Source organism: Protopterus annectens, chromosome 7.part0, assembly GCF_019279795.1.
Source record: "Protopterus annectens isolate FY-2018-M chromosome 7.part0, PAN1.0, whole genome shotgun sequence".
Classification (NCBI taxonomy): Eukaryota; Metazoa; Chordata; order Ceratodontiformes; family Protopteridae; genus Protopterus; species Protopterus annectens.
The window spans coordinates 1,048,991,505-1,049,063,593 of NC_056739.1; the positions used below are offsets into that span (position 1 = coordinate 1,048,991,505).

Here is a 72,089-nt window from a genome sequence, read left to right on the forward strand (position 1 = left end):
AAAGAGGCAGATCTCAGCCCCAAGGCTCATACAGACCTAAACAATGGGGTGCTTCAGCCCCCAAAGGCGGAGAAGATGAATCACAACCCTATAGGAAACAGTCCCAATGACTTCCCTCTACAAATGCCAAGCACTTACCTTTTGGCAGCACCCTTAGGGGGAAAGCTAGCACTTTTCTCACAAAATTGGCACATAATCACCCAGGACAAATGGGTACTGAATATTGTTTCTCAGGGTTACAGGTTCCACTTTCACACCCTTCCAAAATCAAAAGGTATGCCGGACCTGCCACAAAACCAATGGGCAGAGGCAGAAAAACAAATTTCTGCTCTCATGGACATGAGAGCTATTCAAAGAGCATCACATCAAGAACAGGGACAAGGATTTTACTCAAGACTTTTCCTGGTACCTGGAAAGGAAGAAGCCTGGAAACCAATACTGGACCTGTCAATCCTAAATACTTTCCTGGATGTTAAAATTCAAAATGTTAACACTGCAGCAACTTCTACCCATGCTGGTCAGGAAGGCTTGGCTAGTTACTTTGGACCTCAAGGAGGCATACCTGCATGTCCCCATCAGACAATCTTGCAGAAGATACCTCATATTCATAGCTGGCTCAATGCATTACCAATTCTCTGCACTGCCCTTTGGCTTATATACTGCGCCCAGGTTCTTCACAAAATGCCTGGCACCAGTAATTATATTTTGCAGACAAAAAATAATTCAGATATATCCCTACTTGGACGACTGCCTTATTCAAGCAGAGAGCAAGGGCATTCTACTAAAGCATCTGGCGTTTGTAAAAAGATTACTAATTTGCGTAGGGGGCACAGTAAACGAAAAGAAATCAAAACTAGTGCCCTCTCAAGAGATAATATTCCTGGGTGCAAGCTTAAATACAACTGCCCAGATGGCTTATCTCACCCCAGACAAACAAAGGCAACTGACTCATTACTTTCAAATGATGGCAACAAAGACCCAGCTCCCTGCAAGAAAAAGTCTGCAGGCCCTGGGCTTCATGGCATCCTGCATTCTACTAATTCTATATGCAAGACTGCATATGAGGAAACTACAATGGTATCTAAAAAGTGTTTGGACTCAACATTGCCACAGCCTGGAAACTAATAACTTTAATTTCCTGCCTGCAACAGGAGTTTCGATGGTGGGCACTGGCCTGTCACCACAACAAGGGACAGCCTTTCACCTTACCCACAGCCAGGCAGACAATAACAGATGCATCGGATTATGCCTGGGGGGCACACATGGCAGGCAAGTGTATTCAGGGCACGTGGCACAAGGAACAAATGCATCTTCACATCAAGCAAAAAGAGATGCTAGCTGTACAGAATGCCTTGACAGCCTTTAAGGACCTACTACGTCCAGGACAACTATTACTAAAGACGGACAATACCACAGTTATGTGGTACATAAACAAGCAAAGGGGCACACATTCCTACCCCCCTCTGCAGGCAAGCCATGACTTTATGGAACACAGCACTGACCTATCAAGTACATCTGCAGAAACAATTCCTGCCAGGAACGAAAAATACACTGGCAGACAAACTAAGCAGAAATCTCATGGATCCTCACGAATGGACACTAGATCCACAGGTCTTCAGCATGATAACAAGGAAATGGGGACGCCCAGACATCGTTTTGCCTCCCCTCACAACTGCCAACTACAGAGATTCTGCACAAAAACTTATCACTCACAAGCATGGAAAGTGGATGCTCTATCATTCAGCTGGAAAACCCTGACAGTTTGCCTTTCCTCCACTGCCTCCTCTTCCCAAGGTGCTCCTAAAAGTTAGACAAAAGAACCCAAAAATGATCCTGATTGCCCCAGACTGGCCACACCAGCACTGGTACCCAATCCTAAAGAGATTGTCTTAAGGCCCAGCCTGGCCTTTACCTCAAATTCCTCATCTTCTGACTCAACAAAACAATCAGATTCTGCACAGTCAACTCAGAACCTTAAATCTGGCTGCATGGCAGATAATATAGCCACTCAGACCACACCTCTCTAAAGCTGTTATGGGTGTCATTTTAGAAGCCAGGAGGCCCAGCACTAGGAAATCTTATGCAGAAAAATGGAAGAGATTATGTGCTTGCAACCAGGCACAAGGGCTCGAAACACTTGTTCCAAATATACCTCAGATTTTACAATACCTAACTGAGATGCTGGACAAAGGTCTATCCTTCTCGTTACTTAAGATCCATGCCTCTGCCATTTCAGCTCATTATAATACGGAACCTCCTATTTTCTCTCATCCACTACTAAGACAGTACCTCAAAGGGGCAAAAAACATAAGACCCCCCAAGTAGAGCACCAATACCTACTTGGGGACCTCAACTTTGGCTCACACTGCCTCCTTTTGAACCAGCCAGTACAGCTGATATAAAATGCTTATGGAAAACTGCTCTGCTCCTAGCAATAACTTCAGCAAGAAGAGTCTGAGTTACAGGCACTAATGGCAGTGGAACCTTTCATCATTTTTCATCGGGACAGGATCTCTCTAAGGGCAAACCCAACATTTATGCCAAAGGTAGTATCCAGTGTGGCTCTTAACCAAACCATTAATTTGCCAACATTCTATCCAAATCCCCAGAATAAAGGGGAGAGACTTCTGCACACTTTGGACATACACAGACAGCTACAGTTCTACTTGGACAAAACTGTTTGTAGCTTATGCTGCAGGATCACAAGGAAAGCCTATCTCAAAGCAGACTATTTCAAAATGGATAGGACACTGCATTCGCTTATACTATTCACAACATGGCAAATCAGTGCCTAAGGGCATTAGGCCACATTCTACCAGAGCAGCAGCCTTCCTCAGAGGAGTACCACCCAAAGACATTTTAGAGGCTGCAACCTGGAGTTCAGTGCACACTTTCACCAAGCACTACCACTTACCCCTCTGCTCTAAATCCATAGCAGGCTTTGCCACTGCAGTTCTGCAGGGCCTGGTAGCCTCTCCTAATCCTATTTAGGCCCAGCCACGCAACCTCAGCTTTGGGATTCAACCCAAGTGTAATGACTGCAACAGTGAAACACGATGAACATAGTACAGTTGTGTACCTACCATAAATGTAGATGTATTCACTGTTGCAGTCCAGGTTACCCACCCACCATCCCCCATTTTTCTTTGCTGGGACTTTTCTATACTTATTTCTATACAACCTATGTGGTGTATTTGCTTGTAGATAAAGGAAATGTTTATTTTACTACATGCATGCTTTTTGGCATTTTTTTCGCCTACCTATTTGGGGGCACCTGACATCTGGGGCAAGAAAAAGTGAAGAAAATGGTGTCTGCTGCATCTTTTATACCCCCTGGCGCACTGACGTCAGGGAATAAGTGACAGCAACCGATGCCGGACCTAGACTTTGGAATTCTGGCCGACTGCGGGTAGCCTGTCAGCAGGATAACCCAAGTGTAATGACCGCAACAGTGAATACACTCTAACATCTACATTTATGGTAGGTACACAACTGTACTTTTTATACCCCTGACGACCTGACGTCATGGAAGCAGAGACTGCATCTGACGCAGAAATCCAAAGACTCTGGCATTCAAGCCGGCTGAGGGCTACCTGCAGGCAGATAATGTGATGACTGCAACAGTGAATACACTGTAACATCCACTTTTATGGCAGGTGTACACAACTGTACTTTCTCCCCAAAATACTCAAGTTCAGCATTGTGCATGGCAAAAAATTTGGTAATAGGCCAGTACTGAATTCTAGCGGCTGGTAGACCTAGTGATGATGGGGTATTGGGATGTCCTAAATGAAAGAAAGGTGACCAAAAAATGTATATTGCCCCTCCTAAAGCTAGAATCATAACTGTTTAAAAAAAAAGTTGTAAAGACCCCAATCAAGAAAATGCACAAAGTAGAAAAACAGACCCTGTATGTGGTGAATAGAGATATTAACACTTTTCCAGTGACATATAGACTTTAGAGGCAGTTCTGTTTTTCTAGCAAGGCATTAAACTGGCTTTGGTGGAAAGTCTGTATTTGGATCGTATAAGATGGTACAATTGGTAGAATGAGTCGTTTATTTAAACATCAGCATTAATATTTAAAGAAGAGATAAATGTATTTAATAGCTACTGCCCATTTTTGGTAGCCAGTGACTTAATAGCATTACGTGAAACTTTTAACTAATGTATGTCAAACATTTTAATACTTGTGTATGTGAACAGTAACAAACAAAATACTGGTAGTGAAGCTTCTTGAATATCACTAGACTATAAGTTTGATATAAATTTTGTAGAAGTTTTTCATTCCCCTCAGGACTTGCCTGATTGTGCCATTTTGAATTTGGGGATCTCCTCTCCCTTCTCTTGTCTGTGTGATTTGGGGGTCTCCTCTCCCTTCTCTTATCTGTGTGATTTGGGGGTCTCCTCTCCCTTCTCTTCTCCTTGTGGATGGACATCACATGAGAAGTGAGGGAAGGCTATAATCTCCATAAGTTATGTAATTCCTTTCCCAAACCGCAGTCCTTTCCCCTTCCCAGCATCCTACCTATAAGAAGGATGTGGCAAAAAAATAGAGCATCTGACCTACTTCCAAAAAAAAAAGGCAATACAAGAGATTTTAATTCTACCACACAAGTAAAGGGCTAGGCTTTCTGAAGATGCTGGAGAAAACCAAGGACTTCAGGCCCTTTTTCAGCGTAGTGCTCCAATTCTGTGCATTCCAAAAGGGCCATTGTCCATGGTCACACTGTGCAATCCATCCTTCTGTGCCCTCTTTGGACCCCTGAGATGCCTAGCTACATATCATGATTGCAAAGTAATCTTGGATGATGTTCAGTGTTTTCAGTTTTGTACTCTTCCTTCTGGCCTTTTCTTAGCCCCCACAGGCTGTTCACCAAATGCATGGTAGTTGTGATGGTACATAGAAGGCTGTTTGGTACCAAGGGATGTTCTTCATCTCACATTGCTGCAGTCCTTACACTTGGGTAGTCCGCTGTCCTCGGTCGGCCCGAATATCAAAGTATAAGGCTGACGTCGGTCAAGGCGCATTTGACTGACATCAGGACGTCAGGGTACAAATGCGCATGACCGACGTCATATCCTCAGTCTTTTTTGCCGCATGGTCCGATGCAGAAGCAGCATTGCAAGTGCCGGTTGGCGTTCTGAGATTTTTCGATTTCGAAGTTTCAGACAGAGTTCAAAGTTGGCTAAGTACCCGTTGGGAATATTTTAGTTTTTCTTGCCTCAGTCATTTACCGGATGTCAGAAAAAGTCAATAATTGCATTTCTTGTGGGAAACAGATACCGCATAGAGATTATCATACTTTGTGTATTCCTTGCTTAGGGCCTGAGCACGGCGTTGTTGGCTGTCGCTCTTGTGCTAGATTTAATAAACGCACTATAAAGAGAAGGTTGGATTGTGCAAGGTTAGTCTTTGGGAAGCGGTGCAATTATAAAATGCCGTCGGATGCTCCGGCCCGCTTCTTCGAAGAAGCGCAAGGACAAAGCAGTTAAGCCTAGGCTAGAAGAACCGTCTGTACGGACGCCGGTTCTTTAGAGGTGTCGGTGGAGCCGGTGGCTCCACCGGAGGTTTCTTTGTTTTCCCAGGGTGAGACTTTATTATTGCAAGATGTGGCCTCTCAGGAGGCAAGTCAGGCTGAGGGGGCTTCTCAGGTTACTATACTCCCTCCCTTCCCAGGGTGGCTAGGCCCTCTCCTTCTGTTTCAAAGGCTTCTCCCAGGGGCAGGCCAGGTTTGGCTTCAGTTGGTGTTACCCCTAGCTCTTCAGGAACTGTGCCCAAGAAGCATATGCTTAAAATGGCAGAAGATTTGATTACTTTGATTAGGGGTTCTATGCCCCCTCCTGATAAGAGACCTAGGATGGAGCCTGAGCTGGGGGGTTTTGAGTAGGCTTCAGATGTTTCAGAGTCTTGCTGAAGACTTGCAGGAGTACTCTCCTTATTCTGATTCTGATGTGGATGATTCTACTCCTTCTGCTTCTCCTCCTGAGGATTTTTCTTTTTCAGAAACTCTTCATTCCATGAGGGAGCATTTTAAGTGGGAAGGTCAGGACTTCTCTGATTCCAGGAAAAGGCTTAGGGAATTTTTGTTTTTACCCCAGCATAGGCCTTTGGCTATACCTCCTGTTTTGGATGTAGTGGCAGATGTTTTTTCAGAGGCTTCTCTTAATCCTGATTCTTTGCCTCCTGCTCCTGTTAAGCCGGATAGGTATTACAGGGTGCCTGAAGCTCATAAGTATCTTTTTAAGAGTCCTAGGGCAGACCCAGAAACTGTTAGCCAGGGGCCTAAAGGTGTTAAGGCTTCTGTTGTAAAGAATCCGGTTCCTGCAGACAAAGAGGCTAGGGCCTTGGATAGATGGGGAAAGAAAGTTTATACTTCTTCCACTCTTGCTATGAGGGCTTTGAATTGCCAGTTTCACATGTTGAAATACCAAAACTATCTCCTTTCACAATTGAAGTCTAAGGTTGATGCTCTGGCAGTAGGTATTGATTGTAAAGAGTTGCAGGATTTAGTACATGTTTCTGAACAGGTGGGTAAGCATTCTTTGCAATGTGGTTTTGATGCTGTACAAGCCTCGTCTAGGGTGGCTGCCACTGGGTCAGTTCTTCGAGGCACGCCTGGCTAAGGGATCAAAATTTGTCTGAACATGTTAAAACAAGGATTTTAGATGCTCCTTTACAATCTGACGTGTTGTTTGGTCCTCCTGTTGAGGCAGTTTTAAAGAAAATGGAAGACAAGGCTAAGTCTATGCAGACTGTTAAAGATTTTTTGCAGGTCCAGCCTCCAAAGTTTAGTAGAAATTGGCCTACTAAGGGGTGGACGTATCCTTCTTATGATTCCCAGTCTAGGGGTAGATCTAGACGTGGTAGGGGCAGAGCTCAAGGCTCTTTCAGGCCTAGAACAGGGAGTTCTCCTGCACAGTCTTCGGGTGAGGGCAGAGGTCAGTCCTTTCGTAAACAGACCCAATGACCTACCTTTTCAGCTGCCAGAGCCTTCTCGTCTGGCAGCACCTTTGGGAGGAAGGTTGGCACTTTTCAAAAGAAAATTGGAGTTTAATTACCCAAGACAGATGGGTATTGGATATCATACACCACGGTTACAGGTTTTATTTCCATACCTTGCCTCCTTTCAAAGGCATGCCAGACGTTCCTCCTCAACAAAGAATAGAGGCTCACAAGCAAGTTTCTCTGTTACTCCAAATAGGGGCCATACAGCCGGTCCCTATGCCAGAAGTGGGCCTAGGATTTTATTCTCGCCTGTTCCTAGTACCAAAGAAGGGGAACACGTGGAGACCAATTTTAGATTTATCTACCCTCAACACTTATCTGGACATTCCCAAGTTCAAAATGTTGACGTTACAGCAGCTTTTACCTCTGCTGGGCAAAGATCATTGGATGGTAACTTTGGATCTCAAGGAGGCTTACCTTCATGTTCCTATCAGACTAAGTTGCAGGAAGTATCTGCGTTTTGAGCTGGGACTTCTCACTATCAGTTCTCTGCATTGCCCTTTGGCTTATCTACTGCCCAGAGTATTCACGAAAGTTCTGGCTCCAGTGATAGCTTTCTTCAGGCTAAAAGGAATACAGATCTATCCTTATTTGGACGACTGCCTGATTCTGGCTCAAGGAAGGGAAGAGCTTCTTCATCATTTGGAATATGTGATAGCAGTGCTAAGATGCCTGGGGTATTCTGTGAACGAAATAAAGTCCAGTCTAGTACCCTCTCAGGACATGTGCTTTCTGGGTGTGAGACTGAATACAGCATCCCAGATGGCCTTTTTAACCCCGGACAAACAAAAGAGTCTATCCCTTTACTTCCATCAGCTATCTCATCAGTCTGGGCTGACTGCAAGGACAGTCCTTCAAGCCTTAGGGTTCATGGCATCTTGTATTCTGGTGCTTCCCAATGCCAAACTGCATATGAGGAAGCTGCAATGGTATCTCAAAATGTATGGACACAGCACTGCCAGGATCTAGACACTGTCATTCAAATAATACCTTGCATTCAAAAGGAATTTTTGTGGTGGGCTCAGGAATGTCACCTAAACAAGGGACTCTCTGTGACCCGGCCAGAGGCGAGTCAGATTTTAACGACAGATGCCTCAGACAAAGCTTGGGGAGCTCATCTAAATGGAAAGTGGATACAAGACAAGTGGCCTGCCAGACTACAACATCTACATATCAACCTGAAGGAGATGTTAGCAGTCCAGTTTGCATTAATAGCTTTCAAGGATCTACTTCTTCCAGGGCAGGTGTTCATTCTAACAGACAACACAACTGTCATGTGGTACATCAACAAGCAAGGGGAACGCATTCTTATCCTCTATGCAGGCAAGCAATGATTTTGTGGGAGACTGCTCTCAGTTTACAGCTCAATCTTCAGGCAAGGTTTCTGCCAGGAGCACAGAACTCCTTAGCAGATGTGTTGAGCAGACGAATTATGGATCCCCACGAGTGGAAATTGGATCCTCATGTATTTCAGAAATTGACAGTGTCATGGGGAACTCCAGACATAGATCTGTTCGCTTCTCCACTAAACCATCAGCTGCCAAAGTTTTGCACATAAAGGTTTCATCCCACAGCTTGGAAAGTGGATGCTCTTTCTTTCAATTGGAGCAATCTTCATGTGTATGCCTTTCCTCCTCTGCCTCTCCTCCCAAAGGTACTTCTAAAGGTCAGACAGGACAAGCCAAGGATGATTTTAATAGCTCCAGATTGGCCTCGACAGCACTGGTACCCATTACTGAGAAGTCTGGTACGGAAGCCTCCATGGCCTTTGCCTTCGATTCCACACCTGTTGTCACAGGAGGACAGCCATTTGCTGAATGTCAAACTTCACTCTCTTCACCTAACAGCCTGGCATATTCTGTTTTGAACCATAGAGGGTCTCAACTTCCACAACAAGTTTTGAATGTGATTTTGGAAGCTTAGAAGGCCTAGTACAAGGAAAGTGTACGCAGATAAATGGAAGAGATTTTTATTTTGGAGTGCAGCAAAGATTTTGATGTTTCTGAGCCTAATTTGAGTGTGGCTCTTCAATATCTTACTGAGTTACTGGACAAAGGTTTGTCTTTCTCTTCTATTAAGGTTCATGCTGCAGCAATTTCGGCTCACTATGATTGTGTCCCACCATTGTTTTCTCATCCTTTGTTCAAGCAATTTCTTAGAGGGGCAAAGAATATAAGACCCCCACGAAGAGCTCCTACTCCTGCTTGGAATCTCAATTTTGTGTTGGAGAAACTCACTCTACAACCTTTTGAGCCTGCAGCTACTTCTGAGTTGAAATATTTATCATGGAAGACTGCTTTTTTGTTGGCAATTACCTCTGCAAGAAGGGTTTCTGAATTACAGGCCCTTATGGCGGTTGAGCCTTTTTTGATTTTCCATAAGGATAGGGTATCATTACGTACTAATCCTTCCTTTATGCCTAAGGTGGTTTCTAGTGTGGCTTTAAACCAAACTATTCATTTGCCTACTTTTTATGCAAATCCCCAAAATAAAGGGGAAAAGATTTTGCACACTTTAGATGTACACAGGCAGTTGTGTTATTATTTGGACAGAACTAAAGGGTTCAGGCAGTCTCAGCAGTTGTTTGTTTCTTTTGCTTTGAGTTCTCAGGGCAAGCCTGTGTCAAAACAAACTATTTCTAAGTGGATTGGGTTTTGCATTGCTTTCTGTTATTCCCATCATGGCAAGGAGGTTCCAGCTGGGATTAGGCCTCATTCCACTAGGGCTACTGCCACTTCAACAGCTTTTTGAGGGAGTGGCAACCAAGGATATTTTGGAGGCAGCTACTTGGAGTTCAGTGCATACTTTCTCTAGGCATTATCACCTGCCACTTTACTCTAAATCCAGGGCTGGTTTTGCCACTGCTGTTTTGCAGGGCATTTTGGCAGCTCCTGCTTCCTTGTAGTTAGCCATCCACCCTTACCTCTGCTTTGGGATTCTACCCAAGTGTAAGGACTGCAGCAATGTGAGATGAAGAACATAGTACAGTTTTGTACCTACCATAAATGTAGATGTTCGAAGATCCACATTGCTGCAGTCCAACCCTCCCTCCTTCCCCTCTGCAGTTAGAGGTGGTTGTGTGGGTTGGGTTGTACATATTGTGTATATTGTATATTTTGTACATATAGTTAGTGCAAGGGTGGTTGGTTAGTTGTTTGCTGTCTTTTGGTTTTGACCTTTATTTTTAGGGTCTTCTGACATCTGGGGCAAGAAAAGACTGAGGATATGACGTCGGTCATGCGCATTTGTACCCTGACGTCCTGATGTCAGTCAAATGCGCCTTGACCGACGTCAGCCTTATACTTTGATATTCGGGCCGACCGAGGACAGCGGACTACCCAAGTGTAAGGACTGCAGCAATGTGGATCTTCGAACATCTACATTTATGGTAGGTACAAAACTGTACTTTTTCCATACCTGGAAGGCTGGCTCCTGGTGGCTGGGGAGATGAAGCAGAACCAGGACCATTACAAACTTGGTTATTTGCAGTGGACATTCTCATTGAGAGTTCTTGGGTTTTGGAGGTTCATAGACTTATTGCTAAGTAGAAGCATTTTTCAGCTGTGTGGGTAGGTGCCCACTACCATCTCACAATGAAGTTCCAAGTCTTTTGATACCTGTTTGAATTGGGCTTGAAATTTCATGGTGAAAGTGCCTCTTTTGTTTAGCTATGAGTATCCTTTCTTAATGGGTGACAGCTGTGATGTAAGGCTTGCTAAGCCATTTGTGAAGAGGTTACTGTATCTGTATCATGTTTTAAAACAATGATACTCCATGAGCTTTGAATTTCTTTATACTAATCAAATAAGTTTAAAAGCTCTTAAGAATTTGCACACTACTTAATGTTGCCTTGTAAGGTGCGATAGTATTACTGCCATTTAAGTAAAAGGGTAATTATGGAAAAAGGATGTTGATCCTTTGGCTTAGAATGCAATGTGATAATCAGTGCAGCATGTAACTGTTACTACAGACAATCTGGGAGTTTCCTTACAATGGAAAAGGAGTTCAACTGTCATGGTTGGCAAGGAGAGAGAAATGAAACGAATTCAGTGTATGAAGTGGTATAATTTGTTGCTTTGAAAACTCACTTGGCAAATGTAATAGTTAAATCGGACATGGCAGTAGTGTGGAAGATATTAACTGCTTCTCTTTCCCACAGAAAGATCTCATCAACACGATTGGAGAGAGTGCTGCGATGGGTGCAGCTGGGACCATCATCTGGGGAGATTCGCTCTCCTCTGGCAAAAACGTAAGGAGATGTTTGCTGAATTCTTTTATTAGTAGACATTAAGGGCATGATGCCTGAAGTGGCCACTTGCATGCTTTTGTTTTACTTTTACAAGCAGCATGATTTTTCAAGTACTGTATATAATTTCACAAGATCTGGTAGAACATCCAAAATATGGCTTCATTTACAACTCTGTTAACTGGGTCAGCACCTTCAAAGTTCTTACTCTTGTCCCATTTCAACCCCTTAAGTAGATGAAATCCATGTAGTTCAGTTTATAAATCCACATGATATTCCAAAGCTACAGGACACACATGTGTAGTGCTCAGTAATTACCCTTAAGAATGTTGGTACTATGCAAGTATTCTGTAAAAGCAACTTCACCAAAGACATGTTTTGTGATCCTCCCAACAATTGACTTTACTAAGTTACATGGAATCTTTCATTTGTAATCACCATTTACTGTGTAGGAACTTCACCAAAGACATGTTTTGTGATCCTCCCAACAATTGACTTTACTAAGTTACATGGAATCTTTCATTTGTAATCACCATTTACTGTGTAGGAACTGGTATGTTCATTATCAGTCCAGTAGAGTCTTGATTATGTGAACTTCGATAGTCCGAAACATCAGTTATCCAAATCAGCCTTCCAAAGTTTTCAGGTTGGAAAAATCTGAATATGTAAACATTATGCGTATTCGCTTGAGCATGTTTTTTGAGCTTGTAGCTAGCTTGTGTGAAAATTTTCTTTATTGTCCCCTGGAGTCACTGAATGGTTGAAAGGTGTGTTCCAGTCTGCAGAAAAAAACAAGATTTTAGAAGTCTTTTATGCATTTCATTTATATGTTTGATTATCTAAACAGTTTGATTATCCAAACTACCCTAGATCCCAATTATTTCGTATCATTGAGACTCTTCTGTATGTAGATGAACCTTCATTGTCCATTTCTCATCACATCATTAACCTAAACCTTACTGTCTTCCTTAATCTCTCTCTTAAAAACCTTCCACATGTATGCATGCACCATTCGCTGGCATAAGTCACAATATTGCACACTGCAGTAAGAGACCATGCATAATCATTGAATTTACCAGTCATCCTGTGCTGCTCACATAGCCTAATGTTATGGCTGGATTTTGAGCCATGTTCCTCTGTCTGATGTATAAAGCATCAAAGCCTTTGATGACTGATAGTAGCGAGAGAGAGGCAAAGTGTGAAACTAGGCCAGGAGCAAAAATAGAGGATTTGAGGAAAGACTTTAAAATGACTAAATGTTACAAAATATGGATATGTGTTTATTCATGTTGGTACAAATGATTTTATCCACAAGGACACTGACAGTATGGAATTACAGCCTTCTTAGCATAGCTTGTCCAGGTGTTGGGACATTTTTCACAAATCGCATATAGAGAGAGTCAGGTCACTGTGACAAAGATATTTGGGGTAAACATTTATATGAAAAAAATTCCTGTTTTAAAAAATGGAAATGTAGGGCATCCAAGCCTAATTTTGGGCACATGAATGTTTAGATAGGATGGCATGCACTTGTCAAGGTCAGGGAAGAGAATTTTTGCAACGCATGTTTTGCAGTATTTGACAAACACAAGGCAGAATCTTTGCCAGATTGAAAATTTAACAGTTCACAGATGGCAACATTTGATGCATCTCTGATGGTTAATGATAGGAGCATTACTAAAGCTTCTTTTTATTGGAAAACTTGCCACAACCCTGTATATCAGTGTGTGTGTGTGTGTGTGTGTGTGTGTGTGTGTGTGTGTGTGTGTGTGTGTGTGTGTGTGTGTGTGTGTGTGATATACCTTTAAGAAACCTGTTCACCTGGGCACGTGCATGTAAGTACTGAGCAAGTGCAAGCAAAAGTGCCATTTTCAGTGAGCAGCCAGAGTGATAGCATGCATGTATGGTAGTAGTCGGTTTGTTTTAAGTTTAATGTTTCTACCTTCCATCTTGATCTGTTTAAGTAGTTTATTACATACAAACACCCAACCCTCATCTTAATTGTATTTGCAAGACGAGCAACATAGTTTCTGAAGTGGGATCCAGAGTTACTGGTCATGAGGTAGCTGATTAGGAGTGGAGGAATATACAGGAGTGGATCCTCCGAATCTAAAATGACTTGCTAACCAGGTACTAAAACTTGCTTAAATGATTTCTTTTGCTACAAATGTAAAATGAAGCACTCAGAATGCTCAAAATGAATTCTAATTAAACAAAATGTCCGAAACTGTGACATTGATAAAAATATTCAAAATAATTGCAAAACATGCTTGAAACAATCTGAATTGCATAAAATGTATAAAAAAGGGAAAACTGCATTTTTCCTCTGTACTACTTTTTCGCATTAACTAAAGCTATTCAGAAGTGTGCAAAGTGTTGGCAAGTGTGTGCAGTATTACAGTGCAATTATTTTGGGAAGTACAGTCATTTCAAAGAATATTTCACAAAGTAAAGTCTTTTAAAGTTTATTATGCATTTGAATATTATTGCAAGTACCTGGTGTATGTGCATATCTGTACCTGGTGTATGTGCATATCTGTACATATTACAAGGGTCAAGATTGCATTGTGTTTTACTATAATGTGTTGGCATGGCAGAAGGATTTTCCAGATCCGCACCAATTGCTTGATAACAATATTGCAGAAAATTTAAGAGTTTTTGAGCAGGAATACAGTATTTTCATACAGGCTGCCTTTTCTGACAGATGCACGTACAAAGGCATTTATTCAACTTGATTTATGTGGTTCAGAAGCCATTGAAAGAGCTTTCATTTGTGTATGTACCTGCTGTGTTTGCTGGGGAGGGGGAAGATTGCCATATTGTGGTACCGGCTGAAATGCAGGAAAACTGAATGCTTAAAACATAAATTTAGAGAAATGAAACACCAAATGAATGTTACAGTAGAAAGACAGTTATTTTACACAAGAGATGAAAAGCTTGGTGAAATTTTTGCCGCATATATAACCGACTTGAGAAATAAGGCTAAAGTGCGAAGATTTGGTGATTTTGAGCAATGAGTTGATAAGATAGCTTTGTGTGTGGTACTAAAAATGACAGAGTGAGAGTTTGCTTTGAGACATTGATTTAATGTTAGATAAGGCCATGTATGCTTACAAATGAGGGCATGTTTTCCAGAACCTTCAAAACTCATGTAGATAGTATGCAGCATGAGGTTAACTGCTACAGGCACCCATACCTCGACCTTCAGCAAAACCCAGAACTACTTCAGTAAGGCCTATGGTACACACAGCAAAGCACAAGGGTGACTTGATTTCCATCACAATTACGACAGTTGACTTGGCTATAGTTTTATCATCAGCCCAAATGAGAAGTGCTTAGCTTTTGGTCAGCAGTGCCATTCTTGCAATAAGTGGAATCCTTTCAAAATATTTTGTAAATCAAACAAGGCACAAAGAAGCAAGTTGATCAGTTAGAAAGCTATAACCCTACTTTTTATGTTGATGGTGTGTCTGTTCTTGGTGAAACAGTCAATGCAGTAAATTTGTGGGTAAAGAATCAAATCTTTTGTACTGTTTGGATTAATGGGAGTCCCGCAGAGTTCAAAGTAGATGATGGTTCAAAGCGCAGTGGTATGTCAGCAGAAACATTTGCTAGAGTAAAGGCGGGAGAAAAACTTGCTTTGGCAAATTGTACAAAGCTTGTTGCTTGTGGTGGTGAAGAAATTGACCAAAGGCTCAGTAGTGCTTTCATGTTACTCTGATGGGAACCGCTATGACTTGCAATTTTACATATTTGAGACGTGCAGTCATTATTGGGCCTTAGAGATGGTTTGAAAATGGGACTGCTTTCATCTGCTTTCATTTAGCAAAGAAGTCCACACTGTAGTCTTGAATGAGAACAGCTCAAATTTTACCCAAGCTATTTTTTCTGACTATACTGATATTTTTGAAGACAAACTAGGCAAACTCCCAGCCGTGTACTCCATGAAGTTATACCCAGAGTTAATCCCAGTTATCAGACCAGCATGGAAAGTTCCAGTAGCTATGCAGGACAGAGTCAAAGCCGAGCTAGACAAAATGGTGCAGCTAGGAGTAATTTGTCCAGTAGCAAACCAACTGAATGGGTAACTTCCATAGTAATAGCTCATAAGAAAAGCTGAGATGTCAGAATATGTATTAATTCAAGAGACTTGAGCAAGCATTGAAAAGACCTCCTCATCATATGAGCACAGTCGAGGTTGCTGCCCTCATGCCAAATGCCAAGGTTTGTTCTGTCTTAAATGCTAACAGTTTATTTTGGCAAATTTTGCATGATCAAAAATCTTCATTGCTAACCACATTCAGTACAGATTTCTGAGAGCCATTTGGAATAAATTCTGCCTGTGAAGTCTTTCAACATGCGATTAAATTTGGCCATCCGTGTGCTATTATAGTAGAGGTTCTTGTAGGAGGCAGTGATTAAGTCGAACATGATAGACACCTCAAAGCCATGGAAAGAGCACATGAAGTGAATCTTAAGCTGAATCCTCAGAAGTGCAAATTCAGGCTACAAGAAGTTACTTATGTTGGCCATTTGTTTACCAGTTCAGGCTTAAGACCACATCCTTCTAAGCAAACAGCCATTCTTGAGATGCCAGCTCCAGATAATGTCCAAGCCCTACAAAGATGTTCTTCGTTCCCCATTGCTGCAGTCCTTACGAATACCAGAGGGTCAGGGCGTTAGAGACTGACGCCAGTACGCCAGGGTACTAATGCGCATGACCATATCCTCAGTCTTTTGCCGCATGGTCCGATGCAGAAGCAGTTTTGCGAGTGCAGGTTGGCGTTCTGAAATATTTCGTTTCAGATCGAATCAGAGTTGGCAACATTTTGGTTTTCTTGCCTCAGTATTTAACGGATGTCAGAAAAAGTGAATAACTGTATTTCTTGTGGGAAACAGATACCTCATAGGGATTACCATACCTTGTGTATACCTTGTTTAGGGCCTGAGCACGACGTTGTTGGATGCCGCTCTTGTGCTAGGTTTAACAAACGCACTATTAAGAGGAGGTTAGACTGTGCCAGGTTAGTGTTTGGGAAGCGTTGCAATTATAAAATGCCGTCGGATGCTCCGGCCCAAGAAGCGCAAGGACAAATAGGGTTGATGAACCGCAGTCCCGGACGTCGGTTCTTTAGAGCCAGAGGTATTGCCAGGAGTTTCTTTGGAGTCTCAGGCAGAGACTTTACTGTTACAGGATGTGCCTTCTCAGGAGGTAGGCCAGGCTGAGGGGGCTTCTCAGGTAACTGTTCTTCCCTCTCTTCCCAAGGTTGTTAGGGCCTCTCCTTCTGTTGCCAAAACTTCTTTGAGAGGTAGGCCAAGTTTAGCTTCAGTGGGGGCTTCTCCTAGCACTTCAGGTTCTGTGCCTAAGAAACATATGCTTAAAATGGCAGAAGATTTGATTACTATGATTAGAGGTTCTATGCCCCCTCCTGATAAGAGGCCTAGGGTGGAACCTGAGTTTGAGTGTTTGGAACAGTATTCAGAGGCTTCAGAGTCTTCTGCGGAAGATTTGCAAGAGTTTCCTCCTTATTCTGATTCTGATGTGGATGATTCCACTCCGACAGCTTCTCCTCCTGAGGATTTCTCATTTTCAGAGACTCTTCATTCCATGAGAGAACACTTTAAATGGGAAGGCCAAGATTACTCTGATTCCAGGAAAAGGCTTAGGGAATTCTTGTTTTACCCCAGCATAGGCCCTTAGCTATACCTCCTGTGTTGAATGTGGTGGAAGATGTTTTTGCAGAGGCTTCCCTGAACCCTGACTCTTTGCCTCCTGCTCCTGTTAAACCCGATAGGTACTATAGGGTGCCTGAAGCTCATAAGTATTTGTTTAAGAGTCCTAGGGCGGACCCAGAAACTGTTTCTCAGGGGCCTAAAGGTGTTAAGGCCTCTGTGGTTAAAAATCCTGTTCCCACTGATAGAGGCAAGGGCTTTGGATAGGTGGGGAAAGAAAGTGTATACTTCTTCCACTCTAGCCATGAGGCGTTGAATTGTCAGTTTCACATGCTAAAATATCAAAATTATCTCCTTTCACAATTGAAATCTAAGGTGGATGCTTTGGCGGAAGGTATTGAGTGTAAAGAGTTGCTGGATTTGGTTCATGTGTCTGAACAAGTGGGTAAGCATTCTTTGCAATGTGGTTTTGATGCTGTACAGGCCTCCTCGAGGGTGGCTGCCACTAGTTCTGCAGGCATGCCTGGTTGAGGGATCAGAATTTAGCTGAGCATGTTAAGACAAGGATTTTGGATGCTCCTTTACAGTCTGATGTGTTGTTTGGTTTGCCTGTGGAAGCAGTTTTAAAGAAAATGGAGGACAAAGCTAAGTCTATGCAAACTGTTAAAGATTTTTTGCAGGTGCAGCCACCGAAGTTTAGTAGAAATTGGCCTGCTAAGGGGTGGACATATCCTGCTTATGATTCCCAGTCTAGGGGTAGGTCTAGACGGGGTAGGGGCAGAGCTCAAGGTTCTTTTAGGCCTAGAACAGGGAGTTCACCTGCTCAGACTTCTGGTGAGGGCAGGGGTCAGTCCTTTCGTAAACAGACCCAATGACTTGCCTTTTCAGCTGCCAGTAGATTCTCGTCTGGTAGCTCCTTTGGGAGGAAGACTGTCTCTTTTCAAAGAAAATTGGGATTTAATTACTCAAGACAGATGGGTGTTGGATATCATTCACCACGGTTACAGGTTTTATTTCCATACAATGCCTCCTTTCAAAGGCATGCCAGACGTTCCTCCTCCACAAAGAAAAGAGGCTCACAAGCAAATTGCTCAGTTACTCCAGATGGGGGCCATTCAGCCAGTTCCTGTATCAGAAAGGGGCCTAGGATTTTATTCTCGCCTGTTCCTAGTACCAAAGAAGGGGAACACGTGGAGACCAATTTTGGATTTATCTCTCCTCAACACTTATCTGGACATTCCCAAGTTCAAGATGTTGACGTTACAACAGCTTTTACCTCTGCTGGGCAAAGATCACTGGATGGTAACTTTAGATCTCAAGGAAGCTTACCTTCATGTGCCTATAAGGCTAAGTTGCAGGAAGTATCTGCGGTTTCGAGCTGGAAATTCTCATTATCAGTTCTCTGCATTGCCCTTTGGCTTATCTACTGCCAGAGTATTCACAAAGGTTCTGGCTCCAGTGATAGCTTACTGCAGGCTACAAGGAATTCAAATTTATCCTTACTTGGACGACTGCCTGATTCTGGCTCAAGAAAAGGAAGACCTTCTACAGCATCTGGAATATGTTATAGCAGTGCTAAGATGCCTAGGGTATTCTGTGAACGAAATAAAGTCCAGTCTAGTACCCTCTCAAGACATGTGCTTTCTGGGTGTGAGACTGAATACAGCAGCCCAGATGGCCTTTTAACCCCGGACAAACAAAAGAGTCTATCACTTTACTTCCATCAACTATCTCATCAGTCCGTGCTGACTGCAAGGACAGTCCTTCAAGCATTAGGGTTCATGGCATCTTGTATTCTGGTACTTCCCAATGCCAAACTGCATATGAGGAAGCTACAATGGTATCTCAAAAATGTATGGACACAGCACTGCCAGGATTTGGACACTGTCATTCAAATAATACCTTGCCTTCAAAAAGAATTTTTGTGGTGGGCTCAGGAATGTCACCTAAACAAGGGACTCTCTGTGACCCGGCCAGAGGCGTGTCAGATTTTAACGACATATGCCTCGGACATTGCTTGGGGAGCTCATCTAAATGGAAAGTGGATACAAGACAAGTGGCCTGCCAGACTACAGCATCTACATATCAACATGAAGGAGATGTTAGCAGTCCAGTTTGCATTAATGACTTTCAAGGAGTTACTTCTTCCAGGGCAGGTGTTGATTCTAACAGACAACACAACTGTCATGTGGTACATCAACAAGCAAGGGAACACATTCTTATCCTCTATGCAGGCAAGCAATGATTTTATGGGAGACTGCGCTAAGCTTGCAACTAACTCTTCAGGCAAGGTTTCTGCCGGAGCACAGAACTCCTTAGCAGATGTGTTAAGCAGACAAATCATGGATCCCCACGAGTGGAAACTGGATCTTCATGTATTTCAGAAATTGACAGTGTCATGGGGAACTCCAGACATAGATCTGTTCGCTTCTCCACTAAACCACCAGCTGCCAAAGTATTGCACAAAGGGGTTTCATCACACAGCTTGGAAAGTGGATGCTCTGTCTTTCAGTTGGAAAAACCTTCATGTGTATGCCTTTCCACCTCTGCCTCTTCTTCCAAAGGTACTATTAAAGGTCAGACAAGACAGGCCAAGGATGATTTTGATAGCTCCAGATTGGCCTCGGCAACACTGGTACCCACTACTAAGGAGTCTGGTAAAGAAGCCTCCATGGCCTTTACCTCTGATTCCTCATCTGTTATCTCAGAAGGACGGTCATCTGCTCAATGTCAAGCTTCACTCTCTTCATCTAACAGCCTGGCATATTCTGTGTTGAAACACAGCAGGTCTCAACTTCCTCAACAAGTTTTAAATGTGATTATGGAAGCTAGAAGACCTAGTACAAGGAAAGTGCGCAGAAAATGGAAGAGATTTTTATTTTGGAGTACAGCAAAGAATTTGGAGATTTCTGAGCCTAATTTGAGTGTGGCTCTTCAATATCTTACTGAGTTATTGGACAAAGGTTTGTCCTTCTCTTCCATTAAGATTCATGCTGCAGCAATTTCAGCTCACTATGATTGTGACCCACCATTGTTTTCGCATCCTTTGTTCAAGCAGTTTCTTAGAGGGGCAAAGAATATAAGACCCCCGTAGAGCTCCTACTCCTGCTTGGGATCTCAATTTTGTGTTGGAAAAACTTACTCTACAACCTTTTGAGCGGCTACTGCTGAATTGAAATACTTGTCATGGAAGACTGCTTTTCTGTTGGCTATTACTTCTGCAAGAAGGGTGTCTGAGTTGCAGGCCCTTATGGCAGTAGAGCCCTTTTTGATTTTCCATAAGGATAGGGTATCATTACGTACTAATCCTTCCTTTATGCCTAAGGTGGTTTCTAGTGTGGCTTTAAACCAAACTATTCATTTGCCTACTTTTTATGCAGACCCCCAAAATAAAGGGGAAAAGATTTTGCACACTTTAGATGTACACAGGCAATTGCGTTATTATTTAAGCAGGACTAAGGATTTTAGGCAGTCTCAGCAGTTGTTTGTTTCTTTTGCTTTGAGTTCGCAGGGTAAGCCTGTGTCAAAACAAACTATTTCTAGGTGGATTGGCTTTTGCATTGCATTTTGTTATTCCCATCATGGCAAGGAGATTCCAGCTGGGATTAGGCCTCATTCCACTAGGGCTACTGCCACTTCAACAGCATTTCTAAGGGGTGGCAACTAAGGATATTTTGGAAGCAGCTACTTGGAGTTCAGTGCATACTTTCTCTAAGCATTATCACCTTCCTATCTACTCTAAGTCTAGGGCTGGTTTTGCCACAGCTGTTTTGCAAGGCATGTTGTCAGCTCCTGCTTCTTTGTGATTTGCCAGCCTCCCTTACCTCTGCTTTGGGATTCTACCCAATAGTAAGGACTGCAGCAATGGGGAACGAAGAACATAGTACAGTTTTGTACCTACCATAAATGTAGATGTTCGAGGATCCCCATTGCTGCAGTCACCCTCCCTCCTTCCCTCTGTGTTCAGGGGTGGTTGTGTAGGTGAGGTTACATGCTGATATTTTTGTATATATTCTTGTATATATTGTACATATTTTTGGTGCAGGTATTTTGGGCCTTGTCTTTTTAGGGTCTTCTGACATCTGGGGCAAGAAAAGACTGAGGATATGACGTCGGTCATGCGCATTAGTACCCTGACGTACTGACGTCAGTCTAATGCGCCCTGACATACTCTGGTATTCGGGCCGACTGGGACAGCGGACTACCCCAATAGTAAGGACTGCAGCAATGGGGATCCTCGAACATCTACATTTATGGTAGGTACAAAACTGTACTTTTTCTTGGTATGGTCAACTGTTCGGGCAAGTTCATTCCAGATTTAAGCCAATTTTCAGAGAGCTGACATGCAAAGATGTTGTCTGGTCATGGTCAGAACACCACCTAAGAGTATTTGATGTCCTGAAACAGAGACTTGCCAGTCTACCAACTCTAAGGCATTATGATAACAAACCAGTCTTCCCTGTGATGCTTCTGATTTTGGTCTAAGTGCAGTTATTCTTTAAGAGGGGGTAGACCAGTAGCCTACGCATCGAGAATTCTTACCCAAGCTGAGATGCAGTATGCCCAGATTGAGAAAGACCTCTTGGCAACTGTTTGCTTGTTCAAAGCTTCGTGATTATATTTATGGCCAACCAATCCAGATAGAAACTGGCCACCAACCTCTAGTCACTATTTTAAGAAAGCTAGTGCATACTGCTCCTGCAAGTTTACAACACACGATGCTCAAATTACAGAAGTACAATTTTAATCTTGTTTATACAAAAGGCAAATATCCTTATCTTGTTGATACCTTATCTTGATCACCCAGGAAAACCACAGAACAGCATGAGAATGAGCAATCTGATTTTTAAATCATGGAAGTGAGAAATTTTTCTTCCACATGTCTTAAGCTTACAACTCGCACAGCTTCAAATCCAGTTCTCCTGAAGCTAAACCTCTTTATCAGTCGAGGATGGCCTGTGAAACAATTGTGTTTACCAGTAGAAGTGCAGCAGTATTTTCCATGTAGGGATGAGATTTTTGTTTAGATAATAGTATCATCATGAAAGGTCCAAAAGTGATTTACATTAAGATCTGGAATTGTGGCTACCCAGGAACTGATTCTGCCAAAAGGAAGAGAGGACTAGTATTTTGGCCGCCTATGTCCAGAGATGTTGAGAGAGTATTTTCATCTTGTTCTGTATGGAGTAGTACAAAACCGCATCAACAAAAAGAACCACTTCGTTTAAGCCAGATACCTGGACTGCCTTGATCGGTAGTAGCCACAGGTATCTTCAAGTGGAATGGTCAACATTTATTTGGTATTAGACTCTTATTTAGATTGGTTTGAGATCTACCTACTTCCTAACCTAATGTCTAATACAGTCACTACTAAGTCGAAAAGATATTTTTTGTCTGGTAGTCTGCACAGAGTCATTTCTGATAGTGGTGCACAGTTTACAAGTCAGCAGTTCAATTTGCTGAAACCTGTGACTTCACATTTACAAGTAGTCCTGAATACTCCATCGAATGGCTTTGCTGATCGTGCAGTTCAAAGTGCAAAATGGCTGTTGGATCCAGACATGACAATACCAATGGTTTCCTAGACTTGCTAAATCTGAAATGTTCCTCGTGCTAATCATCTTGGTTCACCTGCCCAGAGACTTGTGTCAAGACAAACCAGACCAGAACCACATTACCAATCAGTAGCAATTTATTGGTACCATGTTCTAAAAGCAGCAAAGCAGTGAAAGCCCAACTGTTGAAAAAGCTTTGGTCCCAGAAGTCATATTGTAACACCAGCAAACCGCCCCATTCATTAAAAGAAGGGGCGATAGTGAGGATCCAGACATCCAAAGGTTTTGATCATATCGGATTTATGAAACGTTTGTGTCAAAGACGAGATTGTATATTGTGGAATCACTAGGAATGGAATTTAGGTGGAATCAGAAGCATTTATTACTGCTGTCCGAGCCAGTGTTGCAGCATCTTGCCTGTGACATACTCTGATTCTCAAGGTGACTTGCCCAATGCTCCTGTCCCAGAAGACATTTCATCAGCAGTTCCTGTTCCTGAGAATATCCCTGAGTCCTGAAGCAGAACATTCCCCAGTGACTGTCCCTGTTGCTAAACGCAGTCCTAACTATTACATTATGAGATCAGGTCACATCTCTGACCAAGCTCCATGTACACTGCAACCTAGACATGACTGTTTAATATAGTCTGTATAATTTGCATGCCTATTCAAATGTAATTGCTTATATGAGACAGCTCAGTAAAGAGGGAGGATGTAGATCAGAGTTTGTGATGTACCTTTAAGAAGCTTTCCAGTGAGTCAGCACATGCATATAAGTACTGTGCACGTGCAAGCAAGAGTGCCATTTTGAGTGAGAAGCCAGAGTGATAGCATGCATTTATGTAGTAGTCGGTCAGTTCGTTTCACTTTAGTGTTCCTGCTTTCCATCCTGATGTTTGTATGTAATAAACTACTTAAATGAACACCCAAGCCTCATCGTCTTAATTCTGTGTACAAGACGAGAGACCATTCCCACAAGATTGATATTATTGTTTGTGAAACATGGTTAAAGAACAATGACTGGAAACCAGTTCTGAAAGGGTATAAATGTTTTCACTGCAACATTCTAACAAAAAATCAGGTGGATGTGTTCTGATGGGGATCAAAGGTTATGAAACCTGTGATTTTTTTTTTTATATTCAGTGATAACGCCAATAATTTAGTTTGTGTAACTGACAAAGACAACCCTGGAACAATTATTGGACTGTATAGACCATCAAAGAGAAGTGCTGATGACCTAGAGGAATTCATCCAGTTCTTGCACGAACACAGGAGGGAAGAATAAGAGTGACTGGAGACTTAATATTATTCCAGTCTGTTTCTAGTAAATTGAATTCAGCAACATTAAAAAATAAATTTGCCATGTATGTTCAGGAACAAACAATTCTTCAGATTAAAAAAGCCTACCAAGGAGTGGAACATACTTGACTTTGTGTTCCTAAAGAAATTGCTGTTGAAGTCGTTTTACCATCGTTGATGTGCAATAATCCTAGGGTTATAAAGGTTTAACTTGTTGCTAGATAATTCTTCCAAACTGAAATCTAAATGTGCAGAAGATTAATAACAGATTGTATGCAAAACTAATTGGAGTGTGATGCATTAGGTCGAAGCACTGCAGAAGGAATGTGGAAGATTTTGAAAAATTGTTTAAATGCAAAAAGTCAAAAAAATGCTATAACATCAGGATCCAGGCACACAACTTCAGGAGGATATATTTCCATAAGAACAAGTTACTTGATTAAGGTGAGAGACACAAAATATAAAAAAATGGAAAAAAGTGGCACTATGACTTTGTTCAGCTTTTTTTATTTCCGGTTTCAAGTTCTATTGAATAAATTGTCAGAATTGGAAGGGTTGGGACTTGAAACCATGTATTAGCATGTATATGACTAATATGGATCTATTGCCACCTGTAACAAGATATTCTTTAATATAAAGTTATGAATGAAAAAATGTGCTGTGATTTATATACATTAACATCAGCACTCGATAAGGCCCTACACAAAACACTGATCAATAAATGAAAGCTAGGTATTTATGTACTCCTTTATAAAATGGATAACTGTTTGACTTAAATAGGATATGGCTAGTATGATGCAGCAGTTGGACAGGTGAAATTCGAGGTTAGGATGTTCCACAGGGCACTGTGCTAGTCCCATTCTTGTTTAGATTGTATCTTTTTCATCTGAGATGTTCCACAGTCTGGATGCAGATGACTTGAAATTGAGTGAACTGATTGCATATGTTACAGATGGGGCATGTCTGCCAAAGAACTTGACTAAATTCACCATTTGGGTACAGGATAATATGCTGATAAATCAACAGTTAAGCATATGAGATTTGTGAGGCATAAACTGAAAGATGAATTCCGCACACAGTGATTGAAACTGTAGATTCAAGGACCTGGGTGTATAAGTAGTTCCAGATTTGAGTTTTTCTAATCATATCAACCAGTTGGATAATGTAGAACTGTAGTTTGTATAAAAAGATTTATAAAGTCTAGGAAATCAGAAATTAAGTCATTGTTTTTCATTAGACCCAGACTTCGGTATGGAAAAACAATATGGAAATGAGTAAAGTGGAAAAAGTACAGTGGAAATGTGCCAAGGGCATACAAGGGTGTGAAAATGTATTTTAAAACACCTTATTCAGGTATATAGGTCATGGGAATGTTTGTGGTTAACAAAGTAGTAGAGAGTACTCAGGCGACCCATGTAGAAAATACTATAGGAATGAGAAGTGTATAAAATGGTTCTCTAAGACAGTACCTTATGTGTGAAATTCACTAAAAGCATTACATTAAAGCAAGTGCTAGTTTTGATATTTTTAAGAATAGCCTGGGCACTTATCATGGGAACAGCTGTTTTTGTTATGTTGTCTGGCTAGAAGAGCATTATTGCCCGTGCTTGAAATATTTGTTTGTATGACTGAGGAACTCAGTTGCTTGAATGACAGAATAGTAGAAGTCTGAGGATTTTGGCAGGAGGGCTGATGTTAGGAGTAATGAAAATGATCAGTGAAGTATTGCAGGATTTAGTCCTGTGCTCAGTGCACTCATTTTTTGTTTGTGGCATATGTAAAGAAATAGAGAAAAGGTTCAGTTTCCTCATGACCAACAGCGAAGGAGAGGAGATGTCAGGCAAGGTTTATAATGGCCAATCAAGTGGACAGAAATGTAACGTTTTGTGGTTCAGTGAAAGCAAATGCAGAGTGTTGCCTTGGGCCAGAAAAAGCCTTAGTATGGCTTATTATAACTGATGGCAAAAATTAAAAAAAAAAAAATCCAGAAGTGGTTTTCACAGCTGGATGTGACCTCCTTAAGCAATGTGAGAGATTGTATCAGCAGCAAATAGAAATCTGGGTTGTATCCTTACAGGAATGTCCCCACTTTACTGGGCACTAGACCTGCCGCACTTTAAGTACCTTCTGCAGTTCTGGAGACCATGCAGAGGGAACATCAGCTGCTGGGTCACCAAAATTGTGATTGGGATGGAGGGAAGTGAATATGATCAAGACTCTAAGATAAAAGTTGATTTTCTTATCCAGGATTGTGCCATGGAGGTATAAGAAGGGGTCATCCTGAACATAGAGCAGAAGGTGGGCGAGCAAGTAGCAGATTACAGTGATTTGGTACTCCTTGGATTTCTTGAAGTTTTTTCTTTTTTTTTTTAAAGATACGATGGTATACCCATGAAATGATGCACCAGAATTAGTTGTGGTGAAGGAATCCTCAGAGGTGTTAGAGAGCATGGCAGAGGTAAAAAAAAAAAAAAACAAATGGTGAGGGGGAAGCTACTGAACGAGGGGATATAGAATGTTGTATTAACTTTTAAAGAGAAGTTTAGACAAGATTGTTTTCTCCTCCCATTAGGCAAACATATTGTGAAGTAACTATGTTTAAATATTGTCATCAATGTCTGCTAGCTTTTGAAATTTAAAAAAAAAATCCAACTCTTATTCACATAATTTTCCCTCACGAGAGCCCTTCGTGAAGAAGTGGTACTCCAAAGAATAAATATAACCTGTTGGGCTTTGAGTTGGATTATTCTGTAGTGGCAAAGATATCTGCAGAATCGCACTTCAAATGTCATGCAAAACCGTTTTTGTCTTTGGAAAGCATTTTGTCTGTAGACCTGTAATTTAAGTATACCATTTATTTGGGTATGGTGATTTGCTTTTGGTATGGATCTTAGCATTTAAGACCGTTTTTAGATTTCCGATTAACATTTTCTGTCTTTATTTTGCCCTTTATTTTTGTCATTCTTCCAAGAGGGTATTGCCATTACTTGCTGTATTAGCTCTTCAAGGTAGTACTGAAGTCTTAACTAACTTTGTGATCCATAAGAGGTGACATGTCACAGCAACGTCACTAATGCTGTCATTCCTTCCTCCTCATAGCTGTTAACTAAAGGCCTCCATCATTGCAAAAATCCTGAGTTTGTGGACACAGCTTGGTAAGAGATGCACCATGGTTTGCAGATCTGCTTCAGCTAAATCCATTAACATTTCTGAAGGTCCTTTCAGTGATATATGTAATTAGATGACATCCATATTCAACACTGTCTTGTGTCATGTTACTAAAATGTTGGCCTTCTCAAGTGTGATCTCCCAGAATCTATGATCATTTGGGGGAATTCCCTGTAGAAGTTTTGCATGTGGGTCATTTCACTGAAGGTGATGGGTACATACCAGGCTAATAACCACCTGGGACTTAGTAACTCAGCCACGCAACCAACCCATTTTTGTCCCTATGTATCATGGGCATTTATTAGGAAGGGGGTATGTTAGGAAGTTTCTAAAGGTCATGCTAATTTGGGCATAGTTACTGTCTGCCTCTGTCTATAAGAGACATGGGGGCCAGACTAGGTGGGCTTCTGATTTCCCATTCAGTGGTCAAGTTTGTATGTAAATGGGTTTAGGGATGGGCGCGGCTTCACATGGTTGAAGAACCTGTTCCAGAGCATGGGAAACCTTTGAGATCTGTCTCACCAACATGTCCTACATATGTGTCAATCCTAACTGAAATTATTGGATCTAGTGGTTCTGCCTGTTTTCACTTTGCCATTTCTCAAAAGGTCCATCAGAGCTAGATCTGAAGGTTCTTTGTATGCCAAGCATATACCATCTTTCAGTAACCTGTAGGAAAGAGTACAGAGAGAACTTTAAGGCAATCTTTAAAGGACAGTGTGTTTGTACCCTGGATTCTCCTGGTAAGAAACCTTTATGGGCATTCCAACTGCTTCTGGCCAAGTATATTCCAAATGTTCATAGGTTCAAAGGTAGGTACTAGGCTATCGGCCCGAGGGCCTACGTAAGCCTAGCCAACAAGGTTCCCTGGCTTATGCCACCCAAGACTGTTATTTTCCTGTGCCACTGTCGAGCAGACACACAGAAGTGATCCCCAAGGTGCATTTCCTATTTCCCATCCACTCAAGGTTTTCCTTGGAGTGCTAATGCAGAACTTTGCTTGACATAGATGGGTAGCCTGTTCTAGAGTATGGGAAGTCTCTGGGACAGGAATCTATCCCGACAGCATGTCCTGTTTATTGTGGTGACAAGGTGTAGGTCCCTAGAGCGTGTAGCTCGGAGGGATTGGGATTTCTTTTGGTGTAGCATGTCCAACAGCTCTGGGTTTGACATAGCTTTATATGTTAGGCAGAGATCACCTCGGAGTAGGCGATATGCTACGGAGTAAAGCTGGAGTTTTTTTGAGATGGTCAGTGTAGGGCATCTGTTTGAGGCCAGTAATCCTCTTTGTGAGGTACTTCTGTGGCCTTTCCAGCTGCTGCAGGTGTCTTGTGAGGTACATTCCAAAATGGGCGTTGTACTCTATAATGGGTCTAATGAGTGTTGAGTAAGAGAGGAACAATGATCTCTTTTTTTCCTGGATGAGAACCCTTTTATGATGTGTGCCACGTAGAAGGGACTTCCTGACTACTGTGGCGATGTGACTATCAAAGGACCGACTACTGTCCACCTGGGTCCCAAGGTCTCGTATCACACATTCGGTGTTAAGTAGACTGCTGTTTATGTAGTAATTCATGGGTACAGAGTTTTTACCAAAGGGGATGACTATGCACTTTTTGACATTGAGATTGAGGCCATGGCTCTGACACCAGGTATCTGTCTCAGCGAGGCCTTTCTGTAAGATTTCCACATTTGGGGACTCGAATATGGCTCCTAGTTTGCAGTCATCTGCGAACTTAGTTAGCCAGAGGCCTTCTGTGTTAACCTGTACTTCAGAGAAGTAGATACCAAACAGGAGAGGTCCCAGGACTGAACCCTGTGGTACTCGTCATTGGTTTGAGGTCAGATTTGGAGTCTGCAACTTTTACAGTGTGGGTTCTGTCAGTGAGCCAGTTGGCAACCCATCTTGTGATGTAGGGATTTATACCTAGTTTAGTGAGTTTAACTATAATTCCAGAATGGGGGATGGTGTCGAAAGCCTTGGTGAGGTCAAGATAGGCTGTGTGAACCACCTTACCCTCATCTACGGCTTTGGTGACTGCTCAAAGAAGTCGATCAGGTTCAGGAGGCATGAACTACCTTTCACAAACCTGAACTGGGTGGGATCCAGAGTTTGGAGGTTACTAATGTCTTTGTTTAGGAGTTCCATGATGATGCATTCCATGGCGTTTGAGACCAGGCTCGTCAGGCTAATAGGGCGATGGTTCCCGGGATCAGTGGTGGCTGCCCTTTGTGGAGTGGGATAACTGTTATTGTACGCCATTCAGTGGACACAAAGCCTGATGTGAGGCTATGATTGAACATGGTGATTAGGTGGGGAGCCAGTTCATTCTGAAGTTTCTGTAAAATGCAGCCTGGGATGGTGTCCGGTCCCATGGATGCTGTGTTTTTGGCTTTAGAGAACGCAGCTTTTACCTTCGTAGTTGTGATTACAGGGACTCTGCATTCTTCCTGTATAGATATGGGCCCTTTAGGGGGTGAGGGGGGGTAAAGTTAGTACTGAATCTATCTGCCAGGATGTTGGCAATATCAGTTGGTTATGTAATTTTCGTGTCGTTGTGCTGTAACTCAGATAAGATCTGGGCATTTCCATTGAGATTCTTGACATAGCTATAGAGTGCTTTGTGGTTGCCCTTAGAATCAGTGGCAATTTTGTTTTCGTAGCTTGCTTTACAGGATCTTATAAGGGATCTCAGCTTCTTACTTAGGCTGACCAGGGAGCTCCTCCCCTCATGGGATTTTACTCTTTTGCAAAAATTTCTTCTTTCTGTTGTACAGTTTATGACAGGGGACCACCAGATTGGCTTCCTTTTTTTGGAGGATAGCATCTTGGTTCTGTTTGGGATAGCACAATCCATGCAGTCATGCAAGTGCTTATAGAGTGTATTTGTGTAGGATTCAGCAGTTGTAACTGTATTGTCCATCTGCATGGGTGTCATGAAGTTCGCCACTTCTGTCTTAAGAAGTATGAAGTTGGCTTTGGAGAAATTTCTTATCATGGTTTCCTTAATGGGGAGTGGGGGCGGGATGTGGATATCAAGGGTGATTAGCTTATGGTCGGATCGGACCAACGAGGAGTTGACTTCAGGTGTGGAACACCGGTCATTCGTGTTGGTAATGACTAGGTCTAAGATATTGTTTCCCCTGGTGGGGTTGTGGATAAGTTGATCCAGGGCACTGGAGTTTATGAATTCCAGAAAGCGTTGTTTGAAGGAGTTGGTACACTAGTAGTTTTCCCAGTTAATGGTGGGGTAGTTGAAATCGCCCATTGTTAGGGTGTTTTGTTGAACCCTAATATTTTCCAGTACATCAAGAAAAGAGGAGTGGGAATCCTGGGGCATGGTGGGGGATCTGTAGCAAGCTACAATTTGGATTGCAGTTTTGCCCAGCGTTAGTTGCACTTGGATAACCTCAGATGCATTATGCTGAGCAACTAGCCTGGAGGTGTGGTTATCCTTAATGAATATGGACACACCTCCACCTTTGGTGTTCCGGTCCAGGTTACATGGCCGAAAAGTGTGGTATGAGTTTATAGCCTGGTAGTGCAGGGGTGCTCTCTGGAGCCTTGAACCAGGTCTCATTCACTGCACAGATATCTATGTTCTCCATTTTGAGTGCCTCGAGTGAGTGCATTTTGAGATTTAGACTTCTAGTATTGAGTAGCATTACCCTCTGTTTTTGCTCGTCTGTTCCTGTTACTGTGGTAAATTTTGTCATTTGAACCTTGCCTAAAAAAGGCACTATAAGGGCGGCAAGAGCCTTAGCCAGTATCCGGAATCCCAGGGGCAACAGGTGCAGGCCATCTTTGGCAAAGCATCGTGGTCTGTCGACCATGTCATCCCAAGCAGACCGATACTGGATCCCATTAGAATGACACCAGAAGCTTAGCCAATTGTTGGTCAATCATTTTGTCCTGGTACTGCGGGATCATTCTGGGTGATGGCAGAATGCTACTCTGGGCTAGGGTCATACCTGCCTGGGCTATCAGATCGGAGAGCTCTTCCAGGTCTCTTCATGTAGTCCAGGGAGGTACATCTCAGGTCATTCACACCAACATGGACAGTGACAGAGTCATATTTGTACTTGTTGTGGAGTGACCTGAGTGTGTGGGTTATGTGGTGGATCCTGGCACCCAACAGGCAGTAACCTTCTTGTTTAGCCTGCTGAGTGGGACATCGGCATGCCTGACTATAGTCACCTCTGATTAGTGTGTTGGATAGGTTGTTTTGCCTTATTGGCTGTGGCACACAGGATCTGTGGGCTGTGTGTCATTTGGGTTGTGTTGGGGGGTGGAAGTTGCTTGCGTTTCTGCTTTGGAGGTCTCTGTTGCTTGGGCAGATTATTATTGAGAGCCTCTGAGAATGTTTGTTTCCATGTGTGGATTTTGGTGGTGTATGTGATGAGTGTGATGCAAGTGTTTGCCTTCTCCTCTTAAATGTCAAGTTCAGTCTTGGTTGGAGAGAGCTTTACCTCCAGTTTGGCTAGTTAAGTGCATCTCTCACAGGTTGTAGTGTTGGGTGATGGGAGGAGAAGGTTGTCTGAGGCAATTTCTACATTGCCCCAAGATGCCCAGATTACTGGGAGCTGACCATTGGACATGCCTGAATAAAAAACTATTTTCCTCTAAATAAGTGAGGAAAGTGAGTACAAGAGCTGTTTTTTTTCTAGGCAAGTGAGGAAAGTAAGTGCAAAAACTGTTTTCCTCTAGGTAACGAGGAAGGTTGAGTGCTATAGTAATCGGTAGCTTATTTAGTGCTTACAACAAGTTCTGAACGAGTGCTGAACACGAATAAGCAAATTCAAGTGCTAAAACTAAGAATCTGTATCTGCACTACACTAGTTACAGGAAAGAAACAAGTGTAAATGCGAGCTTTCAAATCAGAAAGTTGAGAGAGAGAAAAGATTGCCCAGACAGCCAATAACTACAGTTTCTGGGTCAGAACCACTCCTTATGTGGTAGACAGGTTACCTTGTGCTTACCACTCCCACTGACCAGCTAGAAGGCCAACACAGAAAGGCTTTGGGGGGGGGGGCTCAGAAGCTTACATACAGTCCTGGATACAGCAGATCTGTATCTGGACTACATTAGTTACAGAAAAGTTAGAAAACAGGCTTACAGTTTTTTTTTTTTGTTTTTTTGTTTTTTTTTATTACAGAAAAGTAGCTAAAACAGCAATAAAACAATTCAAATGCAGTGCAAGGTTGCACACGAGTATGTAGCAATATTAGACCTAACAGTTTAAAAAATGCAGTTAAATTAATGACTAAAAACAAGTGCAGAAGGAGAGTATTGGGTAGAATGTGGTAAAGAGATGGGACTGGGGGGAGTGTCTCAGTTCAAATCTACAGTGGGGCGGGCAACTGCAAAAGCCACCAAATTTAAACAACAAACCAGAAATAGGGAGGGTGAGTGGGACAAAACACTTTCAGCAGAGATCTGAAAAACTATACAGTGAATCAAAAATAAGTGCGCAACTCAGAATAAAATTAGTTAAGCAATTCTGAAAAAACAAAAAAATATACTTCTCTGTATATTTCCAGATAGTTGTATTCTATGCCACTATGACCTCCTTTGACCTGGATGCTATGCCCATACTTAAAAGTTGGTTGACAGAATGATTTTCTTGCTACCTTACCCTCATGTTGGTCAAAGCAACTCTTGGTGTCATATAGATGGCATAATCTGGTTGGCCGTTTTCCCAAAAGGCACTGTAATGCATCTCTTGGCACTGAGTTTTAATCCTTAACTTTGACACCAGCCGTTTCTGTGTTCGATCCTACTATAATATGTTTGTGTTGCAAGGAAATCTTTTGTAACTTCAAATTTGCAGTCATCTGCTAACCTGGTCAGCCAAAGGCCCTTGACATTAGCTTTTACTTCCAAGAAGTAGATACTAAATAGGAGCTGTCTCAGCACGGAGCCCTGAGGTACCCCTACTAGTGACCAGTCTTGACTTCCTGGGTCCTGTCTGCCAGCCAGCCGGCAATTCATGAAGTTATGTAGAGGTTTGTCCAGTTTGGCGAGTTTGACTATACCAAAGTATGCCTTAACCAGATCCAGGTAGGTGGTATTTGCCATTTTCCCCTCATCCTTTGCCTTGGTGACCTTCTTAAAGAAGTCCACCAGTCGGCATGACCTTTTGATAAAGCCAAACTGCATTGGGTTCAATATCTAAAGGTTAACCTCTGTCTTCATTTCTACAAGTCATTCCATGGATCTACATATTAGGTCAGTCAGATTAATGAGTCTGTAATTTTCAGAGTCAGTTGATAACCTGCCTTTGAAATGGGATAACATTTGCTATCCTCCCTTCTCATAGTACAAAGCCTGTTTTGCAACTGTAGTTGAAAAGTGACTCAAGTAGTCCTCATTAGTCATATTTCAAACTTTTTATGAGGCATGCTGGAATATTGTCGACACCCAGTGAGGCAGTGTTTTTGCTTTTGCAGGTGCTGCCATGACCTACTTCCTGCTAATAGTTTTGTAGGTGTATGTTAGCGGATATTTCATGGAGGGAGGCAGGGGAATTAGGGGGTAAAGTTTGAGCTTAATTTGTCACTCAGCGGAGTTGCTGTGCTCAGTGAAGGTGTCATGGTTGACCACTATTTTGGCATATTGCTGTGTGCTGCCTTTGAAGTTGCAGGCATAGCTGTAGAAGGCCTTGTTGGCTTTAGCATGCGAGGCTATCTTGGCCTCGTAATTGGCCATGTTTGGCTTAGTCCTCTTACGTTCCTGTTTAGTGTAATTGGAGATCTGTTGTTATGGGAGATGCTCTAAATGCTTTTAGCCATGACTTTTTTCTTATTACCTACAGGATTCTAACAGTGTAGTTTTGGGCTGTCTTCTACTAGGTCTAGTGCCTCTGTACAGCCATTTACATGGTTACACACTTCCGCATAGGTTGTTGTGAACTATGGGTTAGGAGGGGCACTATATTTTGACAAACTGTTGCTTAGTAGCATGTAGTTTCCTTTGAAATAGTTACTCTTACAGGGTTTGCTAGATTTACCAAGTTGATTTTTATTTTGAGGTGACTGCCTCACCTCACCACTGGACTACATGATATTGGGAGGTGTGTAACACTCTCCCATGTTAGTGCGCACACACTCACCAGAGATTCAGACATGCTGGACCTGGTACTCTGTATCTGCTCAAGGATATGTGTATTAATAAAGTCCTGCAAGTTTGAGACCATGTACGTTTCCCAATCTATAAACTCTTTAGCTAGTCTCCCATGAATAGAGTATTTGGTTTAATTGTGAACGTCTCCTGTAGGTCTAAGTGTGAGCTGTGGAACTCCTGGGACATAAAAGGTGACCTATAGCTTGCTGGGATATGGTGTGGGACTTTGTGGTGATTTGCACATCAATAAACTTAAGGGCATCATCCTGTTTAACCAACTTAGAGGTATACTTGTTAATATAGACAGACTCCTCAAACTTTTGTCCCTGTCTGCGCACCTGTTGGTCTAAATGTGTGGAAGGCATTGAACCCTTGCACTGCTGGAGTACTTTCTTGCAGATTTAAGCCATGTTTCTGTAATGTTACAGATGTCTATGTTCTCCAGAGTGAAGAAAGCTTGTAGAGTGTAAATTTTGATGTTATGTGATCCTATCTCGCCTACATTCTGTACTGATGGGCTCGGAGCCGATTCTTCGGCTCCGACTCAGCACGCTATGCTATAGAGCGAAGCCTCTTATTGGCTGAGCTATTTTCTATCCCAGGATGCACCACCACTAATCCCCCAGATCTCGTTTGCCGCTTACAAGCTAAGACGTGGTCTCAACTTGGCTGAGCTAAGTACTGTTTTCTTTCTAAAGTTTCCTGTCAGGAAATCTCTTATTACGCAAAAAGCTGTTTTAACAGCTATTTTTGTCGTACGAGTGTGTTTTGGTACTTTTTGTTGTGAAAAATTGTGTGTTTGATTAAGGGAAAGGTTTCCCGTTTAAGTTAGAGGGGCCTTCCCCTATTATTCAGCTAGTATCTTCATTTTTTTCAAGAAGGTCAAGTACCCGTTTAAGTTAGAGGGTCTTGGCCCTCCTTTTCAGTATTTTGTTCTTGTCTGATATTACATTGTATTGTGTCTTTAAAAAAAAAAAAAAAAAAAAAAAAAAAGTTGTTGGTTAAAATTTTTTGTATTGTAGTAAATCTTCATATAGATAGTGCTACTTTCACTAGTTTTTGTCTTTTGATAATACATTATGTCGAAAGAACATAGACCCTCCGGGTTCAAAAAGTGCACGAGGTGTGGTTATAAAATGTCTACCACTCCTCGTGTGTATATTGTTTAGGCACCAAGCACCTACAGGAGTCCTGTAGCGTGTGTCACGCCTTTTCATCTAGAGTCCTCCAAGAGAGGAAGAATAAATTTAATATTGAAAGGGCTGATTAAACCCTCCTTCGAGGAGGCCTTATCTTCCTCTCCTACCAAAAAGAAGAAAAAAGTGTCTGCTCTGACCAGCCCGTCGGAACCGACTGCTAAGAAACCTAGGCAGGCTTCTCCATCGGCTCCACAGACTTAGGAGCCGAGGGCGGAACGGTCTTCCTCGATGCCTCCAGTCTCGACTCCTCTGGTTTCGGAGCCGAGGACTGGGGTGTCGAGAGGCGGGTCACCTTCATCGGCTCCACTGATCTTGGAGCCGATGAGGGTTGCCGGCTCAGACTCTTCCCCTTCGGCGCTGAAGCCCTCCTCGGCACAGAGGGAAATTGTTTTGGGATCTCCCTCGGAACAGATATTGGTCGAGTCCATTCAGAGCCGGTCCCCCAGTCCTATGGAGCCGATGGTCGGTCTCATCGAGATCCTCCAAGATGTCTGATTCTGACATCGACAGGGTGCTCCTAAGACTTTTCCAGTCTCCTGTGTTCCAAAAGTTAGTTTCGGCTCCAGCCCATTCTGCTTCAGAGCCGATGGTCCACCCTGTAGTTATGGTTCCTCCTCCAACAGCCTCGGCACTGTTGGAGCCGGTGCTGGTGGAGCCGATGGAGGTTTTCGGGTCGGGCCCGACCCTTACACCAACTCCAGCTCTCGAGTCTGAGTTCAGTACGCGGACCTCCTCTGTCGGCCCCGGGGGGGACGCTTCGGGACTGTTTTCGGTCCCAAGCCTTCCTTTCGGTGCGTCGGCTGCGGGGGTACCGTCTACTGTTGTGGTCACGGAGGTGGGACCTTCCCAGGATTCTGGTGGTCCGGCCTTCAGGGCCATGAGGAGTGCTTTAGCCAAATCCTCTTTGGCTACCTCCACGGTCTCTCCAGCACCTTCCCTGCATACGGAGACTGGGTCTTTGGCAGTCCCCCTGTCCTTAGACAGCGGAGCCCCGGGGCCTGAGGTCACCCCCACTGGGGTCCCCCCCCCCCTTGGAGGTCCCTCTGAAGCTTCTTCGGAGGAACCTCCAAGGAAAAGATCGTGCAAGAGGAAGCACGTTGACTCCCCCGATGTCTCTCACGTCAGACACTGATCTTGATGATGCAGAGGGGTCCCCTAAGTCATCCTCAGATGATGTCTCCTTTGCAGACATCCTGGAAGCCCTCAAACGAGGCGGCTGGCAATCCAAACCCCCTTCTGCTGACAAGTCGGTGTTCCTTAAGGCCTTCGGGGCTCAGCCCTCCACCTCCTGGGTGTCTCCGCCCTTCGAGCTCCTAGATTTGATCTGTCAAAGGGCGTGGGAACACCCAGACTCTGTGGAACCGGTGCCTGCTCGCCCAAACAAGTTCCTGTCAGCACCCTCAGAAAAGGAGTTTTTGACGAAAGGTGTGGCTGTAGATGCCTTGGTGGTGGCATCTGCTACCCAGCAAGATGTAGCAGAGGCTTCGACGTCCGTCCATCCTCCTAATAAGGAGTCTAGGAGCATGGATCAGTACGGTAAGCGCACCCTAAGTTCAGTGGCCTTTACTTTAAGGTCCCTGAACTATCTAACGCACTTCACCAGGTTTCAGAGGGATCTGATCAAGGAGCTTTCAGATGCCCTCTTGGGTAACCTACCTGAGCAGCTGGCCCAGACGGTTGGCTCTCAGTTGGCTACGCTGTCATCCATATCAAACTCGTCCATGAGGCTAATTTCTTATGCGGCCGAAGGGGCGAGTAGAGCGGCGGGTACAGGTATTGCTCTACGGAGGCAAGCCTGGCTCCGCCTGTGCCATTTTGCGGAAGCCTTCGTCTTCCTTTGCCGACGCCCCCTTTGATGGGTCCTCTTTGTTTGGACCCAAGGTAAAGGACACATTGACCCGCTGCGAGCAAGAAGGTAAGACTTTGACTGCTGTAGGGCACGATTTTCCACTCCCTTTCGGCCTTACCCAAAGGCTAAAAGAGGAGGGAAAATGTGGTTCCGTAGATCTCAGAAGTCTTATCCCTCACAGCAGGATGATCCCCCTTCTAGAGGCAGAGGAGGGGGAAATTCTTCTGGAAGACACCATCCCAGAGGCGGCAGAGGCCCCCGCAACACTGGAGACCGCGAATCCTTTCGTGGCTCTTCAGCCTTTCACAGTCCCTGAGGGATTGCCCGACTGTGCAGCTCCGGAGCCAGTCGGGGGTCGTTTTTCGAGGCACCTAAAAGCCTGGGAAGGTATCACTCAGGACCGATGGGTGCTTCGAATTATCGCCAGAGGTTACGCCATCCCCTTTTCTCATTCCCCACCTCAGTCCAAAAAAATCACGGACCTGCCACCCAGTCAACGGGAAATTGCAGCCCTAGAAGTTTCAAAGCTGCTTCAAAAAGGAGTCATCCAACCGGTCCCCGCAGACCAGATCGGATTAGGGACTTACTCAAGATTCTTTTTGGTGCCAAAAAAGACCGGGGGCTTGAGGCCCATTTTGGATCTCAGCATTCTAAATCATTCAGTCAAAAAGTCCAAGTTCCAAATGGTCACCGTACAATCCATTCTCCCACTGCTGGAGAAAGGTGTTTGGATGTGCTCCATAGATCTCAAGGACGCTTATTACCATATGGTACATCAAGCGTCCAGGAGACATCTGCGCTTCAGCCTAGGAGACGGTCATTTTCAGTTCCACGCGCTGCCCTTTGGTCTCACCACAGCCCCCAGGGTGTTCACCAAATGTTTGGCGGTTGTGACTGCTCACCTGAGAAGTCTAGGATTCCAGGTGTTTCCGTATCTAGACAACTGGCTCCTAACGGCCACCTCCAAGCATCTACTATTGCGGAGCCTACAAGCCACAATATCACTGGGCACTTCCCTTGGAATCACCTTCAATTGGCCAAAGTCTGTGTTGCTGCCATCTCAACGCATAAGATTCATCGGAGTAGAGAGACTCAAACCGAATGCGGGTCTATCTACCTACAGAAAGGATACAAACCATACAGGCTCAAGTTCGAGCCTTACTTCCCAGATCCAAAGCCCCAGCCAGAATGGTCCTGCAGCTATTGGGATCTATGTCCGCCACGGTTCTTCTATTTCCCCTAGCAAGGTTGCACATGAGAATTCTCCAGTGGCTTCTTTCAACACAGTGGTCCTTTCAGGATCTCCCTCTGTCACCTCATATGGATCACGGAAACCTGCAAACGGGACCTTCGCTGGTGGCTGGTGCCCTCCAATCTGGATCAGGGATGACCCTTTGTTCCACCTCCTCCTGTGGCCACTTTGACTACGGACGCCTCCCAGATGGGGTGGGGGGGCATTCCCTGGGCAGGTCAGTCCAAGGCAAATGGCATTCGGAAGAGTCCCTACTTCATATCACTTCTTAGAAATGAGGGCGGTGTTTCTGTCCCTACAAGCCCTTCACGATTACCTCCCTCAGGGCATAATTGCCGTTCACTCCGACAACATGTCAGTAGTCTGGTACCTGAACAAGCAGGGAGGGACCAGATCCTACCCCCTTTGCAGAGAGGACATGAGAGTTTGGGAATGGGCAGTGTCGACCAAACGGTTTCTAGTGGCGACTCGTATCCCTGGCAAGGCCAATGTGATAGCCGACAGACTGAGCAGAACTATCCTCTCTCCACACGAGTGGTCTCTGAACATTACAGTTGCAAATCAGATTTTCAGCAAATGGGGAATTCCTTGTTTCGACCTCTTCGCAACCCCGCTGAATGCGAAGTGCAAAAAGTTCTTCTCCCTCACTCCGGCTCCGGGGGAGAGCCCTATGGACGCACTAGCCCATCCGTGGCCCACCGGCTTGCTATTTGCTTTTCCCCCAGTTCCCCTCCTTCCCAGAGTGATCCAAAAGGCGTCTCACTTGGGGAGCAAAATTATCTTAGTTGCTCCTTACTGGCCTCGTCAGGTATGGTTCCCCTATCTTCGGAAATATGCACTGGACGGTCCATGGTTCCTGGATCAGATCCCAGACCTATTAGTTCATCAGTCGGGACTACTCCACCAGTCCCTCCACACCTTGAAATTAACAGCTTGGCTCCTCCTCTTCCGACTATTGTCCGGAATCATACCCTAGACCCGGAAGTTGTACATATCTTATCTTCGGCCCACAAGTCTGCCACTAAGAAATTGTATTCTAGCAAATGGAAGAGATTTGCTATTTGGGCTCAACTCCGGGGTCTGGATCCCAGAAGTCCTGAAATTTCTAACTTCCCTATTCAATCAAGGTTTTTCTGTCTCTACCACCAAGGTTCAATTGGCAGCTATTTCCAATTTTCATGAGTCTATATAAACCCACCTTTAATGAGCAACTGATTGTGTAAGACCTTCATGAAAGGTGCTGCGCTTTTATGACCTCCGATTTCTCATCCTGCTCCTCCATGGGATCTCGATGTGTTACGTGCCTTAACTTCCTCCCCCTTCGAACCGGCAGCAACATGCGATTTGAAATTTCTATCGTGGAAATCTGCCTTTCTGGTTGCGATTACTTTTCTGCCAGAAGGGTTTCAGAGCTTAAAGCTTTGTCTGTAAAACCTCCGTACCTGGTTTTTCACAAAGACAGAGCATCTCTCAGGCCAAATCCATCCTTTGTCCCTAAGGTTTGTTCCAGTTTTTGCCTACAACAGTCATTAGAACTTCCAGTTTTCTTTCCAAAGTACTCAAACAAAGCGGAATACATATTCCACACATTAGATGTCCACAGGCAATTGCGTTTTTATTTAGATAGGACCAAACAAACAAGGAAAACAGATCAATTGTTTGTATCCTTTTCGGATAATAAATTGGGCAAAGCCGTCACAAAGGTCACTATTGCCAAATGGATCAGGGACTGTATTACTCAAGCTTATTCCTCTTCTAATAAAGAGCTTACGACCTCTGTCAAAGCTCATTCTACAAGAGCTATGGCTACTTCAGTAGCATTCCATTCTAAGCTTGCCATTAGTGACATTTGTGCTGCGGCTACATGGTCCTCCCCGCACACTTTCATTTCTCACTACAAATTGGATGTGGCATCTCGGGGGCGAGCTTCATTTGGTTCCACAGTGCTCAGGAGTGTTTTCCAGTGAGCCACCCAGGATTTAGGTGCTAGGGACGCTGTCCTATCAGTACAGAATGTAGGCGAGATAGGATCACATAACATCTTTTAGTTATGTACTTACCATAACTTTAGATGTTTGGGATCCATCTCACCTACATTCCCAATAACCCACCCTCCTTCCCCCTTCCTTGGAGATCAGAAGGTCCGAATCCTGTTTCATCTTGAAACATCTAACAATGTTATATAAACAAGTTGTGCATGTGTGCATGAATGCAGACAAACAAGATCTGGGGGATTAGTGGTGGTGCATCCTGGGATAGAAAATAGCTCAGCCAATAAGAGGCTTCGCTCTATAGCATAGCGTGCCGAGTCGGAGCCGAGGGATCGGCTCCGAGCCCATCAGTACAGAATGTAGGCGAGATGGATCCCAAACATCTAAAGTTATGGTAAGTACATAACTAAAAGTTTAAGCTTCTAGCACATAGCTGTAACACCTTTAGGGTTTTTGGGGTTTTATTTGCTATGTTTGTAGATTTGTCAGTTTGGCATCGTCTGAAAAAACTCTTGAGGGGTGGATAAAGTTTTAGCCAATATTTGAAAGCTGGGGGGGGGCAATTTCCAATGGCCAATTTCTCCCATGCTGACAAATAGTGAATCTGCCTGGAAAGACTCCAGAAACTATGCCCATTATTGAAATTATCATATTTTGCTCATACTGTGGCATCATTCTTGGTGAAGGTAGAATGCTGCTCGGTGCAAGGCATACACCTACCTGAAACACCCATTCAGAGAGAACAATGTGTGTCTTCATGTAGTCCAGGAAGGTACATCTCCGTTCATTTGCATCAACATGAACTACGATGAAATCCTACTAGTACCTGTAGTGTTAATGACTAGAGTGCATGAGTAACTTGGCGAAACCTGGCTCTAGATCAGCAGCTAATCATTGTGTTCTTGTTGAAGTTGGCTGCAGTGAAGTCACTATCACTGAATGAATGAATAAAACTGAAAGCCAATTTCAGTGCAGTCTTCATTACATTATTATTTTAAGATTTGATTATTTTTTTTTTTTTTTTTGGCATTTGTACTTATTTCTCCTCTTGGTTTGCTAGATTAGTTTTTTTTTTGCAGCAGATGTTCTGTGGAAATTGGATTTTACTTGCAAGGTGATTGCTGTTTCTCATGCCATGTTATAGTTTAAGTACAGAAGGGCTAGCCATTCTGTTTACAAGGTGTTTGAGACCGACTTCACTGAAGAATCAAATGTACAGTGTTAAGTTTTATAATGTGGTGGTTCCCGAGAACAACTTAACTTGTACCCCACCCCATGTAATGTTTGAGCATGGAGGCTCCCTGCGGTCGCTGGGGGCCCCCTGTTCCCTGGGGGCCCCTAAGCCACAGCACGTTATCTTATCCTGATATTTTGTTACATGTCTGTCAAACCAACAAAAGCTAGTACAGCATTCTTGTATCCTTAATAAACCACATGGATAATAACTCTTATTTATTCCTCCTTTAAAATTCAAAGATGTTTCTGGTTGTAGTAAGTGTTTTGTCAAGTAACAGGCATCAGAATTCAATTAAATATTTTACCACTGATATATTGCCCGTGGCTTAGTTAAATCCTACTGTTGGACATTTTCTCCACTAAAACTGACTACATAGCCAGCTTTAGGTCCCTGCTATACCCGTGACTGCAGAGGCCCCCCTTAATCATCCATGACTGTGTGGGGGCCCCACAAAAGCTGCTGGTTGGGGAAAAATGAGGAAGAAAAAATGTATTAATTTACTAATTATGCTCTTTAACTTGAACAGGGCTGTGATATGACCCTGTTAGGATGAAGCTGATAATGAACATGAGCAAGGTAAGCACTAGAGAGATCAGCAGCCCAGAGTGACTTATCTCAGTGCAAGCCTTGGATTTTAAGAAGAGGTGATACTTCGATCATCAAGGATGATTTTCTCTTTCAGGGAGTTTTATAAATAGAAACAGAACACCAAATACTACAACTCTCAATTCATTTGCTTAAGAATTCAGTGCAATCCCAAAAATAATAGAATAAAGGCTCAGTCAGGACTACATTTTAAATATTACTCTAATGCACTTAAAAATGTTAGTAGAATAACACTCTTTGCATCAACATGTATTTTTGGGCAATAAGTATAAAACTTGGATGTCTGGATTGATTGACTGTTAATAATCCTGAACGATTTAGCAGCAAATCAAACGTTTTATGAAGGAGAAAGCAGAAGTATGAACAAAATCAGGGAAGGTCTGTGACATCGGGGACAGTGACGGGTCTGTGACATCGGGGACAGTGACGGGTCTGTGACATCGGGGACAGTGACGGGTCTGTGACATCGGGGACAGTGACGGGTCTGTGACATCGGGGACAGTGACGGGTGTGCATTATCCCTCAATGAGGTAAATAAGTGACTTACCTCTGCTGCTGTTTGACTGCTAAACAGTAGTCACTGATCTGGTGTGGCAGTACCAGTGTTGTATAATATATTGCTATTTGCTGACATAACTACAAAGCTAGGACTGCTATGGCTTATGCTTGTGTGTGTGTAAAACTATCACTGATTTTTGTCTGTGCATGCACCCAATAATGCCAGGACACAAACATTATTCTTCTGGGTATCAGTAAAAAATGTACTTAAGTAATTAGATTTCAAAAGTAAGACATACAATATATCACAGAACATTCAGACACCTAGATCTTCTTGGAGTCTGGTGGCCCCCACTCACCAGACTGTATAAATGGATACTGGGGGCTCCCTTAATCATCCTTGACTCTGTGGGGACCCCCCACAAAAGCTATTGCTGGTTGAAGAAAAATGAGAACAAAAAATGTTTCAATTTGCTGATTGAGGTGTTTAACCTGAAATACTGAAATTTGACCCTTTTAGGATAAAGCTGGTTTCAACCACACCCATTCTAAACCCATCCCTGCTCAAATGTGTGTGTACAGAAAGCTGCTGTAGGTTGTGGGGGTCTGGGGATTGTGTGGTTATTACAACTTTAATTTTCATCACAGTCAAACCTTAGAGGTGTGCACATGATTGCATTATAGCTTGTGATTGAGCCGAGGACAGTGTGGTCATTGTTTATTTACTTTTCTCACAGACCTCAGAGGTGAAAAATGAAGGTTACTATAGCTTGTGCAAAGGTGGTGTACTGTCTAAGAGCAACAAATTAGAATGTATTACAGAAATCATTCTCACAGTCGCACATCAGGCACATATAAATGGGTCTGACTTTGAGGGTTGGGGTGAGGAAGCATGCCATGTATACATATATCAGCAATCACTTGAAATATATGGCTAAGGCAATTTAAACCTCTGGTTTCATCCTAGTCTAATACCAGAGGGACGTACAGGCAGTGACTGTCTTTTGTGTGTGTGTGGGGGGGGGGGGTAGGAAAAGAGGCAGTATTCCCAGATAAGACGGGTTTCCCACAAATGGCTTGTTAGTTTATTGTGAGCTACTATTTTGTCAACTTTGAACATTAAGCCTTGGACACAATTTGTCTTCCTTGAAATAAAAAAATAAGACAAATTATTTTCTTTTTCATCATTTTTGTTTAGGCCACCATTAGAGTAAAATGCTGAGAAAATGCTCTAAATTGCATCCCAGGGCACATATATAACCCCTATGGCTTTGGGGGCACCAGCTTAATTGAATTATTTCCTAATTGGTTATTCATAGGTTCATACTAGGCTATGTGCCCTAGGGCATTTATAAGCCTAGCCAGAGTGTGTTTGGCTTTCGCCACCCATTTTAAATTAATTTTGCTATGCCCTTTTTTGAGGTTAGTATACTGTGCCTCTGTCTAACAGTGACACAGAAGTGATAGCCGGGGTAAACCTACAATCTCCCATCCACTCATCAAGATTCCTCTTGAAGAGAGTCAATGTGGGACTCTGCCTAACCTGGACTGGGATTTTATTCCAGAGTGAAGGGAGCCTCTGGGTTATGAATCTGTCCCTCCAGCATGTCCTATTTATTTCAGTGCTGAGGTTCAAGTCTCTCGAGCGCGTAGCTCGATGGGATTTGGATTTTCTGAGGTGCAGCATGTCCATTAATTCTGGGTTGGACATGGCTTTATACGTCAGGCACAGATCGCCTCTGAGCAGGCGGTATGCCACTGAGTAGAGCTAGAGTTTCTTTAACCGGGCAGCATATGGCATCTGTTTGAGCCCTTTGATCCCCTTGGTGAGGTACTTTTGGGGTCTTTCCAGTTGCTGCAGGTGTCTGGTAAGGTACATTCCAAAAGGGGCATTGTACTCAATTGTGGGCCTGATGAGGGATGAGTAGAGGCACGATGACCTCCCCTGATCTAGATGTGAATCCTTCATGATTAGGTGGACTATATAAAATGTTTTTCTAACCACTTTGGCCACGTGGTTGTCAAATGAGAGATTGCTATCAACTTGGGTCTCAAGGTCCCTAATGACTTCTGTACTTAATGGATTACCACCTATGTGGTAATTTGTGGGCACTTTGTTTTTGCCAAAGGGGGTGACTATACACTTTTTGGCGTTTAGCTTGAAGCCATGGCTCTGGCACCAGTTGTCTGTTTCTATGAGGCCCTTTTGGAGGATGCTTGTGTCTGCTGGAGAGTCAATTATGGCGCCCAGTTTGCAGTCATCTGCGAACTTGGTCAGCCACAATCCTTCTGTGTTGGCCTGTACCGCCGAGAAATATATACCGAACAAGAGAGGTCCCAGGACTGAGCCTTGTGGGACGCCACTTGTAACTGGTTTGGAGTCTGACATGGCTCCAGCAATTCTAACCATGTGGGTTCTGTCCTTGAGCCAGTTTGCAACCCATCTAGTGGCATAGGGGTTTATATTTAAGCTGGTGAGCTTATCTATAATGCCCGAGTGGGGTATTGTATCGAAGGCTTTTGCGAGGTCCAGGTAGGCTGTGTGGACCACCTTCCCCTCGTCAATGGCCTTGGAGACTGTTTCAAAGAAATCGACCAGGTTTAAGAGGCAGGATCTGCCCTTAAAGCCAAACTGGGTAGGTTCCAGTGTCTGTAGGTCCCCAGTATCTTTATTTATGAGGCCCACGATGATCCTTTCCATAGCTTTGCAGACCAAGCTAGTCAGGCTTATGGGGCGATAGTTTCCAGGATCCGTTAAGGCACCACCTTTGTGGAGAGGGACCACTGTTGCTGTACGCCACTCTTTGGGTACATATCCTGTAGTAAGGCTGAGATTGAACAGTAGTTTTATGTTTGGGTTTAGCTCTTTTTGGAGTTCATGCAGGATGCAGCCCGGGACACCGTCTGGTCCCATTGATGCTGTCTGGTCCCATTGATTACTGTGCTGTCTTGGTCAGGAAAGGAGTGCTGAAAGGATGCAAGGAAAACTAAAGCAGAACAGCAACAGTGACTTTCATTCCTTAATAATAAGTTGTATTTAAGCCATTATTGGATGAAAAAGTTTTTTAAAAAGAATGTTAAAATGCACTTCAGAGCATATTGAAAGTTATGGCTTCTTGAAAAAGATGAGAGTAAAGCAAAATGTGAGAAAATGAAGAAAAAAGTAATGTGCATGGTGTAGGAGCCCAAAAGGGGGGAGGGTTCAGAGGAGAGGACTGGAGGGTGCACGGGGGGGTGTTGAAACAGTAGGTCCTGTCATCATTTCATTTAAAGTTCAGACCTGAACGTATTGTTGTTGTAATGTATCATTGTTGCAACTAAATGCCAGTAACTGCAAGTGTCCCTTTGTTAGACAGGTCAAAGTGTGGTATATAGGCCTGTTGTAATGTAACAGCTTGTTGCTAAGGTCTGTCTGTGTGTACTATTAAGTTTGCAGCACGAACTAAAAGGTTTGTTAGGAGGTGTGGCATTGACAGTATGATACTTATACTAGAAGTGCCTAGAGGGCCCCCAACTTGACATTTGCTGGGGGCCCCAAAATGTTAACACCGGCCCTGGTCATAACTGTAGGGTAGCACTGCTGTTCTACAGTATTCTCATCACTTGACAATATTTTTAAATGTTACCACCTGTATATACAGCTGCACTTGTAACTGCTGGATTTTATTGACCAGTTTCCTGCCAGCATTGGTCTTTCATCACAGAACCTGGTGATTCAGTTGTAGGAATGCTGCTGTTCATGGTTTCTATAGCATGGAGATGTGCATATGCCTGTGTTGGCCGCTCCTACCCGATAGCTGGCCTAGTATCTGTCATTGTATTCATTTGTGGTTCATATGCAAAGTGATGACTTCTGCAAGTGTGAGGCAGGTGTCTCCTCTATGTACATATTTTTGTTTCTGTGGAAGATGATGGTATTGGTTTTCTTGTCTTACCTGCTGCATTCTAAAAATGTTGCACCTGTTTTTATCCTTCATCCTGTTGGTTTGAGTAATTGTGATAAAAGTTGACAAAGCTAATATGAATGGTAGCATGTTTAGTAATTAAAATTTTTTTTTGTATTTTACAGACCTGTGAGATCATGAAAAAGTATGTGGACAGCACATTAGGTTTCTATGTTCTGAACGTCTCTACAGCAGCGCTGAAGTGCAGTCAGACTCTGTGCAATGGTAATGGGCGCTGCCTGCGCAAGGACAGTGAGGCTGGGGCCTTCCTTCATCTCAACACAGCTAGCTTCAAAATCACACAAAATGATGGAGAGGGCTTACAGGTGAAGGGTGACCTGTCACCAAATGATGTGCAAAATTTAAGAAAGAAATTTGTGTGCCAGTGTTATCAGGGCTGGCAGGGGAACAATTGCGTAGAACAGGTTCAAATGCATTCAGGAGTGGCAGGGTCCACTTCATCTCTCCTTTTAACATTGTTTATTGTTTTAGCATATCCCCTTCTCATTCTTTAGTGCTGCGTGGACTGCAATCATCAAATGAAATATATCAGTGTAATTCTAGTACATTGAACCCAGAAGAACTGGAACCTGTGCTCTGTGTCATGTTTGAGACCTCTTGGTGGCCTTTAAAACCGAGTTTAAAGCCTGAAATTTACTGAACAACTTTACAGCAGGATGCTGTCTGTCTAGTGAATCACTAATATGAACGGAACGAAACATGCTTTATTTTGATGTGTATGTGTGTTTGTGTGTGTAATAGAATGTGTAAAAAAAAAAAAGTGCCTTGAATCAAGCCATGTTTTATGAATTTAACATCAGAAGAATGTTCTCATTAAAAATATATTCTTCTGATTAAGATGTGTTTTAGTTATTTGTCACAAGATTAGCAAATGTTTGTTTTTGTTTCTTGCTGTCCTCAGGATCTCACCCACTGATTCCTCTGCCTGCACTCATTTGGCCCATTTACTCCAGAAAGATGAGAGCTGGTTATTCCTGGGCTATGTGAGAGCCCTACAGCCTGTATGCTCCCGCCCATGAATCCTAATCAGTCCAGAGTATTGGTTCCAAGGTGTGACCTATCCATCCCCCCCCCCTTTTGCGCTTTGTCAGTTTGGGCTTGACAGACTTGAACTATAGTGCTACTGCTAGTTTGTCACCCTTATGAACCAGGATGGGCAAGATGGCATTCAAACACACTCCCACTGGGCAGGCTATGATTATGTTAAACAGATTCCTGGACTGAAGTCTGGAGTAATAGCAAGTAAACAGAGGTGCACAATTTTGTGGAGATGTGTAGTGTTATGCTAGTATGTTGTAGGATTTTATTGGCATCTAAGTGGTGACTACTCTTTTCCCAGATTGAATGGAATTAAAAAGCAGAATAGACATATGACAGAAAACCATCTTAGATCCCTTAAAAGCAAAGTCTTGGAAAGGCTACGAGATGGATGCTGTTCATCTGTCAGTCCATTTTTTTCCCAACATCAGTATTTGAAATTGCCTGAGTATTGGGACCAGCTCTGTTAATATCCGCTCATTTTCCTTATTAATTTGATTTATGGTTGATTAAATACACAGCTGCAAAACAGGTCAAAGATAATGAAATAAAACTGAGCAGGTATTTAGGGAGTGTTAATATGAAAAAAGCAAAGTTTAACTTAAATCCATGTAAATAACATAAAAGTCGTGCTGAGCAATATAGTAGTAGTAGTAAGTATCAAAGATTTAGGAGTACTAGTAAGATGGGGCTTACAGTTGAAATAAAAAAAAATAAATAAATAAAAAGCCTTATAGATGGGATTATTTGGAATTGTGGAGACCAGAGACCCGGTAGTGTGTTTGTACATTGTGTAAATCCAAGATGGATCCAGTAATATAAGATAGGCCCCTACATAAAGGAGGTGGAACTGCCATACTATTAAAGTCCAACTTAACACTACTTAACATCCCCAACTCCCAATAATTGGAACATAGTGATCTCACAACTCCAACTAAACCCCAAAAAGTCCATCACAATCATTGCCATCTATATTCCACCTGGCAATACATCTGCTAGCCTTGAAGACTTCTTTTCCTGGTGCTCTACTACATACTCACAAGAAACCCTCATTCTGGGGGATTTCAACATAGACTGGTTTACCTGTGTATCAGAAGTACCAAGTAATCTAATAAATCTACATGGCTACCAGCAGCTAGTCCAATTTCCTGCTAGGTGTGATAAAACCTCTAAAAGGGAACTACTTATAGATCCACAAGAAATGCAAATTTATTTCCTGAGGTCCTCAAAACCTTACTCTACAACCGTGACTGGACCCCTTTAACAACCCTCCCACTTGACCAGGCTGTAGCCTACTTTAACAAAACATTTCTACAACAGCTAGACAGTGTAGCCCCACTGCTATTGCAATCCCAATCTCAACACTTATAAACAGATCCATTGCTGAAAACAGTGTACCCAAACTCTGGAAATTATCCCATGTTACTCCCATACACAAAGGAGGGAAATCCACTGAATTTAACTGCAGATCCATTGCAATACCCGCTCCCGGCCAAAATCGTAGAAAAGTGCATTCATACCAAAGTACTAAAACACCTAACTGATAATATTCTATCCCTTATTCAACACAGTTTCAGACCAGCCCACAGCACCACTACAGCCCTACTCAGCTTCACAGACACAGTAAACAAACTCAGAAATAAAGGCCTTCACATGTTGACTCTTTTTGGATATATCCAAATCATTTGACACAATATCCCATCAAATCCTGTTAAATAAATTATACCACTCTCTAACCTGGTTCCGCAGATACCAGGCTGTGAAATGGGAAAATTCTCTCTCACCTCTGTTACCCATAACAACAGGAGTCCCACAGGTGTCAATCTTAAGTCCACTGCTTTTCACAATTTTTACAAATGACCTCAATACCTCCACTCAACATGCTGCTATCATTCAGTATGCAGATGATACAACTCTAATCTGCACTGCACAAAATACTCCCACCCTCCTGCAAACTACTCAATCAGTGCTCTCTCTGATGTAGAAAACTACCTTACCAAGGCCCAATGTATCTTCAATCCCAAGAAAACACAGCTAATGATTATAACCAGTTCTAATAGAAATATCAGTAGCAGTCAGTTCACCATCTACCCCCCAATCACACCAGTGACACCGGCCAAGCTACCAGGAATAACCATTGACTGCTACCTAAAATTTGACAGTTATATCAACTTGACCATAACAAAAAAGTGCATCTCAAGCTAAGATCTCTCTAACTCATTAAACCGTTCCTCACCAACAAGGGCTGCCATTGCATGCTCCCAAATTCTGTCCACCCTACTGTATGCATCCTCCATTATAACTAATCTCACTAAAACTGACCTAAGCAAAATGGAAGCCTGTTGCAACAGAATTGCCCGCTTTGCTACTAACTGCCCATATAGATCCCACCATTGTACTCAATATGCCAGCGCCACTGGCTTGAACTGCCTAACCTACTAACTTATAAGCTCTGTCTTTGCCAGTTTTTATATTACTTCCCCAGTAAGTGTCCTGCCCTCAATAACCTAGTACAACAGCACTCAACCACAAGGCCTCTTTGATCATCAAGCAAATTATTATTACAAGTCTCTAACAGCAGTAATAGTTTTGATGACTCACTGTACAGTAGTACAGTGCCAAAAAAATGGAACACCCTCCCCATTAGCATGAAAGACGCATTTCTAAAGCCTCCTTTAAAAAAATAATTAGCCAACATCTGACAGAATGCTGGCAGTGCCATGACTGGTCATCAGGCTAGAGCAATCAAACAATGCACATTAACTTATGCCCATATTACCTTACTAAATTCCTACTATTCTCAACTAAATTACTGCTACAGTCTAAACCAGGACATAAGCTAGTACTATCGCTATTCCAGTTGCAATTAATTAGTATTGTAAAAATAATCTAATGTACTATGCTAAGTAGTGTACTGTTTCAATCTACAAATGTATACCATGGAAGTTTATTATCTATTATTACTACTAATGAATGTTCTTTGTTTCCTTGCATTTGTACCGTCTTAATAACAATGTAAAATATGTTATTCCTAAACTTTCTATGTATTGTGATGCTGTTTAAACACCTAAATGTGCTTCTAATTTGTCTTTCTCTGTGGAGCTTTTCTCCCCATACCTCTGCTGAAAAAGGGCCTCTGACCCAGACAGACACCCCCAGTTAACAAATGTAAAATAATAAAATAAAAAAATTGGTACTAAGAAGATTTAGAGAAAAAGTAAGTTACATAAATTAGATTTAGCATAGCTTACCCAGCAGTTTTCTGTACCTTGTGTCTGTCTTTAACAGATCCATACAGAATGAATGAATGATTTGAGAAAAGATGTAGAACTAATTTTAGGCAAGCAAATCAGCAGGAATTGCAAAAGGGGCCCCAGCATATAAAATGCACTTGAATATACCAACTAAAAAGAGATTACTGTCTCAAATGATACCACTACTATTGCACATACATCCTTTTTGTGTTTCCACTGTGAAATCCTTTTTTTGTAATCTGGTTGGATGATTACGCGTGAGTGAGTCCTCATTCATAGGTGGTCTTTAGACCTGAATGCGGTCTTATGAAGCCATTTCCCATAGTTAAACTTTCCATCTCCATAATTTTTTCTGCGTACCTGCTTTGGTTTCTGTCTAATTCCCAAAGACATCGATGTTCTTCATGTTTCATTGTTTCAGTCATTACATTTGGGTAATTCTGCTGGCAGGTTGCCCTCAGTCGGCCTGAATTCCAAAGTCCTGGGTCCTGCGTCTGCTGCTGTCGCCCCTTCCCTGACGTCAGGGGTATAAAGGATGCGGCTGATGCCATTTTCTATAGTCTTTCTTGCCGCACGGTGCCCGAAGCAGAAGCAGTTCGCAAGTGCCAGTCAGCCGACTCCTGAGATGTTAGAGTTTCAGATCTGAAGTCTTCTATAAAGCTAAGTACCCCATTGGGGAAACTTTTTTTCTTGCTCCAGACCGATGTCAGAAAAAGTAAATAATTGTATTTCTTGTGGAAAGCAAACAACTCATAAGGACTTTCATTCTTACTGTATTCCTTGCCTAGGCCCTGATCACAATGTTTCTAGTTATCGGTTTTGTGCTAAATTTAACGAACGCACTATTAAGCGTCTGTATGATTTTGCTTTAAACTATTTTGGAAGCCGGTTTAATTATCCAGAAATGTCGTCGGATAGCCATCCGCCTACCGCAGTTCACAAAAAACGCAAAGAAAAGGAGAGACAACAGAGGCCGAAAACCGAATATGAAGCTTCTCCTACGCCAGTCGCCGGTTCTCAGTGAGGCGCGTTCGCAGCCCCTGACGCCCGCTACTTTAGAGTCGCAGGCCGCTACTGACTCCCATGTGGAATCGGCCATGCCGCTGGAAACGCAAGGTATTGGAGCCTCTGATACTATTCCTTCAGATAGGTCTGAGCAGGCACCGGCTTCTGAGCGTGTATTCAGACCTAAACATCTTTACATTAAACCAACCTCTGCTTCAAAGTCTAAAGCACCTTCTAAAGCAAACTCAAGAGCCACGTGGACAGGCCTCTATGCCCAAAAAACAGATGCTCAAAATGGCCGAAGACTTGATTACCTTGATCAGGGGTTCCCATCACCCTCCTAAGAGGCCTAGGCAAGAGACTGACTATGAATCTTTAGATCAGGTTTCTATTTCTTCTGATTCCTCTTCTGATCAGGAATACCCCCCCCCCCCCAATGAGGATTCTGATGCTGAAGAATCTATACCTTCAGCTTCTCCTCCAGAGGACTATTCTTTTGGGGAAACCTTGCATACCATGAAGGGAGCATTTCCACTGGAGAGCCAAGATTTTTCAGAATCTAAAAAGAGGCTCGGGGATTTCCTTTTACTACCTCAACACAGGCCACTAGCCATTCCACCTGTTAGACATTGTAGATGTGTTTTCAGAGTCTAGTCTTACCCCGGACTCCTTACCTCCAGCTCCTGTTAAGCCTGACCGATATTACAGGGTTCCTGACTCTCTCATAAATTCCTTTTTAAAAACCCTGCTGCAGATCCAGAAACTATTTCACAGGGTCCCAAAGAGGTTAAGGCTTCCACTGCAAAAAAACCCTGCTCCCTATGACAGAGATTCTAGGGCACTGGATAGATGGGGAAAAAAGGTTTACACATCTGCTACCCTGGCTATAAGGGCCTTAAACGGTCAGTTTCATATGCTCAAATATCAGCAACATGTTATGGCATTGCTTAAACAGAAAATGTTATTAAACTCTGAATGTGCAGAAAACAAGGAAATGCAGGATTTATTGCATGCAGCTGAACAAGTTGGAAAGCATATTTTGCAATGTGGTTTTGATTCTTTGGAGGCCTCCTGCAGGGCCGCAGTTATGGGTTCTGTAATTAGGAGGCATGCTTGGTTAAAGGAACACAATCTGCCTGATCATGTCAAAGTTAAACTATTAGATGCACCTTTACAGCATGATACTTTGTTTGGTGTTAAGGCAGAAGAGGTGTTAAAGAAAATGGAGGACAAGGCTAAATCTATGCAAACTGTCAAAGATTTTTTACAAGTACAGCCACCTAGGTTTTGTAGACAGTGGCCTACAAAGAATTGGTCCTTTCCCGTGTCAGACAGACCTCAAAGGGGCAGATCGCCCTAGAGGCAGATCCCAGGTGCCAGGTTCATACAGGTCAAAGCAATGGGGTGCTTCTACCTCCAAAGTTGGAGAAGACAAATCGCAACAATACAGGAAACAGTCCCAATGACTTCCCCCTGCCTGCACTAAGCACTTATCTCCTGGCAGCACTCTTAGGGGGAAAATTAGCACCTTTTTCTCAAAATTGGCACATCATAACCCAGGACAAGTGGGTCCTAAACATCGTGTCACAAGGTTACAAGTTCCATTTCCATTCCCTGCCAAAGGCAAACGGCTGGCCAGATCTGCCAGAAAATCAATGTGCAGAGGCACAAAAATAAGTCTCATCCCTCATGGACATGAGGGCAAGAGCAGGGACAAGGATTTTACTCAAGACTGTTCTTGGTACCCAGAAAGGACAAGGCCTGGAGACCCAGTACTGGACCTATCTATTCTGAACACATTCCTGGATATACCAAAATTCAAGATGTTGACTTTACAGCAGCTTCTGCCCATGCTGGGCAAGAGCGCTTGGCTTGTGACTCTAGAACTACAAGAGGCATACCTGCATGTCCCAATCAGACAATTATGCAGAAGATACCTCAGATTTAAGGCTGGCTAAATGCATTACCAATTCTCTGCACTGCCCTGTGGCTTATCTACTGCGACCATTGTCTTTACAAAGTGCCTGGCACCAGTAATTGCATTCTGCAGACAGAGGAATACAAATATATCCTTACTTGGACGGCTGTCTAATTCAAGCAGAGAACAAGGACATTCTTCTACAGCATCTGACGTTTGTGAAAAGACTTGTAACATGCCTAGGGTACACAGTCAACGTAAAGAAGTCAAAACTAGTACCCTCTCAAGAGACAATATTCCTGGGTTCAAGCTTAAATACAGCTGCCTAGATGGCTTATCTCACGCCAGACAAAGGCAACTGACTACCTATTTCAAAACGTTGGCAACAAAGGCCAGTTATCTGCAAGAACAATTCTGCAGGCTTTGAGCTTCATGGCATCCTGCATCCTACTAATTCCATATGCAAGACTGCATATGAGGAAACTTCAGTGGTACTTAAGTGCTTGGACTCAACATTGCCACAGCTTGGAAACAATGATTACTCTCATTCCCTGCCTACAACAGGAGTTTTGATGGTGGGCAAAGGCTTGTCACCAAAACAAGGGACAGCCATTCACATTACCCCCAGCCAAGCAGACACTAACAACGGATGCATCAGATTATGCCTGGGGGGGCCCATATGGCAGGAAGATGCATTCAGGGTACATGGTCCTCAACCCAAATGCATCTACATATTAATCAAAAAGAGATGCTAGCTATTCAGAATGCCCTGACAGCCTTCAAGGACCTACTTCATCCGAGACAACTACTGATAAAGACAGACAACACCACAGTCACGTGGTATATAAACAAGTGGGGGGCACATATTTTTACCCCCTTTGCAGACTAACCATGACTTTGTGGGACACAGCATTAACTTGCCAAGTACATCTGCAGGCACAATTCCTGCCAGGAAGGAAAAAATACTCTGGCAAACGAACTAAGCAGAAACCTCATGGATCCCCACGAGTGGCAGCTGGATCCACAAGTCTTCAGAATGATAAGGAAATGGGGATGGCCGGACATAGATCTATTTGCCTCCCCTCACAACTACCAGCTAAAAAGATTCTGCACAAGGACTTATCACAGACAAGCATGGAAAGTGGACGCCCTATCTTTCAGCTGGAAAAACCTGTCGGTATATGCTTTACCCCACTGCCTCTCCTTCGCAAGGTACTCCTAAAGGTCAGACAGGAGAAGCCAAAAATTATACTGATTGCCCCAGACTGGCCCCGCCAGTACTGGTTTCCAATCTTAAAGAACATGTCTCAATGCCCAACTTGGACCTTACCTCAAATACCTCATCTACTGTCCCAGCAAAACAGTCAGATCCTGCACAGCCAACTCAGGACTTTAAACCTGGCAGCATGGCAGATAATGTAGTCATACAAAACACGCCTGTCAGTAAAGCTGTGATGGATGCCATTTTGGAGGCCAGAAGGCCTAGTACTAGAAAATCTTATGCTGGAAAATGGAAGAGATTCTGTGCTTGGAACCAGGCACCAAGGAAGCTGTTACAGCGGTGCCAAGTATTCCTCAGATGTTATAATACTTAACTGAGATGCTGGACAAAGGCCTATCTTTTTCATCTATTAAAATGCATGCCTCTGCCATTTCGGCTCATTACAATACAGAGCCACCAATCTTTTCTCATCCCTTATTAAAGCAGTACCTCAGAGGAGCCAAAAATTTAAGGCCTCCAAGGAGATCACCAATGCCTGCATGGGACCTCAACTATGTCTTGGAAAAACTCACCCTGCCTCCTTTTGTGCGAGCTGCTACTGCTGATATAAAGTTTTTATGTTGGAAAACAGCTCTGCTCCTAGCAATAACTTCTGCAAGACGAGTTTCAGAGCTACAGGCACTCATGGCTGTGGAATCTTATTTTTTATCCAGGCAGGGTCTCTTTGAGGGCAAACCCAACATTTATGCCTAAGGTGGTGTCCAGTGTGGCTCTTAACCAAACTATTCATCTGCCAACTTTTTATCCAAATCCACAGAACAAGGGGGAGAGAATTCTGCATTCTTTGGACGTACACAGACAGCTTAGATTCTATGTGGACAGAACCAAAGTTTTCAGAAAGACCGAGCAATTACTAGTGGCATATGCTGCAGGATCACAAGGAAAGGCTATCTCAAAACAGACCGTTTCAAAGTGGATAGGTCAGTGCATTCGTTTCTGCTACTTGCACCATGGCAAGCCAGTGCCTAAGAGCATTAGGCCACATTCAACCAGAGCTGCAGCCACTTCAGCAGCCTTTCTCAGGGGAGTTACCAACCAAGGACATTTTAGAGGCTGCTACTTGGAGTTCAGTGCACACCTTTACAAAAAGCACTATCATCTGCCACTCTACTCTAAATCCAGGGCAGGCTTTGCCACTGCAGTTCTTCAGGGCCTCATAGCCGCTCCTAACGCTGTTTAGCTCCAGCCTCCCAACCATAGCTTTGGGACTCTACCCAAATGTAATGAGTGCAACAGTGAAACATGAAGAACATAGTACAGTTATGTACACTTACCATAAATGTAGATGTTCGAGTGTATTCACTGTTGCAGTCCAGGTTACCCACCCGCCATCCCAATTTTTTCTGATGGAACCTGTCTTTCCTTCTCTGATTTATACAACCTATGTGGTGTATTTGCTTGTAGATGAAGGTAAAGTTTATATTGGTGCATGTACCCTTTTAGGGGGCACCTGACATCTGGGGCAAGAAAAACTAAAGAAAATGGCGTCGGCCGCAACTTTTATACCCCTGACATCAGGGAAGGGGTTGACAGCAGCCAACATAGGACCCATGACTTTGGAATTCAGGCCGACTGAGGGCAACCTGCCAGCAGGATTACCCTAATGTAATGACTGCAACAGTGAATATACTTAACATCTACATTTATGGTAAGTGTACACAACTGTACTTTGCTTGATAGTGTACTCTAAAACATCTGTCTATGTAACTTAACCTTTGATTAGGATTATTGCTAAAGACAATGGTCCAGTAAACTTGTTTGTACTTGTTTAAAAATCAACTTGCACCAGGTAATTGTGGCTCTGGAACACTCAAAAGTGCTAGAAGTGTTAGACTTGCTGTACTAGAGTTAACCAGAAAGTGATTGTCTCATTACAGCAGACTTGTCATATTAAAATGCTTTTTTGTTAATGAATGTTGACCTTCAAGGCTTCCAAGATATGTTGTTCATCCCTCTTTAACATGGATGATGGACAGGCGGCATAGTTCATTTAGATGCTTTATTACATAGAAACGCATTAGGATGGCTAGCAGCATCACAAAATATAAACCAACTGATTAACAGGCAGACCTTACAGACATGCATGCTTACATCTCAACAGCTTACTACAAAATGGCAGTCAGGCTCACATGTGCTCAGTGTTTATACACTTGTGCAAGCCCTCATGTAGTTTCTTAAAGATGTATACATACACATTGATCTACATCCTTCCTCTTAAAGATTGCCCTCAACTGAACATAGCATTGGAGTTAGACATGCATTACTATAGACATTAGAAACAACCAATGTTCATGTCCAAGTTGTCATGCATCTATAACATGGTCTGGAGATGTGGCCAGATCTGGTAACATGACATTCTGGACTGGGATTAGCAACAGGGGCAGTCTTTGAACAAATCGTATCAGGAACTTCAGGAATCATCACAGGAATGGGAATATTCTCTGGAACAACTTCTGGAACACTGGACAGCTCCCTCTCGCATGATCTTTCTCGCAGGCTATTTGCTGTGATATAGGCTCGGACACCGGAATCAAATGTTTCCAATTCTGCCTAAACTCTACTCTTTGTGATTCCACAATGTACGATCTCTGCTCTGAGCAAATATTCAACTCCAATCCGATCATAACCTTTGGACGTTTGCATACTTATTCCTTCTCGTAATGGATTGAGAGATTTGCTGGTCTTATTGTAGTAGAACTTCTGGGTTCAACACTTTTTCAACAGATTGTTTTGCAGTGACCTGTTCTTGATGCGTGGAACCAAAAATTGACTACCGATTGGTATTTCTTGACAGAAGTCTCTGGGCAGGTGAACCAAGTTGTTTATCATGAGTATATCTGAGATTCAAAAAACCTCACTATTGTCTTGTTTCGACTTCTCTTGTAACTGTTTTGCACTTTGAACTGCACATTCCAACAAACAATTTGACTGCAGATACCCTGGGCTACTCATTACATGAGTAAAGTCCCATTCTTTGGTAAATCTTTTTTTACTGTTGGCTTGTAAACAGTGTGCCATTGTCAGAAGCAACTTTGTGCAGACTACCGTGGACTGCAAAATGCTGCTTCATCTTGGTAATGACAGTACTGGATGCTAGATTATGAAGTAAGTCAGTCTCGAACCAATTTGAATAAGAGCCTACTAACACCAAATAATTTTGACCATTCCATTTGAAAATGTTGGTAGCTACTGTCGACCAAGGTAGTTTAGGAATCTGGTTTAGCTGAAGTGGTTCTGTTGATGTGACTTGAATACTATTACACGCAGAACAAGATGAAAGCACTTACTCAATATCTTCTGTCATAGAAGGCAAAAATACTAGACCTCTCGCCCTTCTTTTGGTAGAGTCTGTCCTTGGGTAACCATGATGCAAGATAGTAATGTACTCTTGTTGCAAGGACTTTGGAACAATAGCTTTAGGACCTTTTTATAATGATACCATTGTCAGACAAAAATCTAATCTCCGTATGGAAAATAAGGTAGCTGCTCTTGAGGTAAACTAGATTGCTTTGACTGCCGTCCTAGTTGAATAAAGTGGTTGAGCTTCTGTAAAATTGGATCTGTGGTTGTGTGGTCTCTCAGCACATCAAGAAGTGTGGAAGACAAATTTCTTACTTCTATGATTTCAAAATAGTTTCCCTTTCTTATGTTCAATGGTGTTTCTAGGCGATCTGAACAATATATCAGCAAGATTAAAGAAGTTTGCCTTTCTTGTAAACAAGACTGAAATTATATTTTTCCAGTCTCAACATCATGCATCACAATAGGGCTGGAGCTGTACCCATAGGCTTTCTCAAAATAGTGACTAGAGGTTGATGGTCTGTTTCAGTCTGGATAGGTCTACCATAAACATAATCATGGAACTTTGAACATGCATACACAATTGCCAAAAGCTCTTTCTCGGTCAGTGCATACTGCATTTCAGTTTGGGTAAGAGTCCTCGATGCATAGGCAACAGGTTGATACTCTTGTAGAATGACTGCACTTAGACCAAATTTCGAAGCATTGCATGAAAGAGTAACTGGCTTGTGGGCATCATAGTATCTGAGAGTTGGAGGAGTGACAGTTCTCTGTTTCAGGACATCAAATGCTCTTTGGTGCTGTTCTAACCAAGACCAGGATACATCTTTGTGTTAGCTGTCTGAGTGGTGCTGCTGTTTGACTCAAGTCTGGATTGAACTTGCCTAGGTAGTTAATCTTGCCAAGAAAATATTGCAAGGCTTGAACATTATCCGGAGCTTGCATCTTGAGAGTGGCTGTTTGCTTAGAACGGTCTGGTCTTAGGCCTGAACTGGTAAATAAATGACCAAAATAAGTGACTTCTCAATGCCTGAACTTGCATTTCTGTGGAGTGAGCTTAAGATTCACTTGACGTGCTCTTTTGAGAACTTTTCTGAGGTTTCTGTCCTGCTCAGCTTTGCCATTACCTCCTCTTAGTATGTCTGCTATAATAGCACAAGGATAGCCAGAAAAAATTTGCTGCATTGCACGCCGAAAGTCTTCACTTGCTGAATTTATCCCAAATGGCATTCTCAGAATTCTGTACCTTCCAAATGGAGTACTGAAAATGGTTAACGATGAGGATTTCTTGTCAAGTAAAATTTGCCAAAATGAACTTTTATATCTAAGACAGGAAAAAACAGTGGCATTTGGCATAAGAGCAGCAACTTCCAGCTGACCTCATTGGATGAGGTGGTCTTTTTTATTACTTTGTTCAAATCTTATGGAGGAATTGCATATTCTGATGTCCTCTGAGCTTTTCTTATGAGCTATCACCATGGAAGATGCCCATCCACCTGGTTCATCTACTAAGACTAATCATACCTTGTTGCACCATTTATCTAGCTCGGCTTTGACTGTGTTCTGCATAGCTATTGGAACATTCTGGGCTGGCCTGACAAACTGGACTGACATCTGTGTCTAACTTCATGGAATATACAACTGGAAGCTTGCCTAGTTTCTTTGAAAAGATCAGAATAGGTAGAAAAAATATGTTGGGAGAAATTAGTAGTGGTGTTTTAAGCTAACTTGCTCTTCCTTAAATGAAAGTAGTCCCATTTTCAAACCGTCTCTGAGCCCTATTAATGACTGGATGTACCTCTTGACCACATAAAATAAGTCGTAACTTCTCCTAGCAATGTAATACAAAAGCACTACTGAGCCTTCAGTTTGAATTTCTTCACCAACATAAGCAACAAGCTTCGCACACTTTGTCAAATCAAACCTTTCACCATCACATACTCTAGCAAATGTTTCTGCTGACATAACATTGCACGTGGAACCTGTATCAACTTTGAGCTCTATGGGTTTTCCATTTATCCAAATAGTACAAAATATTTCATTTTTGGCCCATAAATCTACTGCATTGAATGTTTCTGTAAGCACTGACACACCAACATAAAAAGTAGGGTCACAGCTTTTGAATTGATCGACTTGTTTCTTAAAATGTTCCCTTTTAATAAAATAATTTGTGCCTTTTGATTTACAAAGCCTGTTGAAATGATTCCACTTATTCCATTTGTGGTATTTTTGACCAAAAGCTAAACATTTTTTCTTTTTTGATTCCTCACTTCCACCACAATTACAACAGTTGGCAATGAAACTAGGATGGGGCCCATGCTTTGAGTTTGCTGACTCACTCTTATGCTTTACTGAGACTGTGCGATCTCTGGAACTTGCTGGAAAACTCTGGGGTTTACCAGTGAGTGCTGCAGGGGCTACAGTTGCAATGTGCTTGGGCATGTTTCTTTTAACCATGTGCTGCATACTATCCACATGAGCTCTAGAAGTTACTGGAACATGCATTTCTCATTCATAAGCATATTTGTGTGCTTTTCTGTGAGCTGGTATATCTGACAAACTTCAATGGCCTTATTCAAAGTTAAATCACTGTCACAAAGCTAAATCTTTCTCACAGCATCATCTTTAATACCGCACACAAGTCTGTCTTTTATCAACTCATCCCTTAAATCACCAAATCTGCATGTTTTAGCCTTTTTTCTCAAATCAGATATATATGCTGCAAAAGTTTCACTAGGCGTTTGATCCCTTGTGTAAAATAAGTGCCTTTTCATTGTAATATTCGTTGGGTGGGGGGGTTACACATTTCTTTGAATTTGCGTTTTAAGCACTCTGGGTCTTCCCTTGACTCAGCTGGTACAACAATATGGCAGTCTTCCCCCCTCCTGCAAAGAATGAATACTCCCTTTCAGTGGCTTCTAACCCAGCTAAATTAAGTAGAATAAATGCCTTTGTATGGTCATCTTTATCAGAAAATACAGCCTGTATGAAAATGTCATACTTTTGCTCAAACACACTCCAGTTCTCTGCAGTATTATCAAACACAAGTGCACTGCATTTTCAAAATCCATTTGCCATGCCAACAAAGTATGCACAAACACACCAAAAATATAACCCTCGTAATTATGTACGACAAGCTGTGCTGTGAGAGAGCTTATAACATTCAAATGCACAATAAACTCTCAAATACTGTACTTTGGGAAATGTGCTCTGAAATGGCTGTATTTTTCAAAATAACTGTTAGCATGTTTGTGCAGTATTACAGAACACTTTATAAACTTCTGATAAGTCTGATATCTTTAATGCGAAAAATGCAAGCTTAGCAAAAATAGTAGTTTCCTTTTATTTTATTCATTTTATCAGTTCAGGCTTTCAAACAATTTCTGCAGTAATTTGAATATTTTTATCTATACTGAACATTTATTTGAATATTGTTCTGTATGCTTTCTTTCATATTTTGTGAATAAAACTGCTTGAGCAAGTCTTAACATATGAAATTAATTTCTGAGCAGTTTTGCGAATTATACATTCAGTAGGGAGGATCTATGCCTGTATATGCCTCCAATACCAATTGGATGCCTCTCTGACTCAAATTGGGAGAAACTGGAGCTGTTTTTGGTAACAATGGATTTCAGCCATGCCTCTTCTGACACCATGTCACTTGTCCCTCTTTAACATAGATGCCAAACAGGTGGGGTAATTTGTTTAGATGCTTTATTACATAGAAACACGACAAGATGGATAGCAGCATCACAAAATATAAACAAACTGATTCACAGACAGACCTTGCAGACATGCATGCTTACATCTCAACAGCTTACTACAAAATGGCAGTCAGGCTCGCATGTGCTCTATATTTATACACTTGTGCAAGCCCTCCGATAGCTCCTTAAAAGGTATATATACACACACACACACACACATTGATCTACGGGTTTGGAACTCTCATGTGGTAAAGCTGCATACCGTGGTATAACTTGCTGTAGAAAACCCAGAATTAATACACTGGTGTTTTATGTCAGCACAAGGTAGCATCTCTTCTCTAGGCTCTGAAGCCTTCCTTGAAGATGGTTATTTTTATTTTGGTGCCATTTGCTGAAATTTAAAATGCTTTTCCCCTGCTTATCAGTGGCATGCTGTCTACAGTCCATAACTGAATTGGAAGGAATAAAACTGCTTTTCCTGTAGTCTTTAGTTATGGCACTGGGTTTATAGTTTGAGTTGTATACGAGGCCTAGTCCTTTGCAGGTTTGCACTAAATTAATTGATGATTTGAAAGTGGGCCCCAAAAATTGGTGCACTTATTAATGGATGTGTTACATGCTGACTCCTGGAAATGCTTATCCTACTGCTGCACATTTTATGCCTGTACTAAGGTTCAAGGTATGTTGCCAAAAGTGACGTGTGGATTGATGCTAAAACATACAAGTAATCCATTGCAGGAAGATGGCTTGGTAAACTTCATGGTTTCCAGTTATAGATAGATTTACACAAAAGTGGCATTCTAGGACATGCTGAAGCTGTTAATTAGTAACTCTGAAATGGATTTGTGTAGTAACCAACTTTTTAGGTCTGGTGAGCATCATAAGAATGGTGATGGTGTGGCTTTTATCCAGTTATGAAAAGCTAAAGGTAATCCTATTCAACTCAAGTAATGGGATAAATATATTAGTGCGACATGCATCTTTGGTGGATTCAGAGTACATTTGCCCTTGGTTGCATTTACATTATGTCTACTGTGTAAGTTATCTTTTCAAAAACTGATCTGAGATGGTCTTGGAAAACTAAACTTTCACTGATTAGTTGATGTTCATGCCACTTGGTGAACTCTGCTGCATTAGAGGTCTACCACCAGGCTGTCTAGCCAGAAAAAGCATTAATACCAGCAACACGGTGGTTTTATATTGACTTCTAATTAAAATGTCAGTCTACATAAATCACGTAAGCAGTAATATGTATAAATTTAAATGCAAATACCTGCCTTAATGGAATTTACATATCAAGTCAAATGATGCAGTTTCTAAAGAGTTTTCTGTTTAAACAATTAATGCAGCATAGAGGTTCATCCCCAGTATTGTTGGTGTTTACTAAGTACAAATCTACAGATGCTACATGTTGTCAGAAATTGGAAAATATATCTGCAGAAATAAAAAGAAATGCATTTGTTTTCAATAGCTTCTGTGTCGGTGTGGAATGCAGTTCACTATGGAAAATGGTCCAACTGTAAGAAAACTTAGTATAATGCTCTAAACTTTGGATACATAATTTTGAATTTTTTTCTCAAAAAGCAAACCAACAGGGTAAAACATACAGTATAACATATTTTGATGTTGCTAGGGAAGCCTTAATGCTGTCTAATATTTCCCCTTTTCCTGGGAAGTAGAACAACATACTGAACTGAGACAAATGATATGAATTTAGAGCCTGGAAAAGACCTACAATTCTTCACAAAGGCACAACCGTCACTAGACTGCTAATGCTTATGTTACTAAGTCAAAGAACTGAGACAACCGATATGAATTTAGAGCAAGACAGTAATCCATGATGTAAAAAATGGTGATGTAATGTATTAGGACTAAACCTATATTAAAAATTCTGTCTGTGTGTTGAGTGGAAGTAATAGTAACCAGTTACATGGGGAATAAGGTGAGAATACATTGCAATATCAGTTATATGAAAAAAACGTGAAATGCAACATAAAGAGAATAATGAGGTGCAGAGAAATATTGTGCAACTGAAATTCAAGCAGCATAGTAGGAGTGGCTCTAAGTAAGACAGGAAACAATATCTTGCTTTTAATCAGTTTTAAAGAATCCGTGGTAGAGACTGTATTTATCAAAATGTTGTGAAAGAAAGTACATTCAGAAGAATGTGCATGCTGAACTGAAATGTGAAAATGAACTGACCCTTGGCAATTGAAAAGTAAAAAGGGATGATTGATACAGGAACATTTAAAAATCCACCATAGGCACTGTGACACAAGATGAAGGAATAGGTTGTTGACAAGAAATTGAGAATAAGCTGTGTTGAAACTAGACATGTGCAAAATACAATGTTTTATTCAATACTTTTGTAGTATGGAGAGTTACAAGGCATGAAAAACAGCCAGCACATTACCTTATTCCAAGCATCACACATTTTAAGATCATTTTTTAAATTGTACCGATTAAAAAAAAAAAAGCTAATTTTAGTATGTAGGTTGTTTGCTTGTAAAAAGCTAGGAATGTTGAAATTAATTCATACTGTAAAATCAAAGTGAATGTCCACATGGAAAACTGCAGTTACTGTAACTGCTTGAATATTGTAAGAGGCCATAAAATAACTTGCATGGTTGCACTGGTTTTATTTGCATGTGTAATTGTCTGAAAAATATCACACAAATCTAGATGCTCTCCCCTGGGAAAAACTAACAGTAGCACTCAAAAGAAAATATATTTTAGTTGATATAAATGGGAGCTTGGGTACCAAACAGAAGCAAATGGAGCCAACATAAAGTACAGATGTTCATCATGCATACAGCTGCAGTAATCACATATGGGTTCTCTGCCGTCAGGCGGTCCCTCAGTCGGCCGAATTCCAAAGTCTTGGTCCGGCATCGGTTGCTGTCGCTTTCTTCCCTGACGTCAGAGTGGCCGGGGTATATAAGACACAGCCGATGCCATATTCTTCAGTCTTTTTTGCCGCACGGTGCCCGAAGCAGAAGCAGTTCGTAAGTGCCGGTCGGCCAGCTCCTGAATTTACAAAAAATTGGAAACCGAAGTCTTCATTAAAGCTAAGTACCCCGTTGGGGAAACTTTTCTTGCCTCAGTCCGATGTCAGAAAAGGTTAACAATTGTATTTCTTGTGGGAAGCAAATACCGCATAAGGATTTCCATTCCCTCTGCATACCTTGTTTAGGCCCAGACCACGACGTCTCGGGCTGTCGCTTTTGCGCTACTTTCAATAAGCGCACTATAAAGCGTCGGGCGGAGTTCGCCCAACATTATTTTGGTACAGCCTTTGATTATAAAATGTCGTCTGAGACTCCGACTACCGTTTTGTCCAAAAAAATGCAAGAACAAGGACCGACACCATGCCAAAACAGACTACACGTGGTCCGGTTCTCAGCGAGACGCCTATGCAGTCCCTGACTACCGACTACGCTTCTTTGGCGGGGTCTTCTGTAACAGAGACCGCAGGTGCCTCGGCCCATACCCAGACTACTACTACCGAAGCCACTGTGAGTGTTGAGCCTCCTAGTGTGGACAGATCCACATCCACCCAGGGGGTCTTTAGACCCTCTTCTTCCTTTTCTATTAAGGCCTTCACTAAGTCCAAATCAGCCAGGCATCCCAAGAGGCCTGTTGCACAGGGCCCACCCACAGGCCCCATGCCTAAAAAACAGATGCTTAAAATGGCTGTGGATTTAATTACTCTAATCAGGGGTTCCCAGGCCCCTCCAGACAAGAGACCCAGAGTTGAGGAAGATTCTCCCTCTTCTGATCAGGGCTCCATTTTTTCAGAACATTCTGATGCAGAGGAACACTCGTACTCACCTTTTGAAGATTCTGATGCAGAGCAGTCCATTCCTTCTGTATCCCCTCCTGAGGATTTTTCTTTTGGGGAAACCTTGCACACCTTGAGGGAACACTTCCATTGGGAAGGCCAAGACTTTTCTGATTCCAAGAAAAGACTTAGAGAATTTCTTTTGTTACCTCAACATAGACCTCTGGCTATACCCCCTGTCTTGGACATACTTGATGATGTTTATTCGGAGGCTTGCCTTAATCCAGAATTCACTGCCTCCTGCCCCAGTCAAGCCTGATAGGTACTACAGAGTCCATAACTCTCACCAATTTCTTTACAAAAGCCATAATGCTGACCCTGAAACAATTTCTCAAGGCCCCAAGGGAGTTAAGGCTTGTACTGCTAAGAACCCACTACCATCTGAGAGTCAAGATCCTTGGAAAGGTGGGGAAAGAAGGTATATACCTCAGCCACCCTAGCCATGAGAGCCTTAAATTGTCAGTTTCATATGCTTAAATATCAGCAGTTTCTGTTATCACAATTAAGAAATAAAATGTCTCAACCTGAACAACCAGATTTGAAGGAGTTGCAGGATATGATGCATAGTGCAGAACAAGTGGGTAAACACACCTTACAATGTGGCTATGATGCTCTAGAGGCCTCAAGTAGAGCTGCTGCTACAGGATCAGTCATTCGTAGACATGCATGGCTTAGGGAACAAAACTTGCCTGATCATGTGAAAGCTAAACTACTAGATGCTCCTTTACAAAAGGACGTGCTATTTGGTACTAATGCTGAGGAGATATTACTAAAAATGGAAGAAAAAGCTAAATCTATGCAAACTGTCAAAGCTTTTTTCCAGGTTCAACCTCCTTGTTTTAGCAGAAATTGGCCTTCTAAAAACTGGTTCTTTCCAGCCACCGACAAGCCCCAAAGAGGTAGATACGGGCACTCGAGGGGCAGAGGACAATCACAAGGATCATACAGAGGCAGGCAATGGCAAACTCCAGCACCAAGAGGTGGCGAAGACGGTGCACAGCAGTACAGAAAGCAAACCCAATGACTTTCTCCTTTCCATGCCAAGCAAGTCTCAGCTAGCAGCACCTTTGGGAGGAAAGCTAGCATTATTTACAAGAAATTGGCATATTTTCACAACAGACAAATGGATCCCTGGACGTTATAAACCGAGGCTACAGATTTAATTTCCATACTCTTCCAAAAATGAGGGGCATGCCAAACCTGCCACACAATCAAAGGGCAGAGGCACAACTACAAATTTCAAAGATCATAGCCATGAAAGCTGTTCAAGAGGTACCTATTCACGAACAAAGTCAAGGTTTTTATTCCAGGCTATTTCTGGTACCAAGGAAAGGAACCGACTGGAGACCCATTTTGGATCTATCCATCCTAAACACATTCTTACTCGTACCAAAATTCAAGATGCTCACATTACAGCAGCTTCTTCCCATGCTGGGCAAGGAGTTTTGGCTGGTAACATTGGACCTCAAGGAGGCATACCTGCATGTCCCAATCAGACAAAGTTGCAGAAGATACCTCAGATTTCTTGCAGGTTCAATCCACTATCAATTCTCTGCATTGCCCTTTGGCTTATCTACTGCGCCCAGAGTATTCACGAAATGCCTGGCATCAGTAATTGCCTACTGCAGACTTCAAGGGATACAAATTTACCCTTAATTTGGACGATTGCCTGATCCAAGCGGACAGCAAGCACATACCTCTGGAACATCTGGCTTATGCAACACGGTTACTGAATTCTCTGGGATACACAATCAACAAAGAGAAATCAAGGCTGACACCATCTCAGAAAATAACTTTCCTGGGTGCCAACTTGGACACAAACACCCAGATGGCCTATCTTACACCAGAAAAGCAGGGGCAACTAACTCAGTACTTCAAAATACTAGCAAATTGTACCAGGCTTACTGCAAGGAAAATCCTGCAGGCGCTGGGCTTCATGGCATCTTGCATTCTTTTAATCCCATGTGCAAAGTTGCATATGAGAACTTCAATGGTACCTAAAAAACTTATGGTCTCAACACAGCCACAGTTTGGAAACAGTAATACCAATAATTCCATGTTTGCAAAAGGAATGTCTATGGTGGGCCCAAGTATGTCAAACAAACACAGGTCTCCCATTCTGCAAGCCTCAAGCAAAACAAGTCATCACAACAGACGCCTCAGATTATGCATGGGGGGGCGCACATGACAGACAGGTGCATTCAGGGCAAATGGTCCCAAAAGGAAAAGCACCTTCATATCAATCAAAAAGAAATGCTAGCAGTGATAAATGCAATTACAGCCTTCAAGGACTTCCTACATCCTGGACAATTATTGATACGAACAGACAACACCACAGTTATGTGGTACATAAACAAGGAGGGACACATTCATACCCCCTGTGCAGACTAGCCATGGCACTTTGGGACTTGGCTCTGGAATGGCAAATCGAACTTCAAGCACAATTTGTGCCAGGTTTGGAAAACACACTGGCAGACTATTTAAGCAGAAATATGACAGATCCACACGAATGGAAGTTGCATCCTCAAGTGTTTACAAGGATAATCCAAGCGTGGGGGAGGCCAGACATAGATCTCTTCGCCTCCAACAGGAATCATCAATTGGAAAAGTTTTGTTCAAGGACCTTTCATCCAAAGGCCTGGAGAGTGGACGCCCTTTCATTCAGTTGGACAGCATGGACAGTTTACGCTTTCCCACCTCTGCCCCTCCTGCCCAAGGTACTCCTGAAAGTAAGAGCAGACAGGCCGAAGATGATACTGATTGCTCCAGACTGGCCAAGGCAACACTGGTATCCACTTTTGAGGACCCTAACACATACTCCTCCCTGGCCCCTGCCTCTAATGGCTCTTCTGCTGACTGAGCACAACTACAAAACTCTTCACAGTCAGCTGAAAACACTCAACCTCGCTGCATGGAAAATTCCTTAACATCACAACAGAACCTACTCCCCAAAGAGGTACAGGATGTCATTTTGGAGGCCAGAGGGCCATCTACTAGAAAGGCTTACTCTGCAAAATGGAAACTATTTTGCTACTGTAATGAGAAAAAAGGCCAGGACCCTAGAAAACTGAATTTGCCTCAGATACTACAGTATCTAGCTGAGCTGCTGAACAGTGGACTTTCATTTTCCTCCATTAAAATCCATGCCTCAGCCATTTCTGCAGAATTCAACACGGATCCACCCTTATTCTCTCACCCACTCTTAAGACAGTTCCTCAGAGGGGCTAAGAATATAAGACCACCAAGGAAACAACCAGTGCCAGCCTGGGATCTTAATTACATTCTAGAAAAATTAACATTGCCTCCTTTTGAACTAGCTGCTTCAACAGATTTGCAGTATTTGTCCTGGAAAACAGCTCTTCTTTTGGCCATTACCTCAGCTCATAGGGTTTCGGTACTACAAGCTCCCATGGCTGTGCAGCCTTTTCTCATCTTCCATCAGGACAGGGTTTCCCTTAGAACCAACCCGTCCTTTATGCCTAAAGTGGTATCAAGGGTAGCTTTAAATCAAGCCATACACTTACCTACCTTTTATTCCAATCCTCAAAACAAAGGGGGGAAAGGCTGTTACACTCCTTAGACATCCATAGGCAGCTACGTTACTATCTGGACAGAACAAAGTCTTTCAGGAAATCAGACCAACTTTTTGTGTCCTATGCTGTAGGAGCTCAAGGGAAACCTGTTGCCAAACAGACTATTTCAAAATGGATAGGCCACTGCATACATTTTTGCTATTCCTATCATGGAAAAGCTGTCCCTTCAGGCATCAGATCGCACTCCACCAGGGCCACAGCTACCTCTACAGCCTTCCTTAGAGGAGTTCCTACCAAAGATATTTTGGAGGCAGCCACTTGGAGTTCTGTGCATACCTTCACAAAACACTACCACTTGCCTTTATATTCCAAAACTAGAGCAGGCTTTGCCACTGCTGTGTTGCAGGGCATTCTAGCTCACCCCAGTTCCACCTAGTGCCTACCACCCTGTGCGTAGCTTTGGGATTCTACCCATATGTGATTACTGCAGCTGTATGCACTATGAACATAGTACAGTTTTGTACCTACCATAAATGTAGATGTTCGAGTGCTAATACAGCTGCAGTACAGGTTTCCCTCCCTCCTTCCCCTCTTGGTAAAGTCCTAGGGTCTAACCCCTCTTCATACAACCTGATGGGGTTATCCTTCTATGGTATATTTGCTTACACCTACTGATTTTGGCTTATATTGCATTGCATGTATATATATATATATATATAATTGCCTTCCTTCTGGGGGCACCTGACATCTGGGGCAAGAAAGACTGAAGAATATGGCGTCGGCTGTGTCTTGTATACCCCGGCTGCTCTGACGTAAGGGAAGAAAGCGACAGCAACTGATGCCGGACCAAGACTTTGGAATTCGGCCGACCGAGGGACCGCCTGACGGCAGAGAACCCATATGTGATTACTGCAGCTGTATTAGCACTCTAACATCTACATTTATGGTAGGTACAAAACTGTACTTTTTGTACCTACCATAAATGTAGATGTCCGATAGATATGCAACTGCAGTCCTTACATATGGGTTGTCCTGCCTCAGGCAGCCCTTCGGTCGGCCGGATTCCAAAGTCTGGGTCCGGCGTCGGCTGATGTCGCCTCTTCCTCGACGTCAGAGTGGCTGGGGTATAAAAGCATCAGCCGACGCCATCTTCTTCAGTGTTTCTTGCCCCAGATGCCAGGTGCCCTCCAAGGAAGGCTAAATTTAGAGACTGGATAAAAAATTCCAGGCATGCACAACAGTAATAAACAGATACATCATAACAGATTTCCCCAGCTAATTTGAAAAAGGGAAGTGGACCCAAAAAGGAGAATTTACAGAGGGGTAGGAGGGAGGGGAAAACCTGACTGCAGTTGCATATCTATCGGACATCTACATTTATGGTAGGTACAAAACTGTACTATGTCCTTCAAGAATGCAACTGCAGTCTTTACATATGGGTTGAATACCATAGCCAAGCTGGGGGTGGTAGGATCTAAGATAAAGATGGTGTAGCTAAAATGCCCTGCAGGACTGCCGAAGCAAAGCCTGCTCTGGATCTGGAATATAAAGGCAGGTTGTAGTGTTTGGAAAATGTATGCACGGAGCTCCATGTAGCAGCTTCTAGAATGTCCTTTGTAGCCACCCCTCTTAGAAAGGCTGTGGAGGTGGCTATAGCTCTGGTGGAGTGTGGCCTGATATTGGCTGGCACACCTTTTCCATGGAAGGAGTAACAGAATCTGATGCAGTGTCCAATCCATTTTGAAATTGTTTGTTTGGAAATTGCCTTTCCTTGTACTCCAGCAGCGTAAGCTACAAATAGTTGGTCAGACTTTCTGTTGGCTTTTGTTCTGTCCAAGTAGTAGCGCAATTGTCTGTGTATGTCCAAAGTGTGCAGCAGCTTTTCTCCTTTATTTTGAGGATTGAGAAAGAAGGTAGGCAGGTGAATTGCTTGATTTAGAGACACCCTGGATATCACTTTTGGCATGAATGAAGGATTGATTCTTAAACTCTGTCCTGAAGAAAACTGAGAAATGGAGGTACTGCCATGAGGGCCTGTATCTCTGAGACTCTTCTTGCTGAGGTAATTGCCAACAGGAAAACTGTTTTCCAGGAGAGAAATTGCAATTCTGAAGATGCTGCTGGCTCAAAAGGAGGAAGAGTTAATTTTTCCAACACGAAGTTGAGGTCCCATGCAGGCACTGGTGGTTTTCTGGGAGGTTTGATATTCTTTATCCCTCTTAGAAACTGTCTTAGCAAAGGATGTGAAAACACAGGTTGATCACTGTTGTATTTTGCTGAAATTGCTGAAGCGTGTATTTTTATGGAAGAATATGAAAGGCCATTATGTAGCATTTCTGCCAAGTATTCTAGTATCTGTGGGATGCTCATTACTGATGCATCCCGACCCTTGTTGGCATTCCAGATGTTGAATCTCTTCCATTTGGCTGAGCAAGTTTTTCTGGTGGAAGGTCTGCATGCTTCCAGTAAGATCTCTTGAATTTTCTTGGAGAGAGAGATATGGGGAGAAGTCATGGAACCCTCCAAGCTGTCAGCTGCAATGTTT

General features: G+C 42.7%; 1 protein-coding gene across 1 annotated transcript; it reads left to right on the forward strand.

Moving 5' to 3' along the window:
- Positions 1 to 11,167: 11,167 nt before the first annotated feature.
- On the forward strand, positions 11,168 to 47,506 carry LOC122806842 (hyaluronidase-4-like). Its single transcript, XM_044077593.1, has 2 exons — positions 11,168 to 11,258; positions 46,774 to 47,506. Exons 1-2 carry the CDS (start codon positions 11,205 to 11,207, stop codon positions 47,161 to 47,163), a joined length of 444 nt encoding a protein of 147 aa, XP_043933528.1. The 5' UTR covers positions 11,168 to 11,204; the 3' UTR covers positions 47,164 to 47,506.
- Positions 47,507 to 72,089: the final 24,583 nt, after the last annotated feature.

Bases quoted from the DNA above. Each gene is read 5' to 3' on its own strand.
- LOC122806842 (XM_044077593.1), top strand. From the start codon at position 11,205: ATGGGTGCAGCTGGGACCATCATCTGGGGAGATTCGCTCTCCTCTGGC. The intron at 11,259-46,773 runs GTAAGGAGATGT...TGTATTTTACAG, and splicing joins CGCTCTCCTCTGGCAAAAAC to ACCTGTGAGATCATGAAAAA.